The sequence below is a fragment of the Theobroma cacao genome, chromosome 1 (genome assembly GCF_053813885.1).
Source record: "Theobroma cacao isolate CCN51 chromosome 1, ASM5381388v1, whole genome shotgun sequence".
Taxonomy (NCBI): Eukaryota; Viridiplantae; Streptophyta; class Magnoliopsida; order Malvales; family Malvaceae; genus Theobroma; species Theobroma cacao.
The window spans coordinates 25,588,924-25,661,012 of NC_142639.1; positions in this window are offsets into that span (position 1 = coordinate 25,588,924).

Below are 72,089 nucleotides of genomic sequence, written 5' to 3' on the forward strand. Positions count from 1 at the left end.
ACAGAGGGTTTTAACCTCACGTTTCCCGAGTAAACACTTAATTATAATCCGTTTAAAAAAAATGTAAAAAAATTTCACTTACAATCAACAATGAGATTATAAACATTTTTAAAGCGAGTAATGAAGCTTTTCAGGTCGTGAATGACTATAAATGGACTTTTCCTATCAACGGGGGGTTTTAACCTCACGTTTCCCGAGTAAACCCTCAATTATAATCTTCTTTAAGAAAAAATGTAAAACAATTTAACTTAAAATCAATAATAAGATTATAAACCTATTTAAAGCGAGTAATGACGCTTTCGAAGGCATGGGTGATTATAAGTGGACTTTTCCTATTAACGGGGGGTTTTTAACCTCACGTTTCCCGAGTAAACACTCAATTATAATCTGTTTAAACGAAAAATGTAAAAAAATTCAATCTAAAATCAATAATGAGATTATAAACCTATTTAAAGCGAGTAATGAGGCTTTCGAAGGCATGGTTGGCTATAAATGGACTTTTCCTACCAACAGAGGGTTTTAACCTCACGTTTCCCGACTAAACACTTAATTATAATCCGTTTAAAAAAAATGTAAAAAAATTTCACTTACAATAAATAATGAGATTATAAACATTTTTAAAGCGAGTAATGAAGCTTTTTAGGTCGTGAATGACTATAAATGGACTTTTCCTATTAACGGGTGGTTTTAACCTCACGTTTCCCGAGTAAACCCTCAATTATAATCTTCTTTAACAAAAAATGTAAAACAATTTAACTTAAAATCAATAATAAGATTATAAACCTCTTTAAAGCGAGTAATGATGCTTTCAAAGGCATGGGTGATTATAAATAGACGTTTCCTGTTAACGGGGGTTTTAACCTCACGTTTCCCGAGTAAACACTCAATTATAATCTGTTTAAACAAAAAATGTAAAAAAATTCAATCTAAAATCAATAATCAGATTATAAACCTATTTAAAGCGAGTAATGAGGCTTTCGAAGGCATGGTTGACTATAAATGGACTTTTCCTACCAACAGAGGGTTTTAACCTCACGTTTCTCGAGTAAACACTCAATTATAATCTTCTTTAACAAAAAATATAAAACAATTTAACTTAAAATCAATAATAAGATTATAAACCTATTTAAAGCGAGTAATGAGGCTTTCGAAGGCATCGGTGACTATTAATAGACTTTTCCTACCAACAGAGGGTTTTAACCTCACGTTCCCCGAGTAAACACTTAATTATAATCCGTTTAAAAAAAATGTAAAAAAATTTCACTTATAATCAATAATGAGATTATAAATATTTTTAAAGCGATGAATGAAGCTTTTCAAGTCATGAATGACTATAAATGGACTTTTCCTATCAACGGGGGGTTCTAACCTCACGTTTCCCGAGTAAACACTCAATTATAATCTGTTTAAATGAAAAATATAAAAAAATTCAATCTAAAATCAATAATGAGATTATAAACCTATTTAAAGCGAGTATTGAGGCTTTCGAAGGCATGGTTGACTATAAATGGACTTTTCCTACCAACAGAGGGTTTTAACCTCACGTTTCCCGAGTAAACACTTAATTATAATCCGTTTAAAAAAAATGTAAAAAAATTTCACTTACAATCAATAATGAGATTATAAACAGTTTTAAAGCGAGTAATGAAGCTTTTCAGGTCGTGAATGACTATAAATGGACTTTTCCCTATCAACGGGGGGTTTTAACCTCACGTTTCCCGAGTAAACCCTCAATTATAATCTTCTTTAACAAAAAATGTAAAACAATTTAACTTAAAATCAATAATAACATTATAAACCTATTTAAAGCGACTAATGACGCTTTCGAAGACATGGGTGATTATAAGTGGACTTTTCCTATTAACGGGGGGTTTTAACCTCACGTTTCCCGAGTAAACACTCAATTATAATCTGTTTAAACGAAAAATGTAAAAAAATTCAATCTAAAATCAATAATGAGAGTATAAACCTATTTAAAGCGAGTAATGAGGCTTTCGAAGGCATGGTTGGCTATAAATGGACTTTTCCTACCAACAGAGGGTTTTAACCTCACGTTTCCCGACTAAACACTTAATTATAATCCGTTTAAAAAAAATGTAAAAAAATTTCACTTACAATAAATAATGAGATTATAAACATTTTTAAAGCGAGTAATGAAGCTTTTTAGGTCGTGAATGACTATAAATGGACTTTTCCTATCAACGGGTGGTTTTAACCTCACGTTTCTCGAGTAAACCCTCAATTATAATCTTCTTTAACAAAAAATGTAAAACAATTTAACTTAAAATCAATAATAAGATTATAAACCTATTTAAAGCGAGTAATGACGCTTTCGAAGGCATGGGTGATTATAAATAGACTTTTCCTGTTAACGGGGGTTTTAACCTCACGTTTCCCGAGTAAACACTCAATTATAATCTGTTTAACCAAAAAATGTAAAAAAATTCAATCTAAAATCAATAATCAGATTATAAACCTATTTAAAGCGAGTAATGAGGTTTTCGAAGGCATGGTTGACTATAAATGGACTTTTCCTACCAACAGAGGGTTTTAACCTCACGTTTCCCGAGTAAACACTCAATTATAATCTTCTTTAACAAAAAATGTAAAACAATTTAACTTAAAATCAATAATAAGATTATAAACCTATTTAAAGCGAGTAATGAGGCTTTCGAAGGTATCGGTGACTATAAATAGACTTTTCCTACCAATAGAGGGTTTTAACCTCACGTTTCCCGAGTAAACACTTAATTATAATCCGTTTAAAAAAAATATATAAAAAAATTTCACTTACAATCAATAATGAGATTATAAATATTTTTAAAGCGAGAAATGAAGCTTTTCAAGTCAGGAATGACTATAAATGGACTTTTCCTACCAACGGGGGGTTTTAACCTCACATTTCCCGAGTAAACACTCAATTATAATCTTCTTGAACAAAAAATGTAAAACAATTTAACTTAAAATCAATAATGACATTATAAACCTATTTAAAGCGAGTAATGAAGCTTTCGAAGGCTTGGGTGATTATAAATGGACTTTTTCTCGTAACGGGGGGTTTTAACCTCACGTTTTTCGAGTAAACACTCAATTATAATCTGTTTAAACAAAAAATGTAAAAAGATTCAATCTAAAATCAATAATGAGATTATAAACCTATTTAAAGCGAGTAATGAGGCTTTCGAAGGCATGGGTGACTATAAATGGACTTTTCCTACCAATAGAGGGTTTTAACTTCACGTTTCCCGAGTAAACACTTAATTACAATCCGTTTAAACAAAAAATGCAAAAAAATTCAACTTAACATCAATAATGACATTATAAAGATTTTTAAAGCGAGTAATGAAGCTTTTCAAGGCATGAATGACTATAAATGGACTTTTGTATCAACAGAGGGTTCTAACCTCACGTTTCTCGAGGTAAATATTCAATTACAATCCGTTTAAACAAAAAATGTTAAAAAATTCAAGTTAAAATCAATAATGAGATTATAAACCTATTTAAAGCGAGTAATATGGCTTTCGAAGACATGAGTGACTATAAATGAACTTTTCCTATTAACGGGGGGTTTTAACCTCACGTTTCCTGAGTAAACACCCAATTATAATCTGTTTAAATAAAAAATGTAAAATAATTCAATCTAAAATCAATAATGAGATTATAAACCTATTTAAAGTGAGTAATGAGGCTTTCGAAGGCATGGTTGACTATAAATGGACTTTTCCTACCAACAGAGGGTTTTAACCTCACGTTTCCCGAGTAAACACTTAATTATAATCCGTTTAAAAAAAATGTAAAAAAATTTCACTTACAATCAATAATGAGATTATAAACATTTTTAAAGCGAGTAATGAAGCTTTTCAGGTCGTGAATGACTATAAATGGACTTTTCCTATCAACGGGGGGTTTTAACCTCATGTTTCCCGAGTGAACACTCAATTATAATCTTCTTTAACAAAAAATGTAAAACAATTTAACTTAAAATCAATAATAAGATTATAAACCTATTTAAAGCGAGTAATGAGGCTTTCGAAGGCATGGTGATTATAAGTGGACTTTTCCTATTAACGGGGGGTTTTAACCTCACGTTTCCCGAGTAAACACTCAATTATAATCTGTTTAAACAAAAAATGTAAAAAAATTCAATCTAAAATCAATAATTAGATTATAAACCTATTTAAAGCGAGTAATGAGGCTTTCGAAGGCAGGGGTGATTATAAATTGACTTTTCCTATTAAAGGGGGGTTTTAACCTCACGTTTCCCGAGTAAACACTCAATTATAATCTGTTTAAACTAAAAATTCTAAAAAATTCAATCTAAAATCAATAATGAGATTATAAACCGATTTAAAGCGAGTAATGAGGCTTTCGAAGGCATGGGTGACTATAAATGGACCTTTCGTACCAATAGAGGGTTTTAACCTCACGATTCCCGAGTAAACACTTAATTATAATCCGTTTAAAAAAAATGTGAAAAAATTTCACTTACAATCAATAATGAGATTATAAATATTTTTAAAGCGAGTAATGAAACTTTTCAGGTCGTAAATGACTATAAATGGACTTTTCCTATCAACGGGGAGTTTTAACCTCACGTTTCCCGAGTAAACACTCAATTATAATCTTCTTTAACATAAAATGTAAAACAATTTAACTTAAAATCAATAATAAGATTATAAACCTATTTAAAGCGAGTAATGACACTTTCGAAGGCATGGGTGATTATAAGTGGACTTTTCCTATTAACGGGGGGTTTTAACCTCACGTTTCCCGAGTAAACACTCAATTATAATCTGTTTAAACAAAAAATGTAAAAAAATTCAATCTAAAATCAATAATCAGGTTATAAACCTATTTAAAGTGAGTAATGAGGCTTTCGAAGGCATGGTTGACTATAAATGGACTTTTCCTACCAACAGAGGGTTTTAACCTCACGTTTCCCGAGTAAACACTTAATTACAATCCGTTTAAACAAAAAATGTAAAAAAATTCAACTTAACATCAATAATGACATTATAAAGATTTTTAAAGCGAGTAATGAAGCTTTTTAAGGCATGAATGACTATAAATGGACTTTTGTATCAACAGAGGGTTCTAACCTCACGTTTCTCGAGGTAAATATTCAATTATAATCCGTTTAAACAAAAAATGTTAAAAAATTCAAGTTAAAATCAATAATGAGATTATAAACCTATTTAAAGCGATTAATATGGCTTTCAAAGGCATGAGTGACTATAAATGAACTTTTCCTATTAACGGCGGGTTTTAACCTCACGTTTCCCGAGTAAACACTCAATTATAATCTGTTCAAATAAAAAATGTAAAATAATTCAGTCTAAAATCAATAATGAGATTATAAACCTATTTAAAGCGAGTAATGAGGCTTTCGAAGGCATGGTTGACTAAAAATGGACTTTTCCTACCAACAGAGGGTTTTAACCTCACGTTTCCCGAGTAAACACTCAATTATAATCTTCTTTAACAAAAAATGTAAAACAATTTAACTTAAAATCAATAATAAGATTATAAACCTATTTAAAGCGAGTAATAAGGCTTTCGAAGGCATGGTGATTATAAGTGGACTTTTCCTATTAACGGGGGGTTTTAACCTCACGTTTCCCGAGTAAACACTCAATTATAATCTGTTTAAAAAAAAAATGTAAAAAAATTCAATCTAAAATCAATAATGAGATTATAAACCTAATTAAAGCGAGTAATGAGGCTTTCGAAGGCAGGGGTGATTATAAATTGACTTTTCCTATTAAATGGGGGTTTTAACCTCACGTTTCCCGAGTAAACACTCAATTATAATCTGTTTAAACAAAAAATGTAAAAAAATTCAATCTAAAATCAATAATCAGGTTATAAACCTATTTAAAGTGAGTAATGAGGCTTTCGAAGGCATGGTTGACTATAAATGGACTTTTCCTACCAACAGAGGGTTTTAACCTCACGTTTCCCGAGTAAACACTCAATTATAATCTTCTTTAACAAAAAATGTAAAACAATTTAACTTAAAATCAATAATAAGATTATAAACCTATTTAAAGCGAGTAATAAGGCTTTCGAAGGCATGGTGATTATAAGTGGACTTTTCCTATTAACGGGGGGTTTTAACCTCACGTTTCCCGAGTAAACACTCAATTATAATCTGTTTAAACAAAAAATGTAAAAAAATTCAATCTAAAATCAATAATGAGATTATAAACCTAATTAAAGCGAGTAATGAGGCTTTCGAAGGCAGGGGTGATTATAAATTGACTTTTCCTATTAAATGGGGGTTTTAACCTCACGTTTCCCGAGTAAACACTCAATTATAATCTGTTTAAACAAAAAATGCTAAAAAATTCAATCTAAAATCAATAATGAGATTATAAACCGATTTAAAGCGAGTAATGAGGCTTTCGAAGGCATGGGTGACTATAAATGGACTTTTCCTACCAATAGATGGTTTTAACCTCACGTTTCCCGAGTAAACACTTAATTATAATCCGTTTAAAAAAATGTAAAAAAATTTCACTTATAATCAATAATGAGATTATAAATATTTTTAAAGCGATGAATGAAGCTTTTCAAGTCATGAATGACTATAAATGGACTTTTCCTATCAACGGGGGGTTCTAACCTCACGTTTCCCGAGTAAACACTCAATTATAATCTGTTTAAATGAAAAATGTAAAAAAATTCAATCTAAAATCAATAATGAGATTATAAACTTATTTAAAGCGAGTATTGAGGCTTTCGAAGGCATGGTTGACTATAAATGGACTTTTCCTACCAACAGAGGGTTTTAACCTCACGTTTCCCGAGTAAACACTTAATTATAATCCGTTTAAAAAAAATGTAAAAAAATTTCACTTACAATCAACAATGAGATTATAAACATTTTTAAAGCGAGTAATGAAGCTTTTCAGGTCGTGAATGACTATAAATGGACTTTTCCTATCAACGGGGGGTTTTAACCTCACGTTTCCCGAGTAAACCCTCAATTATAATCTTCTTTAAGAAAAAATGTAAAACAATTTAACTTAAAATCAATAATAAGATTATAAACCTATTTAAAGCGAGTAATGACGCTTTCGAAGGCATGGGTGATTATAAGTGGACTTTTCCTATTAACGGGGGGTTTTAACCTCACGTTTCCCGAGTAAACACTCAATTATAATCTGTTTAAACGAAAAATGTAAAAAAATTCAATCTAAAATCAATAATGAGATTATAAACCTATTTAAAGCGAGTAATGAGGCTTTCGAAGGCATGGTTGGCTATAAATGGACTTTTCCTACCAACAGAGGGTTTTAACCTCACGTTTCCCGAGTAAACACTTAATTATAATCCGTTTAAAAAAAAATGTAAAAAAATTTCACTTACAATCAATAATGAGATTATAAACATTTTTAAAGCGAGTAATGAAGCTTTTCAGGTCGTGAATGACTATAAATGGACTTTTCCTATCAACGGGTGGTTTTAACCTCACGTTTCCCGAGTAAACCCTCAATTATAATCTTCTTTAACAAAAAATGTAAAACAATTTAACTTAAAATCAATAATGATATTATAAACCTATTTAAAGCGAGTAATGAAGCTTTCGAAGGCTTGGGTGATTATAAATGGACTTTTCCTATTAACGGGGGGTTTTAACCTCACGTTTCCTGAGTAAACACTCAATTATAATCTGTTTAAGCAAAAAATGAAAAAAAATTCAATCTAAAATCAATAATGAGATTATAAACCTATTTAAAGCGAGTAATGAGGCTTTCGAAGGCATGGGTGACTATAAATGGACTTTTCCTACCAATAGAGGGTTTTAACCTCACGTTTCCCGAGTAAACACTTAATTACAATCCGTTTAAACAAAAAATGTAAAAAAATTCAACTTAACATCAATATTGACATTATAAAGATTTTTAAAGCGAGTAATGAAGCTTTTCAAGGCATGAATGACTATAAATGGACTTTTGTATCAACAGAGGGTTCTAACCTCACGCTTCTCGAGGTAAATATTCAATTATAATCCGTTTAAACAAAAAATGTTAAAAAATTCAAGTTAAAATCAATAATGAGATTATAAACCTATTTAAAGCGAGTAATATGGCTTTCGAAGGCATGAGTGACTATAAATGAACTTTTCCTATTAACGGGGGGTTTTAACCTCACGTTTCCCGAGTAAACACTCAATTATAATCTGTTTAAATAAAAAATGTAAAATAATTCAATTTAAAATCAACAATGAGATTATAAACCTATTTAAAGCGAGTAATGAGGCTTTCGAAGGCATGGTTGACTATAATTGGACTTTTCCTACCAACAGAGGGTTTTAACCTCACGTTTCCCGAGTAAACACTTAATTATAATCCGTTTAAACACAAAATGTAAAAAAATTTCACTTACAATCAATAATGAGATTATAAACATTTTTAAAGCGAGTAATGAAGCTTTTCAGGTCGTGAATGAGTATAAATGGACTTTTCCTATCAACGGGGGGTTTTCACCTCACGTTTCCCGAGTAAACACTCAATTATAATCTTCTTTAACAAAAAATGTAAAACAATTTAACTTAAAATCAATAATAAGATTATAAACCTATTTAAAGCGAGTAATGACGCTTTCGAAGGCATGGGTGATTATAAGTGGACTTTTCCTATTAACGGGGGGTTTTAACCTCACGTTTCTCGAGTAAACACTCAATTATAATCTGTTTAAACAAAAAATATAAAAAAATTCAATCTAAAATCAATAATCAGATTATAAACCTATTTAAAGCGAGTAATGAGGCTTTCGAAGGCATGGTTGACTATAAATGGACTTTTCCTACCAACAGAGGGTTTTAACCTCACGTTTCCCGAGTAAACACTCAATTATAATCTTCTTTAACAAAAAATGTAAAACAATTTAACTTAAAATCAATAATAAGATTATAAACCTATTTAAAGCGAGTAATGAGGCTTTCGAAGGCATCGGTGACTATAAATAGACTTTTCCTACCAACAGAGGGTTTTAACCTCACGTTCCCCGAGTAAACACTTAATTATAATCCGTTTAAAAAAAATGTAAAAAAATTTCACTTATAATCAATAATGAGATTATAAATATTTTTAAAGCGATGAATGAAGCTTTTCAAGACATGAATGACTATAAATGGACTTTTCCTATCAACGGGGGGTTCTAACCTCACGTTTCTCGAGTAAACACTCAATTATAATCTGTTTAAATGAAAAATGTAAAAAAATTCAATCTAAAATCAATAATGAGATTATAAACCTATTTAAAGCGAGTATTGAGGCTTTCGAAGGCATGGTTGACTATAAATGGACTTTTCCTACCAACAGAGGGTTTTAACCTCACGTTTCCCGAGTAAACACTTAATTATAATCCGTTTAAAAAAAATGTAAAAAAATTTCACTTACAATCAATAATGAGATTATAAACAGTTTTAAAGCGAGTAATCAAGCTTTTCAGGTCGTGAATGACTATAAATGGACTTTTCCCTATCAACGGGGGGTTTTAACCTCACGTTTCCCGAGTAAACCCTCAATTATAATCTTCTTTAACAAAAAATGTAAAACAATTTAACTTAAAATCAATAATAACATTATAAACCTATTTAAAGCGAGTAATGACGCTTTCGAAGACATGGGTGATTATAAGTGGACTTTTCCTATTAACGGGGGGTTTTAACCTCACGTTTCCCGAGTAAACACTCAATTATAATCTGTTTAAACGAAAAATGTAAAAAAATTCAATCTAAAATCAATAATGAGAGTATAAACCTATTTAAAGCGAGTAATGAGGCTTTAGAAGGCATGGTTGGCTATAAATGGACTTTTCCTACCAACAGAGGGTTTTAACCTCACGTTTCCCGACTAAACACTTAATTATAATCCGTTTACAAAAAATGTAAAAAAATTTCACTTACAATAAATAATGAGATTATAAACATTTTTAAAGCGAGTAATGAAGCTTTTTAGGTCGTGAATGACTATAAATGGACTTTTCCTATCAACGGGTGGTTTTAACCTCACGTTTCTCGAGTAAACCCTCAATTATAATCTTCTTTAACAAAAAATGTAAAACAATTTAACTTAAAATCAATAATAAGATTATAAACCTATTTAAAGCGAGTAATGACGCTTTCGAAGGCATGGGTGATTATAAATAGACTTTTCCTGTTAACGGGGGTTTTAACCTCACGTTTCCCGAGTAAACACTCAATTATAATCTGTTTAAACAAAAAATGTAAAAAAATTCAATCTAAAATCAATAATCAGATTATAAACCTATTTAAAGCGAGTAATGAGGTTTTCGAAGGCATGGTTGACTATAAATGGACTTTTCCTACCAACAGAGGGTTTTAACCTCACGTTTCCCGAGTAAACACTCAATTATAATCTTCTTTAACAAAAAATGTAAAACAATTTAACTTAAAATCAATAATAAGATTATAAACCTATTTAAAGCGAGTAATGAGGCTTTCGAAGGTATCGGTGACTATAAATAGACTTTTCCTACCAATAGAGGGTTTTAACCTCACGTTTCCCGAGTAAACACTTAATTATAATCCGTTTAAAAAAAATATATAAAAAAATTTCACTTACAATCAATAATGAGATTATAAATATTTTTAAAGCGAGAAATGAAGCTTTTCAAGTCAGGAATGACTATAAATGGACTTTTCCTACCAACGGGGGGTTTTAACCTCACGTTTCCCGAGTAAACACTCAATTATAATCTTCTTGAACAAAAAATGTAAAACAATTTAACTTAAAATCAATAATGACATTATAAACCTATTTAAAGCGAGTAATGAAGCTTCCGAAGGCTTGGGTGATTATAAATGGACTTTTTCTCGTAACGGGGGGTTTTAACCTCACGTTTTTCGAGTAAACACTCAATTATAATCTGTTTAAACAAAAAATGTAAAAAGATTCAATCTAAAATCAATAATGAGATTATAAACCTATTTAAAGCGAGTAATGAGGCTTTCGAAGGCATGGGTGACTATAAATGGACTTTTCCTACCAATAGAGGGTTTTAACTTCACGTTTCCCGAGTAAACACTTAATTACAATCCGTTTAAACAAAAAATGCAAAAAAATTCAACTTAACATCAATAATGACATTATAAAGATTTTTAAAGCGAGTAATGAAGCTTTTCAAGGCATGAATGACTATAAATGGACTTTTGTATCAACAGAGGGTTCTAACCTCACGTTTCTCGAGGTAAATATTCAATTACAATCCGTTTAAACAAAAAATGTTAAAAAATTCAAGTTAAAATCAATAATGAGATTATAAACCTATTTAAAGCGAGTAATATGGCTTTCGAAGACATGAGTGACTATAAATGAACTTTTCCTATTAACGGGGGGTTTTAACCTCACGTTTCCTGAGTAAACACCCAATTATAATCTGTTTAAATAAAAAATGTAAAATAATTCAATCTAAAATCAATAATGAGATTATAAACCTATTTAAAGTGAGTAATGAGGCTTTCGAAGGCATGGTTGACTATAAATGGACTTTTCCTACCAACAGAGGGTTTTAACCTCACGTTTCCCGAGTAAACACTTAATTATAATCCGTTTAAAAAAAATGTAAAAAAATTTCACTTACAATCAATAATGAGATTATAAACATTTTTAAAGCGAGTAATGAAGCTTTTCAGGTCGTGAATGACTATAAATGGACTTTTCCTATCAACGGGGGGTTTTAACCTCATGTTTCCCGAGTGAACACTCAATTATAATCTTCTTTAACAAAAAATGTAAAACAATTTAACTTAAAATCAATAATAAGATTATAAACCTATTTAAAGCGAGTAATGAGGCTTTCGAAGGCATCGGTGACTATAAATAGACTTTTCCTACCAACAGAGGGTTTTAACCTCACGTTCCCCGAGTAAACACTTAATTATAATCCGTTTAAAAAAAATGTAAAAAAATTTCACTTATAATCAATAATGAGATTATAAATATTTTTAAAGCGATGAATGAAGCTTTTCAAGTCATGAATGACTATAAATGGACTTTTCCTATCAACGGGGGGTTCTAACCTCACGTTTCCCGAGTAAACACTCAATTATAATCTGTTTAAATGAAAAATATAAAAAAATTCAATCTAAAATCAATAATGAGATTATAAACCTATTTAAAGCGAGTATTGAGGCTTTCGAAGGCATGGTTGACTATAAATGGACTTTTCCTACCAACAGAGGGTTTTAACCTCACGTTTCCCGAGTAAACACTTAATTATAATCCGTTTAAAAAAAATGTAAAAAAATTTCACTTACAATCAATAATGAGATTATAAACAGTTTTAAAGCGAGTAATGAAGCTTTTCAGGTCGTGAATGACTATAAATGGACTTTTCCCTATCAACGGGGGGTTTTAACCTCACGTTTCCCGAGTAAACCCTCAATTATAATCTTCTTTAACAAAAAATGTAAAACAATTTAACTTAAAATCAATAATAACATTATAAACCTATTTAAAGCGACTAATGACGCTTTCGAAGACATGGGTGATTATAAGTGGACTTTTCCTATTAACGGGGGGTTTTAACCTCACGTTTCCCGAGTAAACACTCAATTATAATCTGTTTAAACGAAAAATGTAAAAAAATTCAATCTAAAATCAATAATGAGAGTATAAACCTATTTAAAGCGAGTAATGAGGCTTTCGAAGGCATGGTTGGCTATAAATGGACTTTTCCTACCAACAGAGGGTTTTAACCTCACGTTTCCCGACTAAACACTTAATTATAATCCGTTTAAAAAAAATGTAAAAAAATTTCACTTACAATAAATAATGAGATTATAAACATTTTTAAAGCGAGTAATGAAGCATTTTAGGTCGTGAATGACTATAAATGGACTTTTCCTATCAACGGGTGGTTTTAACCTCACGTTTCTCGAGTAAACCCTCAATTATAATCTTCTTTAACAAAAAATGTAAAACAATTTAACTTAAAATCAATAATAAGATTATAAACCTATTTAAAGCGAGTAATGACGCTTTCGAAGGCATGGGTGATTATAAATAGACTTTTCCTGTTAACGGGGGTTTTAACCTCACGTTTCCCGAGTAAACACTCAATTATAATCTGTTTAACCAAAAAATGTAAAAAAATTCAATCTAAAATCAATAATCAGATTATAAACCTATTTAAAGCGAGTAATGAGGTTTTCGAAGGCATGGTTGACTATAAATGGACTTTTCCTACCAACAGAGGGTTTTAACCTCACGTTTCCCGAGTAAACACTCAATTATAATCTTCTTTAACAAAAAATGTAAAACAATTTAACTTAAAATCAATAATAAGATTATAAACCTATTTAAAGCGAGTAATGAGGCTTTCGAAGGTATCGGTGACTATAAATAGACTTTTCCTACCAATAGAGGGTTTTAACCTCACGTTTCCCGAGTAAACACTTAATTATAATCCGTTTAAAAAAAATATATAAAAAAATTTCACTTACAATCAATAATGAGATTATAAATATTTTTAAAGCGAGAAATGAAGCTTTTCAAGTCAGGAATGACTATAAATGGACTTTTCCTACCAACGGGGGGTTTTAACCTCACATTTCCCGAGTAAACACTCAATTATAATCTTCTTGAACAAAAAATGTAAAACAATTTAACTTAAAATCAATAATGACATTATAAACCTATTTAAAGCGAGTAATGAAGCTTTCGAAGGCTTGGGTGATTATAAATGGACTTTTTCTCGTAACGGGGGGTTTTAACCTCACGTTTTTCGAGTAAACACTCAATTATAATCTGTTTAAACAAAAAATGTAAAAAGATTCAATCTAAAATCAATAATGAGATTATAAACCTATTTAAAGCGAGTAATGAGGCTTTCGAAGGCATGGGTGACTATAAATGGACTTTTCCTACCAATAGAGGGTTTTAACTTCACGTTTCCCGAGTAAACACTTAATTACAATCCGTTTAAACAAAAAATGCAAAAAAATTCAACTTAACATCAATAATGACATTATAAAGATTTTTAAAGCGAGTAATGAAGCTTTTCAAGGCATGAATGACTATAAATGGACTTTTGTATCAACAGAGGGTTCTAACCTCACGTTTCCCGAGGTAAATATTCAATTACAATCCGTTTAAACAAAAAATGTTAAAAAATTCAAGTTAAAATCAATAATGAGATTATAAACCTATTTAAAGCGAGTAATATGGCTTTCGAAGACATGAGTGACTATAAATGAACTTTTCCTATTAACGGGGGGTTTTAACCTCACGTTTCCTGAGTAAACACCCAATTATAATCTGTTTAAATAAAAAATGTAAAATAATTCAATCTAAAATCAATAATGAGATTATAAACCTATTTAAAGTGAGTAATGAGGCTTTCGAAGGCATGGTTGACTATAAATGGACTTTTCCTACCAACAGAGGGTTTTAACCTCACGTTTCCCGAGTAAACACTTAATTATAATCCGTTTAAAAAAAATGTAAAAAAATTTCACTTACAATCAATAATGAGATTATAAACATTTTTAAAGCGAGTAATGAAGCTTTTCAGGTCGTGAATGACTATAAATGGACTTTTCCTATCAACGGGGGGTTTTAACCTCATGTTTCCCGAGTGAACACTCAATTATAATCTTCTTTAACAAAAAATGTAAAACAATTTAACTTAAAATCAATAATAAGATTATAAACCTATTTAAAGCGAGTAATGAGGCTTTCGAAGGCATCGGTGACTATAAATAGACTTTTCCTACCAACAGAGGGTTTTAACCTCACGTTCCCCGAGTAAACACTTAATTATAATCCGTTTAAAAAAAATGTAAAAAAATTTCACTTATAATCAATAATGAGATTATAAATATTTTTAAAGCGATGAATGAAGCTTTTCAAGTCATGAATGACTATAAATGGACTTTTCCTATCAACGGGGGGTTCTAACCTCACGTTTCCCGAGTAAACACTCAATTATAATCTGTTTAAATGAAAAATATAAAAAAATTCAATCTAAAATCAATAATGAGATTATAAACCTATTTAAAGCGAGTATTGAGGCTTTCGAAGGCATGGTTGACTATAAATGGACTTTTCCTACCAACAGAGGGTTTTAACCTCACGTTTCCCGAGTAAACACTTAATTATAATCCGTTTAAAAAAAATGTAAAAAAATTTCACTTACAATCAATAATGAGATTATAAACAGTTTTAAAGCGAGTAATGAAGCTTTTCAGGTCGTGAATGACTATAAATGGACTTTTCCCTATCAACGGGGGGTTTTAACCTCACGTTTCCCGAGTAAACCCTCAATTATAATCTTCTTTAACAAAAAATGTAAAACAATTTAACTTAAAATCAATAATAACATTATAAACCTATTTAAAGCGACTAATGACGCTTTCGAAGACATGGGTGATTATAAGTGGACTTTTCCTATTAACGGGGGGTTTTAACCTCACGTTTCCCGAGTAAACACTCAATTATAATCTGTTTAAACGAAAAATGTAAAAAAATTCAATCTAAAATCAATAATGAGAGTATAAACCTATTTAAAGCGAGTAATGAGGCTTTCGAAGGCATGGTTGGCTATAAATGGACTTTTCCTACCAACAGAGGGTTTTAACCTCACGTTTCCCGACTAAACACTTAATTATAATCCGTTTAAAAAAAATGTAAAAAAATTTCACTTACAATAAATAATGAGATTATAAACATTTTTAAAGCGAGTAATGAAGCATTTTAGGTCGTGAATGACTATAAATGGACTTTTCCTATCAACGGGTGGTTTTAACCTCACGTTTCTCGAGTAAACCCTCAATTATAATCTTCTTTAACAAAAAATGTAAAACAATTTAACTTAAAATCAATAATAAGATTATAAACCTATTTAAAGCGAGTAATGACGCTTTCGAAGGCATGGGTGATTATAAATAGACTTTTCCTGTTAACGGGGGTTTTAACCTCACGTTTCCCGAGTAAACACTCAATTATAATCTGTTTAACCAAAAAATGTAAAAAAATTCAATCTAAAATCAATAATCAGATTATAAACCTATTTAAAGCGAGTAATGAGGTTTTCGAAGGCATGGTTGACTATAAATGGACTTTTCCTACCAACAGAGGGTTTTAACCTCACGTTTCCCGAGTAAACACTCAATTATAATCTTCTTTAACAAAAAATGTAAAACAATTTAACTTAAAATCAATAATAAGATTATAAACCTATTTAAAGCGAGTAATGAGGCTTTCGAAGGTATCGGTGACTATAAATAGACTTTTCCTACCAATAGAGGGTTTTAACCTCACGTTTCCCGAGTAAACACTTAATTATAATCCGTTTAAAAAAAATATATAAAAAAATTTCACTTACAATCAATAATGAGATTATAAATATTTTTAAAGCGAGAAATGAAGCTTTTCAAGTCAGGAATGACTATAAATGGACTTTTCCTACCAACGGGGGGTTTTAACCTCACATTTCCCGAGTAAACACTCAATTATAATCTTCTTGAACAAAAAATGTAAAACAATTTAACTTAAAATCAATAATGACATTATAAACCTATTTAAAGCGAGTAATGAAGCTTTCGAAGGCTTGGGTGATTATAAATGGACTTTTTCTCGTAACGGGGGGTTTTAACCTCACGTTTTTCGAGTAAACACTCAATTATAATCTGTTTAAACAAAAAATGTAAAAAGATTCAATCTAAAATCAATAATGAGATTATAAACCTATTTAAAGCGAGTAATGAGGCTTTCGAAGGCATGAGTGACTATAAATGAACTTTTCCTATTAACGGGGGGTTTTAACCTCACGTTTCCCGAGTAAACACTCAATTATAATCTGTTTAAATAAAAAATGTAAAATAATTCAATCTAAAATCAACAATGAGATTATAAACCTATTTAAAGCGAGTAATGAGGCTTTCGAAGGCATGGTTGACTATAATTGGACTTTTCCTACCAACAGAGGGTTTTAACCTCACGTTTCCCGAGTAAACACTTAATTATAATCCGTTTAAACACAAAATGTAAAAAAATTTCACTTACAATCAATAATGAGATTATAAACATTTTTAAAGCGAGTAATGAAGCTTTTCAGGTCGTGAATGAGTATAAATGGACTTTTCCTATCAACGGGGGGTTTTCACCTCACGTTTCCCGAGTAAACACTCAATTATAATCTTCTTTAACAAAAAATGTAAAACAATTTAACTTAAAATCAATAATAAGATTATAAACCTATTTAAAGCGAGTAATGACGCTTTCGAAGGCATGGGTGATTATAAGTGGACTTTTCCTATTAACGGGGGGTTTTAACCTCACGTTTCTCGAGTAAACACTCAATTATAATCTGTTTAAACAAAAAATATAAAAAAATTCAATCTAAAATCAATAATCAGATTATAAACCTATTTAAAGCGAGTAATGAGGCTTTCGAAGGCATGGTTGACTATAAATGGACTTTTCCTACCAACAGAGGGTTTTAACCTCACGTTTCCCGAGTAAACACTCAATTATAATCTTCTTTAACAAAAAATGTAAAATAATTTAACTTAAAATCAATAATAAGATTATAAACCTATTTAAAGCGAGTAATGAGGCTTTCGAAGGCATCGGTGACTATAAATAGACTTTTCCTACCAACAGAGGGTTTTAACCTCACGTTCCCCGAGTAAACACTTAATTATAATCCGTTTAAAAAAAATGTAAAAAAATTTCACTTATAATCAATAATGAGATTATAAATATTTTTAAAGCGATGAATGAAGCTTTTCAAGTCATGAATGACTATAAATGGACTTTTCCTATCAACGGGGGGTTCTAACCTCACGTTTCTCGAGTAAACACTCAATTATAATCTGTTTAAATGAAAAATGTAAAAAAATTCAATCTAAAATCAATAATGAGATTATAAACCTATTTAAAGCGAGTATTGAGGCTTTCGAAGGCATGGTTGACTATAAATGGACTTTTCCTACCAACAGAGGGTTTTAACCTCACGTTTCCCGAGTAAACACTTAATTATAATCCGTTTAAAAAAAATGTAAAAAAATTTCACTTACAATCAATAATGAGATTATAAACAGTTTTAAAGCGAGTAATGAAGCTTTTCAGGTCGTGAATGACTATAAATGGACTTTTCCCTATCAACGGGGGGTTTTAACCTCACGTTTCCCGAGTAAACCCTCAATTATAATCTTCTTTAACAAAAAATGTAAAACAATTTAACTTAAAATCAATAATAACATTATAAACCTATTTAAAGCGAGTAATGACGCTTTCGAAGACATGGGTGATTATAAGTGGACTTTTCCTATTAACGGGGGGTTTTAACCTCACGTTTTCCGAGTAAACACTCAATTATAATCTGTTTAAACGAAAAATGTAAAAAAATTCAATCTAAAATCAATAATGAGAGTATAAACCTATTTAAAGCGAGTAATGAGGCTTTAGAAGGCATGGTTGGCTATAAATGGACTTTTCCTACCAACAGAGGGTTTTAACCTCACGTTTCCCGACTAAACACTTAATTATAATCCGTTTACAAAAAATGTAAAAAAATTTCACTTACAATAAATAATGAGATTATAAACATTTTTAAAGCGAGTAATGAAGCTTTTTAGGTCGTGAATGACTATAAATGGACTTTTCCTATCAACGGGTGGTTTTAACCTCACGTTTCTCGAGTAAACCCTCAATTATAATCTTCTTTAACAAAAAATGTAAAACAATTTAACTTAAAATCAATAATAAGATTATAAACCTATTTAAAGCGAGTAATGACGCTTTCGAAGGCATGGGTGATTATAAATAGACTTTTCCTGTTAACGGGGGTTTTAACCTCACGTTTCCCGAGTAAACACTCAATTATAATCTGTTTAAACAAAAAATGTAAAAAAATTCAATCTAAAATCAATAATGAGATTATAAACCTATTTAAAGCGAGTAATGAGGCTTTCGAAGGCATGGTTGGCTATAAATGGACTTTTCCTACCAACAGAGGGTTTTAACCTCACGTTTCCCGAGTAAACACTTAATTATAATCCGTTTAAAAAAAAATGTAAAAAAATTTCACTTACAATCAATAATGAGATTATAAACATTTTTAAAGCGAGTAATGAAGCTTTTCAGGTCGTGAATGACTATAAATGGACTTTTCCTATCAACGGGTGGTTTTAACCTCACGTTTCCCGAGTAAACCCTCAATTATAATCTTCTTTAACAAAAAATGTAAAACAATTTAACTTAAAATCAATAATGATATTATAAACCTATTTAAAGCGAGTAATGAAGCTTTCGAAGGCTTGGGTGATTATAAATGGACTTTTCCTATTAACGGGGGGTTTTAACCTCACGTTTCCTGAGTAAACACTCAATTATAATCTGTTTAAGCAAAAAATGAAAAAAAATTCAATCTAAAATCAATAATGAGATTATAAACCTATTTAAAGCGAGTAATGAGGCTTTCGAAGGCATGGGTGACTATAAATGGACTTTTCCTACCAATAGAGGGTTTTAACCTCACGTTTCCCGAGTAAACACTTAATTACAATCCGTTTAAACAAAAAATGTAAAAAAATTCAACTTAACATCAATATTGACATTATAAAGATTTTTAAAGCGAGTAATGAAGCTTTTCAAGGCATGAATGACTATAAATGGACTTTTGTATCAACAGAGGGTTCTAACCTCACGCTTCTCGAGGTAAATATTCAATTATAATCCGTTTAAACAAAAAATGTTAAAAAATTCAAGTTAAAATCAATAATGAGATTATAAACCTATTTAAAGCGAGTAATATGGCTTTCGAAGGCATGAGTGACTATAAATGAACTTTTCCTATTAACGGGGGGTTTTAACCTCACGTTTCCCGAGTAAACACTCAATTATAATCTGTTTAAATAAAAAATGTAAAATAATTCAATTTAAAATCAACAATGAGATTATAAACCTATTTAAAGCGAGTAATGAGGCTTTCGAAGGCATGGTTGACTATAATTGGACTTTTCCTACCAACAGAGGGTTTTAACCTCACGTTTCCCGAGTAAACACTTAATTATAATCCGTTTAAACACAAAATGTAAAAAAATTTCACTTACAATCAATAATGAGATTATAAACATTTTTAAAGCGAGTAATGAAGCTTTTCAGGTCGTGAATGAGTATAAATGGACTTTTCCTATCAACGGGGGGTTTTCACCTCACGTTTCCCGAGTAAACACTCAATTATAATCTTCTTTAACAAAAAATGTAAAACAATTTAACTTAAAATCAATAATAAGATTATAAACCTATTTAAAGCGAGTAATGACGCTTTCGAAGGCATGGGTGATTATAAGTGGACTTTTCCTATTAACGGGGGGTTTTAACCTCACGTTTCTCGAGTAAACACTCAATTATAATCTGTTTAAACAAAAAATATAAAAAAATTCAATCTAAAATCAATAATCAGATTATAAACCTATTTAAAGCGAGTAATGAGGCTTTCGAAGGCATGGTTGACTATAAATGGACTTTTCCTACCAACAGAGGGTTTTAACCTCACGTTTCCCGAGTAAACACTCAATTATAATCTTCTTTAACAAAAAATGTAAAACAATTTAACTTAAAATCAATAATAAGATTATAAACCTATTTAAAGCGAGTAATGAGGCTTTCGAAGGCATCGGTGACTATAAATAGACTTTTCCTACCAACAGAGGGTTTTAACCTCACGTTCCCCGAGTAAACACTTAATTATAATCCGTTTAAAAAAAATGTAAAAAAATTTCACTTATAATCAATAATGAGATTATAAATATTTTTAAAGCGATGAATGAAGCTTTTCAAGACATGAATGACTATAAATGGACTTTTCCTATCAACGGGGGGTTCTAACCTCACGTTTCTCGAGTAAACACTCAATTATAATCTGTTTAAATGAAAAATGTAAAAAAATTCAATCTAAAATCAATAATGAGATTATAAACCTATTTAAAGCGAGTATTGAGGCTTTCGAAGGCATGGTTGACTATAAATGGACTTTTCCTACCAACAGAGGGTTTTAACCTCACGTTTCCCGAGTAAACACTTAATTATAATCCGTTTAAAAAAAATGTAAAAAAATTTCACTTACAATCAATAATGAGATTATAAACAGTTTTAAAGCGAGTAATGAAGCTTTTCAGGTCGTGAATGACTATAAATGGACTTTTCCCTATCAACGGGGGGTTTTAACCTCACGTTTCCCGAGTAAACCCTCAATTATAATCTTCTTTAACAAAAAATGTAAAACAATTTAACTTAAAATCAATAATAACATTATAAACCTATTTAAAGCGAGTAATGACGCTTTCGAAGACATGGGTGATTATAAGTGGACTTTTCCTATTAACGGGGGGTTTTAACCTCACGTTTCCCGAGTAAACACTCAATTATAATCTGTTTAAACGAAAAATGTAAAAAAATTCAATCTAAAATCAATAATGAGAGTATAAACCTATTTAAAGCGAGTAATGAGGCTTTAGAAGGCATGGTTGGCTATAAATGGACTTTTCCTACCAACAGAGGGTTTTAACCTCACGTTTCCCGACTAAACACTTAATTATAATCCGTTTACAAAAAATGTAAAAAAATTTCACTTACAATAAATAATGAGATTATAAACATTTTTAAAGCGAGTAATGAAGCTTTTTAGGTCGTGAATGACTATAAATGGACTTTTCCTATCAACGGGTGGTTTTAACCTCACGTTTCTCGAGTAAACCCTCAATTATAATCTTCTTTAACAAAAAATGTAAAACAATTTAACTTAAAATCAATAATAAGATTATAAACCTATTTAAAGCGAGTAATGACGCTTTCGAAGGCATGGGTGATTATAAATAGACTTTTCCTGTTAACGGGGGTTTTAACCTCACGTTTCCCGAGTAAACACTCAATTATAATCTGTTTAAACAAAAAATGTAAAAAAATTCAATCTAAAATCAATAATCAGATTATAAACCTATTTAAAGCGAGTAATGAGGTTTTCGAAGGCATGGTTGACTATAAATGGACTTTTCCTACCAACAGAGGGTTTTAACCTCACGTTTCCCGAGTAAACACTCAATTATAATCTTCTTTAACAAAAAATGTAAAACAATTTAACTTAAAATCAATAATAAGATTATAAACCTATTTAAAGCGAGTAATGAGGCTTTCGAAGGTATCGGTGACTATAAATAGACTTTTCCTACCAATAGAGGGTTTTAACCTCACGTTTCCCGAGTAAACACTTAATTATAATCCGTTTAAAAAAAATATATAAAAAAATTTCACTTACAATCAATAATGAGATTATAAATATTTTTAAAGCGAGAAATGAAGCTTTTCAAGTCAGGAATGACTATAAATGGACTTTTCCTACCAACGGGGGGTTTTAACCTCACGTTTCCCGAGTAAACACTCAATTATAATCTTCTTGAACAAAAAATGTAAAACAATTTAACTTAAAATCAATAATGACATTATAAACCTATTTAAAGCGAGTAATGAAGCTTCCGAAGGCTTGGGTGATTATAAATGGACTTTTTCTCGTAACGGGGGGTTTTAACCTCACGTTTTTCGAGTAAACACTCAATTATAATCTGTTTAAACAAAAAATGTAAAAAGATTCAATCTAAAATCAATAATGAGATTATAAACCTATTTAAAGCGAGTAATGAGGCTTTCGAAGGCATGGGTGACTATAAATGGACTTTTCCTACCAATAGAGGGTTTTAACTTCACGTTTCCCGAGTAAACACTTAATTACAATCCGTTTAAACAAAAAATGCAAAAAAATTCAACTTAACATCAATAATGACATTATAAAGATTTTTAAAGCGAGTAATGAAGCTTTTCAAGGCATGAATGACTATAAATGGACTTTTGTATCAACAGAGGGTTCTAACCTCACGTTTCTCGAGGTAAATATTCAATTACAATCCGTTTAAACAAAAAATGTTAAAAAATTCAAGTTAAAATCAATAATGAGATTATAAACCTATTTAAAGCGAGTAATATGGCTTTCGAAGACATGAGTGACTATAAATGAACTTTTCCTATTAACGGGGGGTTTTAACCTCACGTTTCCTGAGTAAACACCCAATTATAATCTGTTTAAATAAAAAATGTAAAATAATTCAATCTAAAATCAATAATGAGATTATAAACCTATTTAAAGTGAGTAATGAGGCTTTCGAAGGCATGGTTGACTATAAATGGACTTTTCCTACCAACAGAGGGTTTTAACCTCACGTTTCCCGAGTAAACACTTAATTATAATCCGTTTAAAAAAAATGTAAAAAAATTTCACTTACAATCAATAATGAGATTATAAACATTTTTAAAGCGAGTAATGAAGCTTTTCAGGTCGTGAATGACTATAAATGGACTTTTCCTATCAACGGGGGGTTTTAACCTCATGTTTCCCGAGTGAACACTCAATTATAATCTTCTTTAACAAAAAATGTAAAACAATTTAACTTAAAATCAATAATAAGATTATAAACCTATTTAAAGCGAGTAATGAGGCTTTCGAAGGCATGGTGATTATAAGTGGACTTTTCCTATTAACGGGGGGTTTTAACCTCACGTTTCCCGAATAAACGCTCAATTATAATCTGTTTAAACAAAAAATGTAAAAAAATTCAATCTAAAATCAATAATTAGATTATAAACCTATTTAAAGCGAGTAATGAGGCTTTCGAAGGCAGGGGTGATTATAAATTGACTTTTCCTATTAAAGGGGGGTTTTAACCTCACGTTTCCCGAGTAAACACCCAATTATAATCTGTTTAAATAAAAAATGTAAAATAATTCAATCTAAAATCAATAATGAGATTATAAACCGATTTAAAGCGAGTAATGAGGCTTTCGAAGGCATGGGTGACTATAAATGGACCTTTCGTACCAATAGAGGGTTTTAACCTCACGTTTCCCGAGTAAACACTTAATTATAATCCGTTTAAAAAAAATGTGAAAAAATTTCACTTACAATCAATAATGAGATTATAAATATTTTTAAAGCGAGTAATGAAACTTTTCAGGTCGTGAATGACTATAAATGGACTTTTCCTACCAACGGGGAGTTTTAACCTCACGTTTCCCGAGTAAACACTCAATTATAATCTTCTTTAACATAAAATGTAAAACAATTTAACTTAAAATCAATAATAAGATTATAAACCTATTTAAAGCGAGTAATGACACTTTCGAAGGCATGGGTGATTATAAGTGGACTTTTCCTATTAACGGGGGGTTTTAACCTCACGTTTCCCGAGTAAACAGTCAATTATAATCTGTTTAAACAAAAAATGTAAAAAAATTCAATCTAAAATCAATAATCAGGTTATAAACCTATTTAAAGTGAGTAATGAGGCTTTCGAAGGCATGGTTGACTATAAATGGACTTTTCCTACCAACAGAGGGTTTTAACCTCACGTTTCCCGAGTAAACACTTAATTACAATCCATTTAAACAAAAAATGTAAAAAAATTCAACTTAAAATCAATAATGACATTATAAAGATTTTTAAAGCGAGTAATGAAGCTTTTCAAGGCATGAATGACTATAAATGGACTTTTGTATCAACAGAGGGTTCTAACCTCACGTTTCTCGAGGTAAATATTCAATTATAATCCGTTTTAACAAAAAATGTTAAAAAATTCAAGTTAAAATCAATAATGAGATTATAAACCTATTTAAAGCGATTAATATGGCTTTCGAAGGCATGAGTGACTATAAATGAACTTTTCCTATTAACGGGGGGTTTTAACCTCACGTTTCCCGAGTAAACACTCAATTATAATCTGTTCAAATAAAAAATGTAAAATAATTCAGTCTAAAATCAATAATGAGATTATAAACCTATTTAAAGCGAGTAATGAGGCTTTCGAAGGCATGGTTGACTATAAATGGACTTTTCCTGCCAACAGAGGGTTTTAACCTCACGTTTCCCGAGTAAACACTTAATTATAATCCGTTTAAAAAAAAGGTAAAAAAATTTCACTTACAATCAATAATAAGATTATAAACATTTTTAAAGCGAGTAATGAAGCTTTTCAGGTCGTGAATGACTATAAATGGACTTTTCCTATCAATGGGGGGTTTTAACCTCACGTTTCCCGAGTAAACACTCAATTATAATCTTCTTTAACAAAAAATGTAAAACAATTTAACTTAAAATCAATAATAAGATTATAAACCTATTGAAAGCGAGTAATAAGGCTTTCGAAGGCATGGTGATTATAAGTGGACTTTTCCTATTAACGGGGGGTTTTAACCTCACGTTTCCCGAGTAAACACTCAATTATAATCTGTTTAAACAAAAAATGTAAAAAAATTCAATCTAAAATCAATAATGAGATTATAAACCTAATTAAAGCGAGTAATGAGGCTTTCGAAGGCAGGGGTGATTATAAATTGACTTTTCCTATTAAATGGGGGTTTTAACCTCACGTTTTCCGAGTAAACACTCAATTATAATCTGTTTAAACAAAAAATGCTAAAAAATTCAATCTAAAATCAATAATGAGATTATAAACCGATTTAAAGCGAGTAATGAGGCTTTCGAAGGCATGGGTGACTATAAATGGACTTTTCCTACCAATAGATGGTTTTAACCTCACGTTTCCCGAGTAAACACTTAATTATAATCCGTTTAAAAAAATGTAAAAAAATTTCACTTATAATCAATAATGAGATTATAAATATTTTTAAAGCGATGAATGAAGCTTTTCAAGTCATGAATGACTATAAATGGACTTTTCCTATCAACGGGGGGTTCTAACCTCACGTTTCCCGAGTAAACACTCAATTATAATCTGTTTAAATGAAAAATGTAAAAAAATTCAATCTAAAATCAATAATGAGATTATAAACCTATTTAAAGCGAGTATTGAGGCTTTCGAAGGCATGGTTGACTATAAATGGACTTTTCCTACCAACAGAGGGTTTTAACCTCACGTTTCCCGAGTAAACACTTAATTATAATCCGTTTAAAAAAAATGTAAAAAAATTTCACTTACAATCAACAATGAGATTATAAACATTTTTAAAGCGAGTAATGAAGCTTTTCAGGTCGTGAATGACTATAAATGGACTTTTCCTATCAACGGGGGGTTTTAACCTCACGTTTCCCGAGTAAACCCTCAATTATAATCTTCTTTAAGAAAAAATGTAAAACAATTTAACTTAAAATCAATAATAAGATTATAAACCTATTTAAAGCGAGTAATGACGCTTTCGAAGGCATGGGTGATTATAAGTGGACTTTTCCTATTAACGGGGGGTTTTAACCTCACGTTTCCCGAGTAAACACTCAATTATAATCTGTTTAAATGAAAAATGTAAAAAAATTCAATCTAAAATCAATAATGAGATTATAAACCTATTTAAAGCGAGTAATGAGGCTTTCGAAGGCATGGTTGGCTATAAATGGACTTTTCCTACCAACAGAGGGTTTTAACCTCACGTTTCCCGAGTAAACACTTAATTATAATCCGTTTAAAAAAAAATGTAAAAAAATTTCACTTACAATCAATAATGAGATTATAAACATTTTTAAAGCGAGTAATGAAGCTTTTCAGGTCGTGAATGACTATAAATGGACTTTTCCTATCAACGGGTGGTTTTAACCTCACGTTTCCCGAGTAAACCCTCAATTATAATCTTCTTTAACAAAAAATGTAAAACAATTTAACTTAAAATCAATAATGATATTATAAACCTATTTAAAGCGAGTAATGAAGCTTTCGAAGGCTTGGGTGATTATAAATGGACTTTTCCTCGTAACGGGGGGTTTTAACCTCACGTTTTTCGAGTAAACAATCAATTATAATCTGTTTAAACAAAAAATGTAAAAAAATTCAATCTAAAATTAATAATGAGATTATAAACCTATTTAAAGCGAGTAATGAGGCTTTCGAAGGCATGGGTGACTATAAATGGACTTTTCCTACCAATAGAGGGTTTTAACCTCACGTTTCCCGAGTAAACACTTAATTACAATCCGTTTAAACAAAAAATGTAAAAAAATTCAACTTAACATCAATAATGACATTATAAAGATTTTTAAAGCGAGTAATGAAGCTTTTCAAGGCATGAATGACTATAAATGGACTTTTGTATCAACAGAGGGTTCTAACCTCACGCTTCTCGAGGTAAATATTCAATTATAATCCGTTTAAACAAAAAATGTTAAAAAATTCAAGTTAAAATCAATAATGAGATTATAAACCTATTTAAAGCGAGTAATATGGCTTTCGAAGGCATGAGTGACTATAAATGAACTTTTCCTATTAACGGGGGGTTTTAACCTCACGTTTCCCGAGTAAACACTCAATTATAATCTGTTTAAATGAAAAATGTAAAAAAATTCAATCTAAAATCAATAATGAGATTATAAACCTATTTAATGCGAGTATTGAGGCTTTCGAAGGCATGGTTGACTATAAATGGACTTTTCCTACCAACAGAGGGTTTTAACCTCACGTTTCCCGAGTAAACACTCAATTATAATCTTCTTTAACAAAAAATGTAAAACAATTTAACTTAAAATCAATAATAAGATTATAAACCTATTTAAAGCGAGTAATAAGGCTTTCGAAGGCATCGGTGACTATAAATAGAATTTTCCTACCAATAGAGGGTTTTAACCTCACGTTTCCCAAGTAAACACTTAATTATAATCCGTTTAAAAAAAATATATAAAAAAATTTCACTTACAAGCAAAAATGAGATTATAAATATTTTTAAAGCGAGTAATGAAGCTTTTCAAGTCATGAGTGACTATAAATGGACTTTTCCTATCAACGGGGGGTTTTAACCTCACGTTTCTCGAGTAAACACTCAATTATAATCTTCTTTAACAAAAAATGTAAAACAATTTAACTTAAAATCAACAATGATATTCTAAACCTATGTAAAGCGAGTAATGAGGGTTTCGAAGGCATGGGTGATTATAAATGGACTTTTCCTATTAAAGGGGGGTTTTAACCTCACGTTTCCCGAGTAAACACTCAATTATAATCTGTTTAAACAAAAAATGCTAAAAAATTCAACCTAAAATCAATAATGAGATTATAAACCGATTTAAAGCGAGTAATGAGGCTTTCGAAGGCATGGTTGACTATAAATGGACATTTCCTACCAATAGAGGGTTTTAACCTCACGTTTCCCGAGTAAACACTTAATTATAATCCGTTTAAAAAAAAAGTAAAAAAATTTCACTTATAATCAATAATGAGATTATAAATATTTTTAAAGCGAGTAATGAAGCTTTTCAGGTCGTGAATGAGTATAAATGGACTTTTCCTATCAACAGGGGTTTTTAACCTCACGTTTCCCGAGTAAACACTCAATTATAATCTTCTTTAACAAAAAATGTAAAACAATTTAACTTAAAATCAATAATAAGATTATAAACCTATTTAAAGCGAGTAATGACGCTTTCGAAGGCATGGGTGATTATAAGTGGACTTTTCCTATTAACGGGGGGTTTTAACCTTACGTTACCCGAGTAAACACTCAATTATAATCTGTTTAAACAAAAAATGTAAAAAAATTCAATCTAAAATCAATAATCAGATTATAAACCTATTTAAAGCGAGTAATGAGGCTTTCGAAGGCATGGTTAACTATAAATGGACTTTTCCTACCAACAGAGGGTTTTAACCTCACGTTTCCCGAGTAAACAATCAATTATAATCTTCTTTAACAAAAAATGTAAAACAATTTAACTTAAAATCAATAATAAGATTATAAACCTATTTAAAGGGAGTAATGAGGCTTTCGAAGGCATCGGTGACTATAAATAAACTTTTCCTACCAACAGAGGGTTTTAACCTCACGTTTCCCGAGTAAACACTTAATTATAATCCGTTTAAAAAAAATGTAAAAAAATTTCACTTATAATCAATAATGAGATTATAAATATTTTTAAAGCGAGGAATGAAGCTTTTCAAGTCATGAATGACTATAAATGGACTTTTCCTATCAACGGGGGGTTCTAACCTCACGTTTCCCGAGTAAACACTCAATTATAATCTGTTTAAACGAAAAATGTAAAAAAATTCAATCAAAAATAAATAATGAGATTATAAACCTATTTAAAGCGAGTAATGAGGCTTTCGAAGGCATGGTTGACTATAAATGGACTTTTCCTACCAACAGAGGGTTTTAACCTCACGTTTTCCGAGTAAACACTTAATTATAATCCGTTTAAAAAAAATGTAAAAAAATTTCACTTACAATCAATAATGAGATTATAAACATTTTTAAAGCGAGTAATGAAGCTTTTCAGGTCGTGAATGACTATAAATGGACTTTTCCTATCAACGGGTGGTTTTAACCTCACGTTTCCCGAGTAAACCCTCAATTATAATCTTCTTTAACATAAAATGTAAAACAATTTAACTTAAAATCAATAATAAGATTATAAACCTATTTAAAGCGAGTAATGACACTTTCGAAGGCATGGGTGATTATAAGTGGACTTTTCCTATTAACGGGGGGTTTTAACCTCACGTTTCCCGAGTAAACACTCAATTATAATCTGTTTAAACAAAAAATGTAAAAAAATTCAATCTAAAATCAATAATCAGGTTATAAACCTATTTAAAGTGAGTAATGAGGCTTTCGAAGGCATGGTTGACTATAAATGGACTTTTCCTACCAACAGAGGGTTTTAACCTCACGTTTCCCGAGTAAACACTTAATTACAATCCGTTTAAACAAAAAATGTAAAAAAATTCAACTTAACATCAATAATGACATTATAAAGATTTTTAAAGCGAGTAATGAAGCTTTTCAAGGCATGAATGACTATAAATGGACTTTTGTATCAACAGAGGGTTCTAACCTCACGTTTCTCGAGGTAAATATTCAATTATAATCCGTTTAAACAAAAAATGTTAAAAAATTCAAGTTAAAATCAATAATGAGATTATAAACCTATTTAAAGCGATTAATATGGCTTTCGAAGGCATGAGTGACTATAAATGAACTTTTCCTATTAACGGCGGGTTTTAACCTCACGTTTCCCGAGTAAACACTCAATTATAATCTGTTCAAATAAAAAATGTAAAATAATTCAGTCTAAAATCAATAATGAGATTATAAACCTATTTAAAGCGAGTAATGAGGCTTTCGAAGGCATGGTTGACTATAAATGGACTTTTCCTACCAACAGAGGGTTTTAACCTCACGTTTCCCGAGTAAACACTCAATTATAATCTTCTTTAACAAAAAATGTAAAACAATTTAACTTAAAATCAATAATAAGATTATAAACCTATTTAAAGCGAGTAATAAGGCTTTCGAAGGCATGGTGATTATAAGTGGACTTTTCCTATTAACGGGGGGTTTTAACCTCACGTTTCCCGAGTAAACACTCAATTATAATCTGTTTAAACAAAAAATGTAAAAAAATTCAATCTAAAATCAATAATGAGATTATAAACCTAATTAAAGCGAGTAATGAGGCTTTCGAAGGCAGGGGTGATTATAAATTGACTTTTCCTATTAAATGGGGGTTTTAACCTCACGTTTCCCGAGTAAACACTCAATTATAATCAGTTTAAACAAAAAATGCTAAAAAATTCAATCTAAAATCAATAATGAGATTATAAACCGATTTAAAGCGAGTAATGAGGCTTTCGAAGGCATGGGTGACTATAAATGGACTTTTCCTACCAATAGATGGTTTTAACCTCACGTTTCCCGAGTAAACACTTAATTATAATCCGTTTAAAAAAATGTAAAAAAATTTCACTTATAATCAATAATGAGATTATAAATATTTTTAAAGCGATGAATGAAGCTTTTCAAGTCATGAATGACTATAAATGGACTTTTCCTATCAACGGGGGGTTCTAACCTCACGTTTCCCGAGTAAACACTCAATTATAATCTGTTTAAATGAAAAATGTAAAAAAATTCAATCTAAAATCAATAATGAGATTATAAACTTATTTAAAGCGAGTATTGAGGCTTTCGAAGGCATGGTTGACTATAAATGGACTTTTCCTACCAACAGAGGGTTTTAACCTCACGTTTCCCGAGTAAACACTTAATTATAATCCGTTTAAAAAAAATGTAAAAAAATTTCACTTACAATCAACAATGAGATTATAAACATTTTTAAAGCGAGTAATGAAGCTTTTCAGGTCGTGAATGACTATAAATGGACTTTTCCTATCAACGGGGGGTTTTAACCTCACGTTTCCCGAGTAAACCCTCAATTATAATCTTCTTTAAGAAAAAATGTAAAACAATTTAACTTAAAATCAATAATAAGATTATAAACCTATTTAAAGCGAGTAATGACGCTTTCGAAGGCATGGGTGATGATAAGTGGACTTTTCCTATTAACGGGGGGTTTTAACCTCACGTTTCCCGAGTAAACACTCAATTATAATCTGTTTAAACGAAAAATGTAAAAAAATTCAATCTAAAATCAATAATGAGATTATAAACCTATTTAAAGCGAGTAATGAGGCTTTCGAAGGCATGGTTGGCTATAAATGGACTTTTCCTACCAACAGAGGGTTTTAACCTCACGTTTCCCGAGTAAACACTTAATTATAATCCGTTTAAAAAAAAATGTAAAAAAATTTCACTTACAATCAATAATGAGATTATAAACATTTTTAAAGCGAGTAATGAAGCTTTTCAGGTCGTGAATGACTATAAATGGACTTTTCCTATCAACGGGTGGTTTTAACCTCACGTTTCCCGAGTAAACCCTCAATTATAATCTTCTTTAACAAAAAATGTAAAACAATTTAACTTAAAATCAATAATGATATTATAAACCTATTTAAAGCGAGTAATGAAGCTTTCGAAGGCTTGGGTGATTATAAATGGACTTTTCCTATTAACGGGGGGTTTTCACCTCACGTTTCCTGAGTAAACACTCAATTATAATCTGTTTAAGCAAAAAATGAAAAAAAATTCAATCTAAAATCAATAATGAGATTATAAACCTATTTAAAGAGAGTAATGAGGCTTTCGAAGGCATGGGTGACTATAAATGGACTTTTCCTACCAATAGAGGGTTTTAACCTCACGTTTCCCGAGTAAACACTTAATTACAATCCGTTTAAACAAAAAATGTAAAAAAATTCAACTTAACATCAATAATGACATTATAAAGATTTTTAAAGCGAGTAATGAAGCTTTTCAAGGCATGAATGACTATAAATGGACTTTTGTATAAACAGAGGGTTCTAACCTCACGCTTCTCGAGGTAAATATTCAATTATAATCCGTTTAAACAAAAAATGTTAAAAAATTCAAGTTAAAATCAATAATGAGATTATAAACCTATTTAAAGCGAGTAATATGGCTTTCGAAGGCATGAGTGACTATAAATGAACTTTTCCTATTAACGGGGGGTTTTAACCTCACGTTTCCCGAGTAAACACTCAATTATAATCTGTTTAAATAAAAAATGTAAAATAATTCAATCTAAAATCAACAATGAGATTATAAACCTATTTAAAGCGAGTAATGAGGCTTTCGAAGGCATGGTTGACTATAATTGGACTTTTCCTACCAACAGAGGGTTTTAACCTCACGTTTCCCGAGTAAACACTTAATTATAATCCGTTTAAACACAAAATGTAAAAAAATTTCACTTACAATCAATAATGAGATTATAAACATTTTTAAAGCGAGTAATGAAGCTTTTCAGGTCGTGAATGAGTATAAATGGACTTTTCCTATCAACGGGGGGTTTTCACCTCACGTTTCCCGAGTAAACACTCAATTATAATCTTCTTTAACAAAAAATGTAAAACAATTTAACTTAAAATCAATAATAAGATTATAAACCTATTTAAAGCGAGTAATGACGCTTTCGAAGGCATGGGTGATTATAAGTGGACTTTTCCTATTAACGGGGGGTTTTAACCTCACGTTTCTCGAGTAAACACTCAATTATAATCTGTTTAAACAAAAAATATAAAAAAATTCAATCTAAAATCAATAATCAGATTATAAACCTATTTAAAGCGAGTAATGAGGCTTTCGAAGGCATGGTTGACTATAAATGGACTTTTCCTACCAACAGAGGGTTTTAACCTCACGTTTCCCTAGTAAACACTCAATTATAATCTTCTTTAACAAAAAATGTAAAATAATTTAACTTAAAATCAATAATAAGATTATAAACCTATTTAAAGCGAGTAATGAGGCTTTCGAAGGCATCGGTGACTATAAATAGACTTTTCCTACCAACAGAGGGTTTTAACCTCACGTTCCCCGAGTAAACACTTAATTATAATCCGTTTAAAAAAAATGTAAAAAAATTTCACTTATAATCAATAATGAGATTATAAATATTTTTAAAGCGATGAATGAAGCTTTTCAAGTCATGAATGACTATAAATGGACTTTTCCTATCAACGGGGGGTTCTAACCTCACGTTTCTCGAGTAAACACTCAATTATAATCTGTTTAAATGAAAAATGTAAAAAAATTCAATCTAAAATCAATAATGAGATTATAAACCTATTTAAAGCGAGTATTGAGGCTTTCGAAGGCATGGTTGACTATAAATGGACTTTTCCTACCAACAGAGGGTTTTAACCTCACGTTTCCCGAGTAAACACTTAATTATAATCCGTTTAAAAAAAATGTAAAAAAATTTCACTTACAATCAATAATGAGATTATAAACAGTTTTAAAGCGAGTAATGAAGCTTTTCAGGTCGTGAATGACTATAAATGGACTTTTCCCTATCAACGGGGGGTTTTAACCTCACGTTTCCCGAGTAAACCCTCAATTATAATCTTCTTTAACAAAAAATGTAAAACAATTTAACTTAAAATCAATAATAACATTATAAACCTATTTAAAGCGAGTAATGACGCTTTCGAAGACATGGGTGATTATAAGTGGACTTTTCCTATTAACGGGGGGTTTTAACCTCACGTTTCCCGAGTAAACACTCAATTATAATCTGTTTAAACGAAAAATGTAAAAAAATTCAATCTAAAATCAATAATGAGAGTATAAACCTATTTAAAGCGAGTAATGAGGCTTTAGAAGGCATGGTTGGCTATAAATGGACTTTTCCTACCAACAGAGGGTTTTAACCTCACGTTTCCCGACTAAACACTTAATTATAATCCGTTTACAAAAAATGTAAAAAAATTTCACTTACAATAAATAATGAGATTATAAACATTTTTAAAGCGAGTAATGAAGCTTTTTAGGTCGTGAATGACTATAAATGGACTTTTCCTATCAACGGGTGGTTTTAACCTCACGTTTCTCGAGTAAACCCTCAATTATAATCTTCTTTAACAAAAAATGTAAAACAATTTAACTTAAAATCAATAATAAGATTATAAACCTATTTAAAGCGAGTAATGACGCTTTCGAAGGCATGGGTGATTATAAATAGACTTTTCCTGTTAACGGGGGTTTTAACCTCACGTTTCCCGAGTAAACACTCAATTATAATCTGTTTAAACAAAAAATGTAAAAAAATTCAATCTAAAATCAATAATCAGATTATAAACCTATTTAAAGCGAGTAATGAGGTTTTCGAAGGCATGGTTGACTATAAATGGACTTTTCCTACCAACAGAGGGTTTTAACCTCACGTTTCCCGAGTAAACACTCAATTATAATCTTCTTTAACAAAAAATGTAAAACAATTTAACTTAAAATCAATAATAAGATTATAAACCTATTTAAAGCGAGTAATGAGGCTTTCGAAGGTATCGGTGACTATAAATAGATTTTTCCTACCAATAGAGGGTTTTAACCTCACGTTTCCCGAGTAAACACTTAATTATAATCCGTTTAAAAAAAATATATAAAAAAATTTCACTTACAATCAATAATGAGATTATAAATATTTTTAAAGCGAGAAATGAAGCTTTTCAAGTCAGGAATGACTATAAATGGACTTTTCCTACCAACGGGGGGTTTTAACCTCACGTTTCCCGAGTAAACACTCAATTATAATCTTCTTGAACAAAAAATGTAAAACAATTTAACTTAAAATCAATAATGACATTATAAACCTATTTAAAGCGAGTAATGAAGCTTCCGAAGGCTTGGGTGATTATAAATGGACTTTTTCTCGTAACGGGGGGTTTTAACCTCACGTTTTTCGAGTAAACACTCAATTATAATCTGTTTAAACAAAAAATGTAAAAAGATTCAATCTAAAATCAATAATGAGATTATAAACCTATTTAAAGCGAGTAATGAGGCTTTCGAAGGCATGGGTGACTATAAATGGACTTTTCCTACCAATAGAGGGTTTTAACTTCACGTTTCCCGAGTAAACACTTAATTACAATCCGTTTAAACAAAAAATGCAAAAAAATTCAACTTAACATCAATAATGACATTATAAAGATTTTTAAAGCGAGTAATGAAGCTTTTCAAGGCATGAATGACTATAAATGGACTTTTGTATCAACAGAGGGTTCTAACCTCACGTTTCTCGAGGTAAATATTCAATTACAATCCGTTTAAACAAAAAATGTTAAAAAATTCAAGTTAAAATCAATAATGAGATTATAAACCTATTTAAAGCGAGTAATATGGCTTTCGAAGACATGAGTGACTATAAATGAACTTTTCCTATTAACGGGGGGTTTTAACCTCACGTTTCCTGAGTAAACACCCAATTATAATCTGTTTAAATAAAAAATGTAAAATAATTCAATCTAAAATCAATAATGAGATTATAAACCTATTTAAAGTGAGTAATGAGGCTTTCGAAGGCATGGTTGACTATAAATGGACTTTTCCTACCAACAGAGGGTTTTAACCTCACGTTTCCCGAGTAAACACTTAATTATAATCCGTTTAAAAAAAATGTAAAAAAATTTCACTTACAATCAATAATGAGATTATAAACATTTTTAAAGCGAGTAATGAAGCTTTTCAGGTCGTGAATGACTATAAATGGACTTTTCCTATCAACGGGGGGTTTTAACCTCATGTTTCCCGAGTGAACACTCAATTATAATCTTCTTTAACAAAAAATGTAAAACAATTTAATTTAAAATCAATAATAAGATTATAAACCTATTTAAAGCGAGTAATGAGGCTTTCGAAGGCATGGTGATTATAAGTGGACTTTTCCTATTAACGGGGGGTTTTAACCTCACGTTTCCCGAGTAAACACTCAATTATAATCTGTTTAAACAAAAAATGTAAAAAAATTCAATCTAAAATCAATAATTAGATTATAAACCTATTTAAAGCGAGTAATGAGGCTTTCGAAGGCAGGGGTGATTATAAATTGACTTTTCCTATTAAATGGGGGTTTTAACCTCACGTTTCCCGAGTAAACACTCAATTATAATCTGTTTAAACAAAAAATGCTAAAAAATTCAATCTAAAATCAATAATGAGATTATAAACCGATTTAAAGCGAGTAATGAGGCTTTCGAAGGCATGGGTGACTATAAATGGACTTTTCCTACCAATAGATGGTTTTAACCTCACGTTTCCCGAGTAAACACTTAATTATAATCCGTTTAAAAAAATGTAAAAAAATTTCACTTATAATCAATAATGAGATTATAAATATTTTTAAAGCGATGAATGAAGCTTTTCAAGTCATGAATGACTATAAATGGACTTTTCCTATCAACGGGGGGTTCTAACCTCACGTTTCCCGAGTAAACACTCAATTATAATCTGTTTAAATGAAAAATGTAAAAAAATTCAATCTAAAATCAATAATGAGATTATAAACCTATTTAAAGCGAGTATTGAGGCTTTCGAAGGCATGGTTGACTATAAATGGACTTTTCCTACCAACAGAGGGTTTTAACCTCACGTTTCCCGAGTAAACACTTAATTATAATCCGTTTAAAAAAAATGTAAAAAAATTTCACTTACAATCAACAATGAGATTATAAACATTTTTAAAGCGAGTAATGAAGCTTTTCAGGTCGTGAATGACTATAAATGGACTTTTCCTATCAACGGGGGGTTTTAACCTCACGTTTCCCGAGTAAACCCTCAATTATAATCTTCTTTAAGAAACAATGTAAAACAATTTAACTTAAAATCAATAATAAGATTATAAACCTATTTAAAGCGAGTAATGACGCTTTCGAAGGCATGGGTGATTATAAGTGGACTTTTCCTATTAACGGGGGGTTTTAACCTCACGTTTCCCGAGTAAACACTCAATTATAATCTGTTTAAACGAAAAATGTAAAAAAATTCAATCTAAAATCAATAATGAGATTATAAACCTATTTAAAGCGAGTAATGAGGCTTTCGAAGGCATGGTTGGCTATAAATGGACTTTTCCTACCAACAGAGGGTTTTAACCTCACGTTTCCCGAGTAAACACTTAATTATAATCCGTTTAAAAAAAAATGTAAAAAAATTTCACTTACAATCAATAATGAGATTATAAACATTTTTAAAGCGAGTAATGAAGCTTTTCAGGTCGTGAATGACTATAAATGGACTTTTCCTATCAACGGGTGGTTTTAACCTCACGTTTCCCGAGTAAACCCTCAATTATAATCTTCTTTAACAAAAAATGTAAAACAATTTAACTTAAAATCAATAATGATATTATAAACCTATTTAAAGCGAGTAATGAAGCTTTCGAAGGCTTGGGTGATTATAAATGGACTTTTCCTCGTAACGGGGGGTTTTAACCTCACGTTTTTCGAGTAAACAATCAATTATAATCTGTTTAAACAAAAAATGTAAAAAAATTCAATCTAAAATTAATAATGAGATTATAAACCTATTTAAAGCGAGTAATGAGGCTTTCGAAGGCATGGGTGACTATAAATGGACGTTTCCTACCAATAGAGGGTTTTAACCTCACGTTTCCCGAGTAAACACTTAATTACAATCCGTTTAAACAAAAAATGTAAAAAAATTCAACTTAACATCAATAATGACATTATAAAGATTTTTAAAGCGAGTAATGAAGCTTTTCAAGGCATGAATGACTATAAATGGACTTTTGTATCAACAGAGGGTTCTAACCTCACGCTTCTCGAGGTAAATATTCAATTATAATCCGTTTAAACAAAAAATGTTAAAAAATTCAAGTTAAAATCAATAATGAGATTATAAACCTATTTAAAGCGAGTAATATGGCTTTCGAAGGCATGAGTGACTATAAATGAACTTTTCCTATTAACGGGGGGTTTTAACCTCACGTTTCCCGAGTAAACACTCAATTATAATCTGTTTAACTGAAAAATGTAAAAAAATTCAATCTAAAATCAATAATGAGATTATAAACCTATTTAATGCGAGTATTGAGGCTTTCGAAGGCATGGTTGACTATAAATGGACTTTTCCTACCAACAGAGGGTTTTAACCTCACGTTTCCCGAGTAAACACTCAATTATAATCTTCTTTAACAAAAAATGTAAAACAATTTAACTTAAAATCAATAATAAGATTATAAACCTATTTAAAGCGAGTAATAAGGCTTTCGAAGGCATCGGTGACTATAAATAGAATTTTCCTACCAATAGAGGGTTTTAACCTCACGTTTCCCAAGTAAACACTTAATTATAATCCGTTTAAAAAAAATATATAAAAAAATTTCACTTACAAGCAAAAATGAGATTATAAATATTTTTAAAGCGAGTAATGAAGCTTTTCAAGTCATGAGTGACTATAAATGGACTTTTCCTATCAACGGGGGGTTTTAACCTCACGTTTCTCGAGTAAACACTCAATTATAATCTTCTTTAACAAAAAATGTAAAACAATTTAACTTAAAATCAACAATGATATTCTAAACCTATGTAAAGCGAGTAATGAGGGTTTCGAAGGCATGGGTGATTATAAATGGACTTTTCCTATTAAAGGGGGGTTTTAACCTCACGTTTCCCGAGTAAACACTCAATTATAATCTGTTTAAACAAAAAATGCTAAAAAATTCAACCTAAAATCAATAATGAGATTATAAACCGATTTAAAACGAGTAATGAGGCTTTCGAAGGCATGGTTGACTATAAATGGACATTTCCTACCAATAGAGGGTTTTAACCTCACGTTTCCCGAGTAAACACTTAATTATAATCCGTTTAAAAAAAAAGTAAAAAAATTTCACTTATAATCAATAATGAGATTATAAATATTTTTAAAGCGAGTAATGAAGCTTTTCAGGTCGTGAATGAGTATAAATGGACTTTTCCTATCAACAGGGGTTTTTAACCTCACGTTTCCCGAGTAAACACTCAATTATAATCTTCTTTAACAAAAAATGTAAAACAATTTAACTTAAAATCAATAATAAGATTATAAACCTATTTAAAGCGAGTAATGACGCTTTCGAAGGCATGGGTGATTATAAGTGGACTTTTCCTATTAACGGGGGGTTTTAACCTTACGTTACCCGAGTAAACACTCAATTATAATCTGTTTAAACAAAAAATGTAAAAAAATTCAATCTAAAATCAATAATCAGATTATAAACCTATTTAAAGCGAGTAATGAGGCTTTCGAAGGCATGGTTAACTATAAATGGACTTTTCCTACCAACAGAGGGTTTTAACCTCACGTTTCCCGAGTAAACAATCAATTATAATCTTCTTTAACAAAAAATGTAAAACAATTTAACTTAAAATCAATAATAAGATTATAAACCTATTTAAAGGGAGTAATGAGGCTTTCGAAGGCATCGGTGACTATAAATAAACTTTTCCTACCAACAGAGGGTTTTAACCTCACGTTTCCCGAGTAAACACTTAATTATAATCCGTTTAAAAAAAATGTAAAAAAATTTCACTTATAATCAATAATGAGATTATAAATATTTTTAAAGCGAGGAATGAAGCTTTTCAAGTCATGAATGACTATAAATGGACTTTTCCTATCAACGGGGGGTTCTAACCTCACGTTTCCCGAGTAAACACTCAATTATAATCTGTTTAAATGAAAAATGTAAAAAAATTCAATCAAAAATAAATAATGAGATTATAAACCTATTTAAAGCGAGTAATGAGGCTTTCGAAGGCATGGTTGACTATAAATGGACTTTTCCTACCAACAGAGGGTTTTAACCTCACGTTTTCCGAGTAAACACTTAATTATAATCCGTTTAAAAAAAATGTAAAAAAATTTCACTTACAATCAATAATGAGATTATAAACATTTTTAAAGCGAGTAATGAAGCTTTTCAGGTCGTGAATGACTATAAATGGACTTTTCCTATCAACGGGTGGTTTTAACCTCACGTTTCCCGAGTAAACCCTCAATTATAATCTTCTTTAACAAAAAATGTAAAACAATTTAACTTAAAATCAATAATAAGATTATAAGCCTATTTAAAGCGAGTAATGACGCTTTCGAAGGCATGGGTGATTATAAATGGACTTTTCCTATTAACGGGAGGTTTTAACCTCACGTTTCCCGAGTAAACACTCAATTATAATCTGTTTAAACAAAAAATGCTAAAAAATTCAATCTAAAATCAATAATGAGATTATAAACCGATTTAAAGCGAGTAATGAGGCTTTCGAAGGCATGGGTGACCATAAATGGACTTTTCCTACCAATAGAGGGTTTTAACCTCACGTTTCCCGAGTAAACATTTAATTATAATCCGTTTAAAAAAATGTAAAAAAATTTCACTTATAATCAATAATCAGATTATAAATATTTTTAAAGCGATGAATGAAGCTTTTCAAGTCATGAATGACTATAAATGGACTTTTCCTATCAACGGGGGGTTCTAACCTCACGTTTCCCGAGTAAACACTCAATTATAATCTGTTTAAATGAAAAATGTAAAAAAATTCAATCTAAAATCAATAATGAGATTATAAACCTATTTAATGCGAGTATTGAGGCTTTCGAAGGCATGGTTGACTATAAATGGACTTTTCCTACCAACAGAGGGTTTTAACCTCACGTTTCCCGAGTAAACACTTAATTATAATCCGTTTAAAAAAAATGTAAAAAAATTTCACTTACAATCAATAATGAGATTATAAACATTTTTAAAGCGAGTAATGAAGCTTTTCAGGTCGTGAATGAGTATAAATGGACTTTTCCTATCAACAGGGGGTTTTAACCTCACGTTTCCCAAGTAAACACTCAATTATAATCTTCTTTAACAAAAAATGTAAAACAATTTAACTTAAAATCAATAATAAGATTATAAACCTATTTAAAGCGAGTAATGACGCTTTCGAAGGCATGGGTGATTATAAGTGGACTTTTCCTATTAACGGGGTTTTTAACCTTACGTTTCCCGAGTAAACACTCAATTATAATCTGTTTAAACAAAAAATGTAAAAAAATTCAATCTAAAATCAATAATCAGATTATAAACCTATTTAAAGCGAGTAATGAGGCTTTCGAAGGCATGGTTGACTATAAATGGACTTTTCCTACCAACAGAGGGTTTTAACCTCACGTTTCCCGAGTAAACACTCAATTATAATCTTCTTTAACAAAAAATGTAAAACAATTTAACTTAAAATCAATAATAAGATTATAAACCTATTTAAAGCGAGTAATGAGGCTTTCGAAGGCATCGGTGACTATAAATAGACTTTTCCTACCAACAGAGGGTTTTAACCTCACGTTTCCCGAGTAAACACTTAATTATAATCCGTTTAAAAAAAATGTAAAAAAATTTCACTTATAATCAATAATGAGATTATAAATATTTTTAAAGCGATGAATGAAGCTTTTCAAGTCATGAATGACTATAAATGGACTTTTCCTATCAACGGGGGGTTCTAACCTCACGTTTCCCGAGTAAACACTCAATTATAATCTGTTTAAATGAAAAATGTAAAAAGATTCAATCTAAAATCAATAATGAGATTATAAACCTATTTAAAGCGAGTATTGAGGCTTTCGAAGGCATGGTTGACTATAAATGGACTTTTCCTACCAACATAGGGTTTTAACCTCACGTTTCCCGAGTAAACACTTAATTATAATCCGTTTAAAAAAAATGTAAAAAAATTTCACTTACAATCAATAATGAGATTATAAATATTTTTAAAGCGAGTAATGAAGCTTTTCAGGTCGTGAATGACTATAAATGGACTTTTCCTATCAACGGGGAGTTTTAACCTCACGTTTCCCGAGTAAACACTCAATTATAATCCTCTTTAACAAAAAATGGAAAACAATTTAACTTAAAATTAATAATAAGATTATAAACCTATTTAAAGCGAGTAATGAGGCTTTCGAAGGCATGGGTGATTATAAGTGGACTTTTCCTATTAACGGGGGGTTTTAACCTCACGTTTCCTGAGTAAACACTCAATTATAATCTGTTTAAACAAGAAATGTTAAAAAATTCAATCTAAAATCAATAATGAGATTATAAACCTATGTAAAGCGAGTAATGAGGCTTTTGAAGGCATGGTTGACTATAAATGGACTTTTCCTACCAACAAAGGGTTTTAACCTCACGTTTCCCGAGTAAACACTCAATTATAATCTTTTTCAACAAAAAATGTAAAACAATTTAACTTAAAATCAATAATGGGATTATAAACCTATTTAATGCGAGTAATGACGTTTTCGAAGGCATCGGTGACTATAAATGGACTTTTCCTACCAAAAGAGGGTTCTAACCTCACGTTTCCTGAGTAAACACTGAATTATAATCCGTTTAAACAAAAAATATAAAAAAATTCAACTTAAAATCAATAATGAGATTATAAACATTTTTAAAGCGAGTAATGAAGCTTTTCAAGACGTGAATGACTATAAATGGACTTTTCCTATCAACGGGGGGTTTTAACCTCACGTTTCCGGAGTAAACACTCAATTATAATCTTCTTTAACAAAAAATGTAAAAAAATTTAACTTCAAATCAATAATGAGATTATAAACCTATTTAAAGCGAGTAATGAGGCTTTCGAAGGCATGGGTGACTATAAATGGACTTTTCCTTGCAATAGACGGTTTTAACCTCACGTTTCCCGAGTAAACACTTAATTATAATCAGTTTAAACAAAAAATGTAAAAAAATTCAAGTTAAAATCAATAATGAGATTATAAACATTTTTAAAGCGAGTAATGAAGCTTTTCAAGTCATGAATGACTATAAATGGACTTTTCTTATCAACGGGGGATTTTAACCTCACGTTTCCCGAGGTGACTATTCAATTATAATCCGTTTAAACAAAAAAAGTTAAGAACTTCAAGTTAAAATCAATAATGAGATATAAACCTATTTAAAGCGAGTAATGTGGCTTTCGAAGGCATGGGTGATTTTAAATGGACTTTTCCTATTAACGGGGGGTTTTAACCTCACGTTTCCCGAGTAAACACTCAATTATAATCTGTTTAAATGAAAAATGTAAAAAAATTCAATCTAAAATCAATAATGAGATTATAAACCTATTTAAAGCGAGTAATGAGGCTTTCAAAGGCATGGTTGACTATAAATGGACTTTTCCTACAAACAGAGGGTTTTAACCTCACGTTTCTTGAGTAAACACTTAATTATAATCCGTTTAAAAAAAATGTAAAAAAATTTCACTTACAATCAATAATGAGATTATAAACATTTTTAAAGCGAGTAATGAAGCTTTTCAGGTCGTGAATGAGTATAAATGGACTTTTCCTATCAACGGGTGGTTTTAACCTCACGTTTCCCGAGTAAACCCTCAATTATAATCTTCTTTAACAAAAAATGTAAAACAATTTAACTTAAAATCAATAATAAGATTATAAACCTATTTAAAGCGAGTAATGAGGCTTTCGAAGGCATGGGTGATTATAAATGGACTTTTCCTATTAACGGGGGGTTTTAACCTGACGTTTCCTGAGTAAACACTCAATTATAATCTGTTTAAAAAAAATGAAAAAAAATTCAATCTAAAATCAATAATGAGATTATAAACCTATTTAAAGCGAGTAATGAGGCTTTCGAAGGCATGGTTGACTATAAATGGACTTCTCCTACCAATAGAGGGTTTTAACCTCAAGTTTCTCGCATAAACACTTAATTATAATCCGTTTAAAAAAAAATGTAAAAAAATTTCACTTAGAATCAATAATGAGGTTATAAACATTTTTAAAGCGAGTAATGAAGCTTTTCATGTCGTGAATGATTATAAATGGACTTTTCCTATCAACGGGGGGTTTTAACCTTACGTTTCCCGAGTAAACACTCAATTATAATCTTCTTTAACAAAAAATGTTAACAATTTAACTTAAAATCAATAATAAGATTATAAACCTATTTAAAGCGAGTAATGAGGCTTTCGAAGGCATTGGTGACTATAAATGGACTTTTCCTTCCAGCAGAGGGTTTTAACCTCACGTTTCCCGAGTAAACACTTATTTATAATCCGTTTAAACAAAAAATAGAAAAACATTCAACTTAAAATCAATAATGAGATTATAAACATTTTTAAAGCGAGTAATGAAGCTTTTCAAGTCATGAATGACTATAAATTGCCTTTTCCTATCAACGGGGGGTTTTAACCTCATGTTTCCCGAGTAAACACTTAATTATAATCTGTTTAAACAAAAAATGTAAAAAAATTTAACTTAAAATCAATAATGAGATTATAAACCTATTTAAAGCGAGTAATGAGGCTTTCGAAGGCATGGGTGAATAAATGGACTTTTCCTACCAACAGAGGGCTTTAACCTCACGTTTCCCGAGTAAACACTTAATTATAATTCGTTTAAACAAAAAATATAAAAAACTTCAACTTAAAATCAATAATGAGATTAGAAATATTTTAAAGCGAGAAATGAAGATTTTGAAGTCATGAATGACTATAAATGGACTTTTCCTATCAACAGAGGGTTTTAACCTCACGTTTCCCGAGGTGAATATTCAATGATAATCCGTTTAAACAAAAAAAGTTAAGAACTTCAAGTTAAAATCAATAATGAGATTATAAACCTATTTAAAGCGAGTAATGTGGCTTTCGAAGGCATGGGTGATTATAAATGGACTTTTCCTATTAACGGGGGGTTTTAACCTCAGGTTTCCCGAGTAAACACTCAATTATAAACTGTTTCAACAAAAAGTGTAAAAAAATTCAATCTAAAATCAATAATGAGATTATAAACCTATTTGAACCGAGTAATGAGGCTTTCGAAGGCAGGGGTGATTATAAATTGACTTTTCCTATTAAAGGGGGGTTTTAACCTCACGTTTCCCGAGTAAACACTCAATTATAATCTATTTAAACTAAAAATTCTAAAAAATTCAATCTAAAATCAATAATGACATTATAAACCGATTTAAAGCGAGTAATGAGGCTTTCGAAGGCATGGGTGACTATAAATGGACCTTTCCTACCAATAGAGGGTTTTAACCTCACGTTTCCCGAGTAAACACTTAATTATAATCCGTTTAAAAAAAATGTAAAAAAATTTCACTTATAATCAATAATGAGATTATAAATATTTTTAAAGCGATGAATGAAGCTTTTCAAGTCATTAATGACTATAAATGGACTTTTCCTATCAACGGGGGGTTCTAACCTCACGTTTCTCGAGTAAACACTCAATTATAATCTGTTTAAATAAAAAATGTAAAAAAATTCAATCTAAAATCAATAATGAGATTATAAACCTATTTAAAGCGAGTATTGAGGCTTTCGAAGGCATGGTTGACTATAAATGGACTTTTCCTACCAACAGAGGGTTTTAACCTCACGTTTCCCGAGTAAACACTTAATTATAATCCGTTTAAAAAAAATGTAAAAAAATTTCACTTACAATCAATAATGAGATTATAAATATTTTTAAAGCGAGTAATGAAGCTTTTCAGGTCGTGAATGACTATAAATGGACTTTTCCTATCAACGGGGAGTTTTCACCTCACGTTTCCCGAGTAAACACTCAATTATAATCCTCTTTAACAAAAAATGGAAAACAATTTAACTTAAAATCAATAATAAGATTATAAACCGATTTAAAGCGAGTAATGACACTTTCGAAGGCATGGGTGATTATAAGTGGACTTTTCCTATTAACGGGGGGTTTTAACCTCACGTTTCCCGAGTAAACACTCAATTATAATCTGTTTAAACAAAAAATGTAAAAAAATTCAATCTATAATCAATAATCAGATTATAAACCTATTTAAAGTGAGTAATGAGGCTTTCGAAGGCATGATTGACAATAAATGGACTTTTCCTACCAACAGAGGGTTTTAACCTCACGTTTCCCGAGTAAACACTCAATTATAATCTTCTTTAACAAAAAATGTAAAACAATTTAACTTAAAATCAATAATAAGATTATAAACCTATTTAAAGCGAGTAATGAGGCTTTCGAAGGCATCGGTGACTATAAATAGACTTTTCCTACCAACAGACGGTTTTAACCTCGCGTTTCCCGAGTAAACACTTAATTAAAATCCGTTCAAAAAAAATATATAAAAAAATTTCACTTACAATCAATAATGAGATTATAAATATTTTTAAAGCGAGAAATGAAGCTTTTCAAGTCAGGAATGACTATAAATTGACTTTTCCTACCAACAGAGGGTTTTAACCTCACGTTTCCCGAGTAAACACTTAATTATAATCCGTTTAAAAAAAATGTAAAAAAATTTCACTTACAATCAATAATGAGATTATAAACATTTTTAAAGCGAGTAATGAAGCTTTTCAGGTCGTGAATGAGTATAAATGGACTTTTCCTATCAACAGGGGGTTTTAACCTCACGTTTCCCAAGTAAACACTCAATTATAATCTTCTTTAACAAAAAATGTAAAACAATTTAACTTAAAATCAATAATAAGATTATAAACCTATTTAAAGCGAGTAATGACGCTTTCGAAGGCATGGGTGATTATAAGTGGACTTTTCCTATTAACGGGGTTTTTAACCTTACGTTTCCCGAGTAAACACTCAATTATAATCTGTTTAAACAAAAAATGTAAAACAATTCAATCTAAAATCAATAATGAGATTATAAACCTATTTAAAGCGAGTAATGAGGCTTTCGAAGGCATGGGTGACTATAAATGGACTTTTCCTACCAACAGAGGGTTTTAACCTCACGTTTCCCGAGTAAACACTAAATTATAATCCGTTTAAAAAAAATGTAAAAAAATTTCACTTACCATCAATAATGAGATTATAAACATTTTTAAAGCGAGTAATGAAGCTTTTCAGGTCGTGAATGACTATAAATGGACTTTTCCTATCAACGGGGGGTTTTAACCTCACGTTTCCCGAGTAAACACTCAATTATAATCTTCTTTAACAAAAAATGTAAAACAATTTAACTTAAAATCAATAATAAGATTATAAACCTATTTAAAGCGAGTAATGAGGCTTTCGAAGGCATGGGTGATTGTAAGTGGACTTTTCCTATTAACGGGGGGTTTTAACCTCACGTTTCCCGAGTAAACACTCAATTATAATCTGTTTAAACAAAAAATGTAAAAAAATTCAATCTAAAATCAATAATGAGATTATAAACCTATGTAAAGCGAGTAATGAGGCTTTCGAAGGCATGGTTGACTATAAATGGACTTTTCCTACCAACAAAGGGTTTTAACCTCACGTTTCCCGAGTAAACACTCAATTATAATCTTCTTCAACAAAAAATGTAAAACAATTTAACTTAAAATCAATAATGGGATTATAAACCTATTTAATGCGAGTAATGACGTTTTCGAAGGCATCGGTGACTATAAATGGACTTTTCCTACCAACAGAGGGTTTTAACCTCACGTTTCCTAAGTAAACACTGAATTATAATCCGTTTAAACAAAAAATTTAAAAAAATTCAACTTAAAATCAATAATGAGATTATAAGCATTTTTAAAGCAAGTAATGAAGCTTTTCAAGTCGTGAATGACTATAAATGGACTTTTCCTATCAACGAGGGGTTTTAACCTCACGTTTCCCGAGTAAACACTCAATTATAATCTTCATTAACAAAAAATGTAAAACAATTTAACTTAAAATTAATAATGAGATTATAAACCTATTTAAAGCGAGTAATGAGGGTTTCGAAGGCATGGGTGATTATAAATGGACTTTTCCTATTAAAGAGGGGTTTTAACTTCACGTTTCCCGAGTAAACACTCAATTATAATATGTTTAAACAAAAAATGCTAAAAAATTTAATCTAAAATCAATAATGAGATTATAAACCGATGTAAAGCGAGTAATGAGGCTTTCGAAGGCATCGTTGACTATAAATGGACTTTTCCTACCAATAGAGGGTTTTAACCTCACGTTTCCCGAGTAAACACTTAATTATAATCCGTTTAAAAAAAATGTAAAAAAATTCAACTTAAAATCAATAATGAGATTATAAACATTTTTAAAGCGAGTAATGAAGCTTTTCAAGTCATGAATGACTATAAATGGACTTTTCCTATCAACGGGGGGTTTTAACCTCACGTTTCCCGAGTAAACACTCAATTATAATCTTCTTTAACAAAAAATGTAAAACAATTTAACTTAAAATCAATAATGAGATTATATGTCACGACCCGGAACTCCCATCGAGCCCGTGACAACCGCCGCGACGTCTCAATTTACATTCATTACCCAGAATGTCAACCGAGACCCCGCAAGGCTTTAATATCAGCTTCTCATTTCTCCTGTGGGTAGCTGTTTCCAAATACCACATTTTAAAAGATTTAAACTGTTTCCAACTTAAACAAATGAAATAATAATTTCCGTCTCACAGGGGTATTTTTGTCATTTATCCCAAAAATCTCAAAAATCATCTAAAAATATAGTATGTAAGTGGAAAACACATATTTCTTAATCAAAAATAATTTTGGATGTCTAAAACATTCGTTTAAAATGGAATTATGACTGTTATAATAAAATAAAAATATTCAATAAAATATTCAATTTTCACATAAAACGATATTTTAAGAACACTGCATAAATAATTTTTATAGCGTAAAAGCAAAATAAATTCTTACATACCGTAATACAGATAACCAAAGTATAGAATTTAATTTACAGTGACACGTGGGCCCACGAATGATCAAAAGTATCAAAAGAAATGAACCTACAGTCTTTGGATGTGGCAAGTTCAACTGTAATCCTTGCCGATATCAGTTATCTACAATCTATTCTGAACCTGAAATGGGTGGAAATGAGGGTGGTGAGATTATAAAATCCCAGTGAGTAAACAAACATCACTCAAAATATCTAAAGTCGAGTAAAAGGAGACTATTAAAACATTTCATCAAACTGTAATTTATCATCTTTCAACTTATTTCAACCAAATGAAATCAATTTATTTAAAGCAAGTAATCAGTATGGCTTATGAATTTCTTAAAAAGCTTGGCTCATGCCAAAAATTATTATCATACTCAGTTATTTGGGATACCTTGGCCGAGGGCTATCCCAACTGAGTCCGCCAAGGCTATTAGAAAGTCATGTTTTTATTTTGAAAACATAGCCATTCCTTGACGTTGGCCGAGTTCCCCTTCACGAGGTGGTTTGGCGTGAAGTGAACTCTAAAAGTTATACCTCAGGAGTTACCCTACTCGCCTCTCCAACCGAGGTAAAAATATAACAGGATTCCGTGCCCCTCTAATAGGCTAGTCCACAGAATCCAGCCCACTGCAGCAGGTCAAACCCACCATACAATAAAATTTTGACAGCATGACAGGGCTAATATATTACTACCCAGCCTGCAAGGGTAAAATAAAGCAATTCATATAATTCATAAAAAAACACAGCCCAGCCAGTCATGCCAATACAATAACATAAGCCATTAATTCAATTTTAAATTTACAACATATCAGTGGTCTCCAATTACTCTATTTTCAAAATCGTTATTTCGTTTCAAGACAATTTATAAAATATTTTCATTTAAACTCATTTTGTTTACAAAACATAAAAATTTACCATTTGAACTCATTTTCATAAAATTCACCAAAACCGAATAAAAACATACTTTAGATAATTAAAATGATGGTAAGGTTACTCACCGTGTCTAGAGTGAGGATTTTCAAAATACTCAGACTATTGGTCCTCGGGTGCAATTCTCTTGCCTTTATCAGAGGACTCACCACCTTGACACAGTACAAAATCGAGAAATTCACCACATTGGTACTAAATTGAAATTAAACTAATTTAGACTACTAATGCTTGATATGGAATGCAAAAATGTCTAAATTTTTGCCTAAATGCGGTGTTAGCCTATTTTGGTCTTTTACCCGATAAATCGATATACGCGTCCGTTTAAACTCCAAATTAATTTTTTTCAGTTTCTATACCTCAATTGCACCCAAATTGACTTAATGTCCCTCAGTGTGGTGCAAATTATCAGTCCCGATAGCAAATTACAAAAATACCCCTAGTGGGTAAAAATTTGTATTTTTGCTCCAAAAATTCCCATTATTTTTCTAGGCTCATAATTCATCATTATTCATCATAATTCCTCAGATAAACATCAAGATCAGCAGCCAATATTTCCCTAGAAAATTCAGCATAATGGGTTTCAATGGGAGAAAATTATATCTTTAGCTTATTTTTGCTATATTTCAATATAACTTAACTAAAATCACTTAATTCAATTATAATCAACCAAAAATCAAGCTCAAAACTCATCCATGGAGGTTTGGCCAGCATGGGTGTCCATACCCACTTTCTAATTTTGCATGGAAATGAGAAAAAAATGCATGGGTAGTGAAAATCACAAGGAAAATCAATGAAATTTACCTTTTTAATGCTTGATTTCTTGATTTCTCTTGATTTTCCCCAAATTTTTCAGGTAGGATTCTTGTTTTTTTTTCCCCTTTTCTCCCCTGGTTTGGACAGCTGAAGAAGATGAGAATTCCGGAATTTTTACCTTTTTAAAGGCTAAAATAATATAATATTATTTTATTCATTTTTTTAATGTTTTATTAATTCCTTAAATTCTAGCCATCCATTTGTTTCCAAATTTTCACCATACACTTGTCCCAAATATCCATAGCTTAGGTAAAATTCTCAGACTTATCCAAAGTCTTGGTGGAGTAATTTTTGAAATTTACACTTTTACCCCCGTAAAAGTCAAAAATTACATTTTTGCCCCAAAAATTGAAAAATTGCCCATAGACATATTTTTCATCCCTTATACTCATACCATTCTCCAATTTGTCAAATTTGATCTAAATTGTCTCAAAATCTCAAATTTTGTTCGCGGGTGGCAAAATTACGATTTTGCCCCTACACTCTAGAAATCACTGGAATTAAACTTTTTCACTGCCAAACCCTCAAATTATACTCCAATACTCAAATCATACTCCAATAAGTCAAATGGGGCTAAAAAAATTCTTTTCTAAAAATTCCCATTGTGTCCTTGGGTGGCAAATGACCATTTTGCCCCTGGACAGTAAAAATTCTAGTTTGACTTCAAATTGATCCTCGAACTCCAAATCACCATATTAAACCATTCTGGGACTTTAATATTCTTAATTTCATTTTAAATTCTCTATTTGATCTAGTTCGAGACTTAAATTAACTTAATTGTACCATTTGGTACATTGTCGTCTTTTAACGATTTTTCTTTCAGGGCTTTCCAAGTATGCAAGCATATTGTCAATCATATGAATGACATGGAAAGTATTTTATAAGGTCGGGCTTGACATTATAAACCTATTTAAAGTGAGTAATGAGGCTTTCGAAGGCATGGGTGAATAAATGGACTTTTCCTACCAACAGAGGGCTTTAACCTCACGTTTCCCGAGTAAACACTTAATTATAATTCGTTTAAATAAAAAATGTAAAAAAATTCAACTTAAAATCAATAATGAGATTAGAAACTTTTTAAAGCGAGAAATGAAGGTTCTGAAGTCATGAATGACTATAAATTGACTTTTCCTATCAACAGAGGGTTTTAACCTCACGTTTCCCGAGGTGAATATTCAATGATAATCCGTTTAAACAAAAAAAGTTAAGAACTTCAAGTTAAAATCAATAATGAGATTATAAACCTATTTAAAGCGAGTAATGTGGCTTTCGAAGGCATGGGTGATTATAAATGGACTTTTCCTATTAACGGGGGGTTTAACCTCACGTTTCCCGAGTAAACACTCAATTATAAACTGTTTAAATAAAAAACGTAAAAAAATTCAATCTAAAATCAATAATGAGATTATAAATCTATTTAAAGCGAGTAATGAGGCTTTCGAAGGGATGGTTGACTATAAATGGACTTTTCCTACCAACAGAGGGTTTTAACCTCACGTTTCCCGAGTAAACACTAAATTATAATCCGTTTAAAAAAAATGTAAAAAAATTTCACTTACCATCAATAATGAGATTATAAACATTTTTAAAGCGAGTAATGAAGCTTTTCAGGTCGTGAATGACTATAAATGGACTTTTCCTATCAACGGGGGGTTTTAACCTCACGTTTCCCGAGTAAACACTCAATTATAATCTTCTTTAACAAAAAATGTAAAACAATTTAACTTAAAATCAATAATAAGATTATAAACCTATTTAAAGCGAGTAATGAGGCTTTTGAAGGCATCGGTGATTATAAGTGGACTTTTCCTATTAACGGGGGGTTTTAACCTCACGTTTCCCGAGTAAACACTCAATTATAATCTGTTTAAACAAAAAATGTAAAAAAATTCAATCTAAAATCAATAATGAGATTATAAACCTATGTAAAGCGAGTAATGAGGCTTTCGAAGGCATGGTTGACTATAAATGGACTTTTCCTACCAACAAATGGTTTTAACCTCACGTTTCCCGAGTAAACACGCAATTATAATCTTCTTCAACAAAAAATGTAAAACAATTTAACTTAAAATCAATAATGGGATTATAAACCTATTTAATGCGAGTAATGACGTTTTCGAAGGCATCGGTGATTATAAATGGACTTTTCCTACCAAAAGAGGGTTCTAACCTCACGTTTCCTGATTAAACATTGAATTATAATCCGTTTAAACAAAAAATATAAAAAAATTCAACTTAAAATCAATAATGAGATTATAAACATTTTTAAAGCGAGTAATGAAGCTTTTCAAGACGTGAATGACTATAAATGGACTTTTCTTATCAACAGGGGGTTTTAACCTCACGTTTCCGGAGTAAACACTCAATTATAATCTTCTTTAACAAAAAATGCAAAAAAATTTAACTTCAAATCAATAATGAGATTATAAACCTATTTAAAGCGAGTAATGAGGCTTTCGAAGGCATGGGTGACTATAAATGGACTTTTCCTTGCAATAGAGGGTTTTAACCTCACGTTTCTCGAGTAAACACTTAATTATAATCCGTTTAAACAAAAAATGTAAAAAAATTCAAGTTAAAATCAATAATGAGATTATAAACATTTTTAAAGCGAGTAATGAAGCTTTTCAAGTCATGAATGACTAGAAATGGACTTTTCTTATCAACGGGCGATTTTAACCTCACGTTTCCCGAGGTGACTATTGAATTATAATCCGTTTAAACAAAAAAAGTTAAGAACTTCAAGTTAAAATCAATAATGAGATATAAACCTATTTAAAGCGAGTAATGAGACTTTCGAAGGCATGGGTGATTATAAATGGACTTTTCCTATTAACGGGGGGTTTTAACCTCACGTTTCCTGAGTAAACACTCAATTATAATCTGTTTAAACAAAAAATGAAAAAAAATTCAATCTAAAATCAATAATGAGATTATAAACCTATTTAAAGCGAGTAATGAGGCTTTCGAAGGCATGGTTGACTATAAATGGACTTTTCCTACCAACAGAGGGTTTTAACCTCAAGTTTCTCGCATAAACACTTAATTATAATCCGTTTAAAAAAAATGTAAAAAAATTTCACTTAGAATCAATAATGAGGTTATAAACATTTTTAAAGCGAGTAATGAAGCTTTTCATGTCGTGAATGACTATAAATGGACTTTTCCTATCAACGGGGGGTTTTAACCTTACGTTTCCCGAGTAAACACTCAATTATAATCTTCTTTAACAAAAAATGTTAACAATTTAACTTAAAATCAATAATAAGATTATAAACCTATTTAAAGCGAGTAATGAGGCTTTCGAAGGCATTGGTGACTATAAATGGACTTTTCCTTCCAGCAGAGGGTTTTAACCTCACGTTTCCCGAGTAAAAACTTATTTATAATCCGTTTAAACAAAAAATAGAAAAAAATTCAACCTAAAATCAATAATGAGATTATAAACATTTTTAAAGCGAGTAATGAAGCTTTTCAAGTCATGAATGACTATAAATTGCCTTTTCCTATCAACGGGGGGTTTTAACGTCATGTTTCCCGAGTAAACACTTAATTATAATCTGTTTAAACAAAAAATGTAAAAAAATTTAACTTAAAATCAATAATGAGATTATAAACCTATTTAAAGCGAGTAATGAGGCTTTCGAAGGCATGGGTTAATAAATGGACTTTTCCTACCAACAGAGGGCTTTAACCTCACGTTTCCCGAGTAAACACTTAATTATAATTCGTTTAAACAAAAAATGTAAAAAAATTCAACTTAAAATCAATAATGAGATTAGAAATATTTTAAAGCGAGAAATGAAGATTTTGAAGTCATGAATGACTATAAATGGACTTTTCCTATCAACAGAGGGTTTTAACCTCACGTTTCCCGAGGTGAATATTCAATGATAATCCGTTTAAACAAAAAAAGTTAAGAACTTCAAGTTAAAATCAATAATGAGATTATAAACCTATTTAAAGCGAGTAATGTGGCTTTCGAAGGCATGGGTGATTATAAATGGACTTTTCCTATTAACGGGGGGTTTTAACCTCAGGTTTCCCGAGTAAACACTCAATTATAAACTGTTTCAACAAAAAGTGTAAAAAAATTCAATCTAAAATCAATAATGAGATTATAAACCTATTTAAAGCGAGTAATGAGGCTTTCGAAGGCATGGTTGACTATAAATGGACTTTTCCTACCAACAGATGGTTTTAACCTAACGTTTCCCGAGTAAACACTTAATTATAATTCGTTTAAAAAAAATGTAAAAAAATTTCACTTACAATCAATAATGAGATTATAAACATTTTTAAAGCGAGTAATGAAGCTTTTCAGGTCGTGAATGACTATAAATGGACTTTTCCTATCAACGGGGGGTTTTAACCTCATGTTTCCCGAGTGAACACTCAATTATAATCTTCTTTAACAAAAAATGTAAAACAATTTAACTTAAAATCAATAATAAGATTATAAACCTATTTAAAGCGAGTAATGAGGCTTTCGAAGGCATGGTGATTATAAGCGGACTTTTCCTATTAACGGGGGGTTTTAACCTCACGTTTCCCGAGTAAACACTCAATTATAATCTGTTTAAACAAAAAATGTAAAAAAATTCAATCTAAAATCAATAATTAGATTATAAACCTATTTAAAGCGAGTAATGAGGCTTTCGAAGGCAGGGGTGATTATAAATTGACTTTTCCTATTAAAGGGGGGTTTTAACCTCACGTTTCCCGAGTAAACACTCAATTATAATCTGTTTAAACTAAAAATTCTAAAAAATTCAATCTAAAATCAATAATGAGATTATAAACCGATTTAAAGCGAGTAATGAGGCTTTCGAAGGCATGGGTGACTATAAATGGACCTTTCTACCAATAGAGGGTTTTAACCTCACGTTTCCCGAGTAAACACTTAATTATAATCCGTTTAAAAAAAATGTGAAAAAATTTCACTTACAATCAATAATGAGATTATAAATATTTTTAAAGCGAGTAATGAAGCTTTTCAGGTCGTGAATGACTATAAATGGACTTTTCCTATCAACAGGGAGTTTTAACCTCACGTTTCCGGAGTAAACACTCAATTATAATCTTCTTTAACAAAAAATGTAAAACAATTTAACTTAAAATCAATAATAAGATTATAAACCTATTTAAAGCGAGTAATGACACTTTCGAAGGCATGGGTGATTATAAGTGGACTTTTCCTATTAACGGGGGGTTTTAACCTCACGTTTCCCGAGTAAACACTCAATTATAATCTGTTTAAACAAAAAATGTAAAAAAATTCAATCTAAAATCAATAATGAGATTATAAACCTATTTAAAGCGAGTAATGAGGCTTTCGAAGGCAGGGGTGATTATAAATTGACTTTTCCTATTAAATGGGGGTTTTAACCTCACGTTTCCCGAGTAAACACTCAATTATAATCTGTTTAAACAAAAAATGCTAAAAAATTCAATCTAAAATCAATAATGAGATTATAAACCGATTTAAAGCGAGTAATGAGGCTTTCGAAGGCATGGGTGACTATAAATGGACTTTTCCTACCAATAGAGGGTTTTAACCTCACGTTTCCCGAGTAAACACTTAATTATAATCCGTTTAAAAAAATGTAAAAAAATTTCACTTATAATCAATAATGAGATTATAAATATTTTTAAAGCGATGAATGAAGCTTTTCAAGTCATGAATGACTATAAATGGACTTTTCCTATCAACGGGGGGTTCTAACCTCACGTTTCCTGAGTAAACACTCAATTATAATCTGTTTAAATGAAAAATGTAAAAAAATTCAATCTAAAATCAATAATGAGATTATAAACCTATTTAAAGCGAGTATTGAGGCTTTCGAAGGCATGGTTGACTATAAATGGACTTTTCCTACCAAGAGAGGGTTTTAACCTCACGTTTCCCGAGTAAACACTAAATTATAATCCGTTTAAAAAAAATGTAAAAAAATTTCACTTACAATCAACAATGAGATTATAAACATTTTTAAAGCGAGTAATGAAGCTTTTCAAGTCGTGAATGACTATAAATGGACTTTTCCTATCAACGGGGGGTTTTAACCTCACGTTTCCCGAGTAAACCCTCAATTATAATCTTCTTTAAGAAAAAATGTAAAACAATTTAACTTAAAATCAATAATAAGATTATAAACCTATTTAAAGCGAGTAATGACGCTTTCGAAGGCATGGGTGATTATAAGTGGACTTTTCCTATTAACGGGGGGTTTTAACCTCACGTTTCCCGAGTAAACACTCAATTATAATCTGTTTAAACGAAAAATGTAAAAAAATTCAATCTAAAATCAATAATGAGATTATAAACCTATTTAAAGCGAGTAATGAGGCTTTCGAAGGCATGGTTGGCTATAAATGGACTTTTCCTACCAACAGAGGGTTTTAACCTCACGTTTCCCGACTAAACACTTAATTATAATCCGTTTAAAAAAAATGTAAAAAAATTTCACTTACAATAAATAATGAGATTATAAACATTTTTAAAGCGAGTAATGAAGCTTTTTAGGTCGTGAATGACTATAAATGGACTTTTCCTATCAACGGGTGGTTTTAACCTCACGTTTCCCGAGTAAACCCTCAATTATAATCTTCTTTAACAAAAAATGTAAAACAATTTAACTTAAAATCAATAATAAGATTATAAACCTCTTTAAAGCGAGTAATGACGCTTTCAAAGGCATGGGTGATTATAAATAGACTTTTCCTGTTAACGGGGGTTTTAACCTCACGTTTCCCGAGTAAACACTCAATTATAATCTGTTTAAACAAAAAATGTAAAAAAATTCAATCTAAAATCAATAATCAGATTATAAACCTATTTAAAGCGAGTAATGAGGCTTTCGAAGGCATGGTTGACTATAAATGGACTTTTCCTACCAACAGAGGGTTTTAACCTCACGTTTCCCGAGTAAACACTCAATTATAATCTTCTTTAACAAAAAATGTAAAACAATTTAACTTAAAATCAATAATAAGATTATAAACCTATTTAAAGCGAGTAATGAGGCTTTCGAAGGCATCGGTGACTATAAATAGACTTTTCCTACCAACAGAGGGTTTTAACCTCACGCTTCCCGAGTAAACACTTAATTATAATCCGTTTAAAAAAAATGTAAAAAAATTTCACTTATAATCAATAATGAGATTATAAATATTTTTAAAGCGATGAATGAAGCTTTTCAAGTGATGAATGACTATAAATGGACTTTTCCTATCAACGGGGGGTTCTAACCTCACGTTTCCCGAGTAAACACTCAATTATAATCTGTTTAAATGAAAAATGTAAAAAAATTCAATCTAAAATCAATAATGAGATTATAAACCTATTTAAAGCGAGTATTGAGGCTTTCGAAGGCGTGGTTGACTATATATGGACTTTTCCTACCAACAGAGGGTTTTAACCTCACGTTTCCCGAGTAAACACTTAATTATAATCCGTTTAAAAAAAATGTAAAAAAACTTCACTTACAATCAATAATGAGATTATAAACATTTTTAAAGCGAGTAATGAAGCTTTTCAGGTCGTGAATGACTATAAATGGACTTTTCCCTATCAACGGGGGGTTTTAACCTCACGTTTCCCGAGTAAACCCTCAATTATAATCTTCTTTAACAAAAAATGTAAAACAATTTAACTTAAAATCAATAATAAGATTATAAACCTATTTAAAGCGAGTAATGACGCTTTCGAAGACATGGGTGATTATAAGTGGACTTTTCCTATTAACGGGGGGTTTTAACCTCACGTTTCCCGAGTAAACACTCAATTATAATCTGTTTAAACGAAAAATGTAAAAAAATTCAATCTAAAATCAATAATGAGAGTATAAACCTATTTAAAGCGAGTAATGAGGCTTTCGTAGGCATGGTTGGCTATAAATGGACTTTTCCTACCAACAGAGGGTTTTAACCTCACGTTTCCCGAGTAAACACTTAATTATAATCCGTTTAAAAAAAATTTAAAAAAATTTCACTTACAATAAATAATGAGATTATAAACATTTTTAAAGCGAGTAATGAAGCTTTTTAGGTCGTGAATGACTATAAATGGACTTTTCCTATCAACGGGTGGTTTTAACCTCACGTTTCTCGAGTAAACCCTCAATTATAATCTTCTTTAACAAAAAATGTAAAACAATTTAACTTAAAATCAATAATAAGATTATAAACCTATTTAAAGCGAGTAATGACGCTTTCGAAGGCATGGGTGATTATAAATAGACTTTTCCTGTTAACGGGGGTTTTAACCTCACGTTTCCCGAGTAAACACTCAATTATAATCTGTTTAAACAAAAAATGTAAAAAAATTCAATCTAAAATCAATAATCAGATTATAAACCTATTTAAAGCGAGTAATGAGGCTTTCGAAGGCGTGGTTGACTATAAATGGACTTTTCCTACCAACAGAGGGTTTTAACCTCACGTTTCCCGAGTAAACACTCAATTATAATCTTCTTTAACAAAAAATGTAAAACAATTTAACTTAAAATCAATAATAAGATTATAAACCTATTTAAAGCGAGTAATGAGGCTTTCGAAGGTATCGGTGACTATAAATAGATTTTTCCTACCAATAGAGGGTTTTAACCTCACGTTTCCCGAGTAAACACTTAATTATAATCCGTTTAAAAAAAATATATAAAAAAATTTCACTTACAATCAATAATGAGATTATAAATAGTTTTAAAGCGAGAAATGAAGCTTTTCAAGTCAGGAATGACTATAAATGGACTTTTCCTACCAACGGGGGGTTTTAACCTCACGTTTCCCGAGTAAACACTCAATTATAATCTTCTTGAACAAAAAATGTAAAACAATTTAACTTAAAATCAATAATGATATTATAAACCTATTTAAAGCGAGTAATGAAGCTTTCGAAGGCTTGGGTGATTATAAATGGACTTTTCCTCGTAACGGGGGGTTTTAACCTCACGTTTTTCGAGTAAACACTCAATTATAATCTGTTTAAACAAAAAATTTAAAAAGATTCAATCTAAAATCAATAATGAGATTATAAACCTATTTAAAGCGAGTAATGAGGCTTTCGAAGGCATGGGTGACTATAAATGGACTTTTCCTACCAATAGAGGGTTTTAACTTCACGTTTCCCGAGTAAACACTTAATTACAATCCGTTTAAATAAAAAATGCAAAAAAATTCAACTTAACATCAATAATGACATTATAAAGATTTTTAAAGCGAGTAATGAAACTTTTCAAGGCATGAATGACTATAAATGGACTTTTGTATCAACAGAGGGTTCTAACCTCACGTTTCTCGAGGTAAATATTCAATTACAATCCGTTTAAACAAAAAATGTTAAAAAATTCAAGTTAAAATCAATAATGAGATTATAAACCTATTTAAAGCGAGTAATATGGCTTTCGAAGACATGAGTGACTATAAATGAACTTTTCCTATTAACGGGGGGTTTTAACCTCACGTTTCCCGAGTAAACACCCAATTATAATCTGTTTAAATAAAAAATGTAAAATAATTCAATCTAAAATCAATAATGAGATTATAAACCTATTTAAAGTGAGTAATGAGGCTTTCGAAGGCATGGTTGACTATAAATGGACTTTTCCTACCAACAGAGGGTTTTAACCTCACGTTTCCCGAGTAAACACTTAATTATAATCCGTTTAAAAAAAATGTAAAAAAATTTCACTTACAATCAATAATGAGATTATAAACATTTTTAAAGCGAGTAATGAAGCTTTTCAGGTCGTGAATGACTATAAATGGACTTTTCCTATCAACGGGGGGTTTTAACCTCATGTTTCCCGAGTGAACACTCAATTATAATCTTCTTTAACAAAAAATGTAAAACAATTTAACTTAAAATCAATAATAAGATTATAAACCTATTTAAAGCGAGTAATGAGGCTTTCGAAGGCATGGTGATTGTAAGTGGACTTTTCCTATTAACGGGGGGTTTTAACCTCACGTTTCTCGAGTAAACACTCAATTATAATCTGCTTAAACAAAAAATGTAAAAAAATTCAATCTAAAATCAATAATTAGATTATAAACCTATTTAAAGCGAGTAATGAGGCTTTCGAAGGCAGGGGTGATTATAAATTGACTTTTCCTATTAAAGGGGGGTTTTAACCTCACGTTTCCCGAGTAAACACTCAATTATAATCTGTTTAAACTAAAAATTCTAAAAAATTCAATCTAAAATCAATAATGAGATTATAAACCGATTTAAAGCGAGTAATGAGGCTTTCGAAGGCATGGGTGACTATAAATGGACCTTTCGTACCAATAGAGGGTTTTAACCTCACGTTTCCCGAGTAAACACTTAATTATAATCCGTTTAAAAAAAATGTGAAAAAATTTCACTTACAATCAATAATGAGATTATAAATATTTTTAAAGCGAGTAATGAAGCTTTTCAGGTCGTGAATGACTATAAATGGACTTTTCCTATCAACGGGGAGTTTTAACCTCACGTTTCCCGAGTAAACACTCAATTATAATCTTCTTTAACAAAAAATGTAAAACAATTTAACTTAAAATCAATAATAAGATTATAAACCTATTTAAAGCGAGTAATGACACTTTCGAAGGCATGGGTGATTATAAGTGGACTTTTCCTATTAACGGGGGGTTTTAACCTCACGTTTCCCGAGTAAACACTCAATTATAATCTGTTTAAACAAAAAATGTAAAAAAATTCAATCTAAAATCAATAATCAGGTTATAAACCTATTTAAAGTGAGTAATGAGGCTTTCGAAGGCATGGTTGACTATAAATGGACTTTTCCTACCAACAGAGGGTTTTAACCTCACGTTTCTCGAGTAAACACTTAATTACAATCCGTTTAAACAAAAAATGTAAAAAAATTCAACTTAACATCAATAATGACATTATAAAGATTTTTAAAGCGAGTAATGAAGCTTTTCAAGGCATGAATGACTATAAATGGACTTTTGTATCAACAGAGGGTTCTAACCTCACGTTTCTCGAGGTAAATATTCAATTATAATCCGTTTAAACAAAAAATGTTAAAAAATTCAAGTTAAAATCAATAATGAGATTATAAACCTATTTAAAGCGATTAATATGGCTTTCGAAGGCATGAGTGACTATAAATGAACTTTTCCTATTAACGGCGGGTTTTAACCTCACGTTTCCCGAGTAAACACTCAATTATAATCTGTTCAAATAAAAAATGTAAAATAATTCAGTCTAAAATCAATAATGAGATTATAAACCTATTTAAAGCGAGTAATGAGGCTTTCGAAGGCATGGTTGACTATAAATGGACTTTTCCTACCAACAGAGGGTTTTAACCTCACGTTTCCCGAGTAAACACTTAATTATAATCCGTTTAAAAAAAAGGTAAAAAAATTTCACTTACAATCAATAATAAGATTATAAACATTTTTAAAGCGAGTAATGAAGCTTTTCAGGTCGTGAATGACTATAAATGGACTTTTCCTATCAATGGGGGGTTTTAACCTCACGTTTCCCGAGTAAACACTCAATTATAATCTTCTTTAACAAAAAATGTAAAACAATTTAACTTAAAATCAATAATAAGATTATAAACCTATTTAAAGCGAGTAATAAGGCTTTCGAAGGCATGGTGATTATAAGTGGACTTTTCCTATTAACGGGGGGTTTTAACCTCACGTTTCCCGAGTAAACACTCAATTATAATCTGTTTAAACAAAAAATGTAAAAAAATTCAATCTAAAATCAATAATGAGATTATAAACCTAATTAAAGCGAGTAATGAGGCTTTCGAAGGCAGGGGTGATTATAAATTGACTTTTCCTATTAAATGGGGGTTTTAACCTCACGTTTCCCGAGTAAACACTCAATTATAATCTGTTTAAACAAAAAATGCTAAAAAATTCAATCTAAAATCAATAATGAGATTATAAACCGATTTAAAGCGAGTAATGAGGCTTTCGAAGGCATGGGTGACTATAAATGGACTTTTCCTACCAATAGAGGGTTTTAACCTCACGTTTCCCGAGTAAACACTTAATTATAATCCGTTTAAAAAAATGTAAAAAAATTTCACTTATAATCAATAATGAGATTATAAATATTTTTAAAGCGATGAATGAAGCTTTTCAAGTCATGAATGACTATAAATGGACTTTTCCTATCAACGGGGGGTTCTAACCTCACGTTTCCCGAGTAAACACTCAATTATAATCTGTTTAAATGAAAAATGTAAAAAAATTCAATCTAAAATCAATAATGAGATTATAAACCTATTTAAAGCGAGTATTGAGGCTTTCGAAGGCATGGTTGACTATAAATGGACTTTTCCTACCAACAGAGGGTTTTAACCTCACGTTTCCCGAGGAAACACTTAATTATAATCCGTTTAAAAAAAATGTAAAAAAATTTCACTTACAATCAACAATGAGATTATAAACATTTTTAAAGCGAGTAATGAAGCTTTTCAGGTCGTGAATGACTATAAATGGACTTTTCCTATCAACGGGGGGTTTTAACCTCACGTTTCCCGAGTAAACCCTCAATTATAATCTTCTTGAAGAAAAAATGTAAAACAATTTAACTTAAAATCAATAATAAGATTATAAACCTATTTAAAGCGAGTAATGACGCTTTCGAAGGCATGGGTGATTATAAGTGGACTTTTCCTATTAACGGGGGGTTTTAACCTCACGTTTCCCGAGTAAACACTCAATTATAATCTGTTTAAACGAAAAATGTAAAAAAATTCAATCTAAAATCAATAATGAGATTATAAACCTATTTAAAGCGAGTAATGAGGCTTTCGAAGGCATGGTTGGCTATAAATGGACTTTTCCTACCAACAGAGGGTTTTAACCTCACGTTTCCCGACTAAACACTTAATTATAATCCGTTTAAAAAAAATGTAAAAAAATTTCACTTACAATAAATAATGAGATTATAAACATTTTTAAAGCGAGTAATGAAGCTTTTTAGGTCGTGAATGACTATAAATGGACTTTTCCTATCAACAGGTGGTTTTAACCTCACGTTTCCCTAGTAAACCCTCAATTATAATCTTCTTTAACAAAAAATGTAAAACAATTTAACTTAAAATCAATAATAAGATTATAAACCTATTTAAAGCGAGTAATGACGCTTTCGAAGGCATGGGTGATTATAAATAGACTTTTCCTGTTAACGGGGGTTTTAACCTCACGTTTCCCGAGTAAACACTCAATTATAATCTGTTTAAACAAAAAATGTAAAAAAGCTCAATCTAAAATCAATAATCAGATTATAAACCTATTTAAAGCGAGTAATGAGGCTTTCGAAGGCATGGTTGACTATAAATGGACTTTTCCTACCAACAGAGGGTTTTAACCTCACGTTTCCCGAGTAAACACTCAATTATAATCTTCTTTAACAAAAAATGTAAAACAATTTAACTTAAAATCAATAATAAGATTATAAACCTATTTAAAGCGAGTAATGAGGCTTTCGAAGGCATCGGTGACTATAAATAGACTTTTCCTACCAACAGAGGGTTTTAACCTCACGTTTCCCGAGTAAACACTTAATTATAATCCGTTTAAAAAAAATGTAAAAAAATTTCACTTATAATCAATAATGAGATTATAAATATTTTTAAAGCGATGAATGAAGCTTTTCAAGTCATGAATGACTATAAATGGACTTTTCCTATCAACGGGGGGTTCTAACCTCACGTTTCCCGAGTAAACACTCAATTATAATTTGTTTAAATGAAAAATGTAAAAAAATTCAATCTAAAATCAATAATGAGATTATAAACCTATTTAAAGCGAGTATTGAGGCTTTCGAAGGCATGGTTGACTATAAATGGACTTTTCCTACCAACAGAGGGTTTTAACCTCACGTTTCCCGAGTAAACACTTAATTATAATCCGTTTAAAAAAAATGTAAAAAAATTTCACTTACAATCAACAATGAGATTATAAACATTTTTAAAGCGAGTAATGAAGCTTTTCAGGTCGTGAATGACTATAAATGGACTTTTCCTATCAACGGGGGGTTTTAACCTCACGTTTCCCGAGTAAACCCTCAATTATAATCTTCTTTAAGAAAAAATGTAAAACAATTTAACTTAAAATCAATAATAAGATTATAAACCTATTTAAAGCGAGTAATAAGGCTTTCGAAGGCATGGTGATTATAAGTGGACTTTTCCTATTAACGGGGGGTTTTAACCTCACGTTTCCCGAGTAAACACTCAATTATAATCTGTTTAAACAAAAAATGTAAAAAAATTCAATCTAAAATCAATAATGAGATTATAAACCTATTTAAAGCGAGTAATGAGGCTTTCGAAGGCAGGGGTGATTATAAATTGACTTTTCCTATTAAATGGGGGTTTTAACCTCACGTTTCCCGAGTAAACACTCAATTATAATCTGTTTAAACAAAAAATGCTAAAAAATTCAATCTAAAATCAATAATGAGATTATAAACCGATTTAAAGCGAGTAATGAGGCTTTCGAAGGCATGGGTGACTATAAATGGACTTTTCCTACCAATAGAGGGTTTTAACCTCACGTTTCCCGAGTAAACACTTAATTATAATCCGTTTAAAAAAATGTAAAAAAATTTCACTTATAATCAATAATGAGATTATAAATATTTTTAAAGCGATGAATGAAGCTTTTCAAGTCATGAATGACTATAAATGGACTTTTCCTATCAACGGGGGGTTCTAACCTCACGTTTCCTGAGTAAACACTCAATTATAATCTGTTTAAATGAAAAATGTAAAAAAATTCAATCTAAAATCAATAATGAGATTATAAACCTATTTAAAGCGAGTATTGAGGCTTTCGAAGGCATGGTTGACTATAAATGGACTTTTCCTACCAACAGAGGGTTTTAACCTCACGTTTCCCGAGTAAACACTAAATTATAATCCGTTTAAAAAAAATGTAAAAAAATTTCACTTACAATCAACAATGAGATTATAAACATTTTTAAAGCGAGTAATGAAGCTTTTCAAGTCGTGAATGACTATAAATGGACTTTTCCTATCAACGGGGGGTTTTAACCTCACGTTTCCCGAGTAAACCCTCAATTATAATCTTCTTTAAGAAAAAATGTAAAACAATTTAACTTAAAATCAATAATAAGATTATAAACCTATTTAAAGCGAGTAATGACTCTTTCGAAGGCATGGGTGATTATAAGTGGACTTTTCCTATTAACGGGGGGTTTTAACCTCACGTTTCCCGAGTAAACACTCAATTATAATCTGTTTAAACGAAAAATGTAAAAAAATTCAATCTAAAATCAATAATGAGATTATAAACCTATTTAAAGCGAGTAATGAGGCTTTCGAAGGCATGGTTGGCTATAAATGGACTTTTCCTACCAACAGAGGGTTTTAACCTCACGTTTCCCGACTAAACACTTAATTATAATCCGTTTAAAAAAAATGTAAAAAAATTTCACTTACAATAAATAATGAGATTATAAACATTTTTAAAGCGAGTAATGAAGCTTTTTAGATCATGAATGACTATAAATGGACTTTTCCTATCAACGGGTGGTTTTAACCTCACGTTTCCCGAGTAAACCCTCAATTATAATCTTCTTTAACAAAAAATGTAAAACAATTTAACTTAAAATCAATAATAAGATTATAAACCTCTTTAAAGCGAGTAATGACGCTTTCAAAGGCATGGGTGATTATAAATAGACTTTTCCTGTTAACGGGGGTTTTAACCTCACGTTTCCCGAGTAAACTCTCAATTATAATCTGTTTAAACAAAAAATGTAAAAAAATTCAATCTAAAATCAATAATCAGATTATAAACCTATTTAAAGCGAGTAATGAGGCTTTCGAAGGCATGGTTGACTATAAATGGACTTTTCCTACCAACAGAGGGTTTTAACCTCACGTTTCCCGAGTAAACACTCAATTATAATCTTCTTTAACAAAAAATGTAAAACAATTTAACTTACAATCAATAATAAGATTATAAACCTATTTAAAGCGAGTAATGAGGCTTTCGAAGGCATCGGTGACTATAAATAGACTTTTCCTACCAACAGAGGGTTTTAACCTCACGCTTCCCGAGTAAACACTTAATTATAATCCGTTTAAAAAAAATGTAAAAAAATTTCACTTATAATCAATAATGAGATTATAAATATTTTTAAAGCGATGAATGAAGCTTTTCAAGTCATGAATGACTATAATTGGACTTTTCCTATCAACGGGGGGTTCTAACCTCACGTTTCCCGAGTAAACACTCAATTATAATCTGTTTAAATGAAAAATGTAAAAAAATTCAATCTAAAATCAATAATGAGATTATAAACCTATTTAAAGCGAGTATTGAGGCTTTCGAAGGCGTGGTTGACTATAAATGGACTTTTCCTACCAACAGAGGGTTTTAACCTCACGTTTCCCGAGTAAACACTTAATTATAATCCGTTTAAAAAAAATGTAAAAAAATTTCACTTACAATCAATAATGAGATTATAAACATTTTTAAAGCGAGTAATGAAGCTTTTCAAGTCGTGAATGACTATAAATGGACTTTTCCCTATCAACGGGGGGTTTTAACCTCACGTTTCCCGAGTAAACCCTCAATTATAATCTTCTTTAACAAAAAATGTAAAACAATTTAACTTAAAATCAATAATAAGATTATAAACCTATTTAAAGCGAGTAATGACGCTTTCGAAGACATGGGTGATTATAAGTGGACTTTTCCTATTAACGGGGGGTTTTAACCTCACGTTTCCCGAGTAAACACTCAATTATAATCTGTTTAAACGAAAAATGTAAAAAAATTCAATCTAAAATCAATAATGAGAGTATAAACCTATTTAAAGCGAGTAATGAGGCTTTCGAAGGCATGGTTGGCTATAAATGGACTTTTCCTACCAACAGAGGGTTTTAACCTCACGTTTCCCGACTAAACACTTAATTATAATCCGTTTAAAAAAAATGTAAAAAAATTTCACTTACAATAAATAATGAGATTATAAACATTTTTAAAGCGAGTAATGAAGCTTTTTAGGTCGTGAATGACTATAAATGGACTTTTCCTATCAACGGGTGGTTTTAACCTCACGTTTCTCGAGTAAACCCTCAATTATAATCTTCTTTAACAAAAAATGTAAAACAATTTAACTTAAAATCAATAATAAGATTATAAACCTATTTAAAGCGAGTAATGACGCTTTCGAAGGCATGGGTGATTATAAATAGACTTTTCCTGTTAACGGGGGTTTTAACCTCACGTTTCCCGAGTAAACACTCAATTATAATCTGTTTAAACAAAAAATGTAAAAAAATTCAATCTAAAATCAATAATCAGATTATAAACCTATTTAAAGCGAGTAATGAGGCTTTCGAAGGCATGGTTGACTATAAATGGACTTTTCCTACCAACAGAGGGTTTTAACCTCACGTTTCCCGAGTAAACACTCAATTATAATCTTCTTTAACAAAAAATGTAAAACAATTTAACTTAAAATCAATAATAAGATTATAAACCTATTTAAAGCGAGTAATGAGGCTTTCGAAGGTATCGGTGACTATAAATAGATTTTTCCTACCAATAGAGGGTTTTAACCTCACGTTTCCCGAGTAAACACTTAATTATAATCCGTTTAAAAAAAATATATAAAAAAATTTCACTTACAATCAATAATGAGATTATAAATATTTTTAAAGCGAGAAATGAAGCTTTTCAAGTCAGGAATGACTATAAATGGACTTTTCCTACCAACGGGGGGTTTTAACCTCACGTTTCCCGAGTAAACACTCAATTATAATCTTCTTGAACAAAAAATGTAAAACAATTTAACTTAAAATCAATAATGATATTATAAACCTATTTAAAGCCAGTAATGAAGCTTTCGAAGGCTTGGGTGATTATAAATGGACTTTTCCTCGTAACGGGGGGTTTTAACCTCACGTTTTTCGAGTAAACACTCAATTATAATCTGTTTAAACAAAAAATGTAAAAAGATTCAATCTAAAATCAATAATGAGATTATAAACCTATTTAAAGCGAGTAATGAGGCTTTCGAAGGCATGGGTGACTATAAATGGACTTTTCCTACCAATAGAGGGTTTTAACTTCACGTTTCCCGAGTAAACACTTAATTACAATCCGTTTAAACAAAAAATGCAAAAAAAATCAACTTAACATCAATAATGACATTATAAAGATTTTTAAAGCGAGTAATGAAGCTTTTCAAGGCATGAATGACTATAAATGGACTTTTGTATCAACAGAGGGTTCTAACCTCACGTTTCTCGAGGTAAATATTCAATTACAATCCGTTTAAACAAAAAATATTAAAAAATTCAAGTTAAAATCAATAATGAGATTATAAACCTATTTAAAGCGAGTAATATGGCTTTCGAAGACATGAGTGACTATAAATGAACTTTTCCTATTAACGGGGGGTTTTAACCTCACGTTTCCCGAGTAAACACCCAATTATAATCTGTTTAAATAAAAAATGTAAAATAATTCAATCTAAAATCAATAATGAGATTATAAACCTATTTAAAGTGAGTAATGAGGCTTTCGAAGGCATGGTTGACTATAAATGGACTTTTCCTACCAACAGAGGGTTTTAACCTCACGTTTCCCGAGTAAACACTTAATTATAATCCGTTTAAAAAAAATGTAAAAAAATTTCACTTACAATCAATAATGAGATTATAAACATTTTTAAAGCGAGTAATGAAGCTTTTCAGGTCGTGAATGACTATAAATGGACTTTTCCTATCAACGGGGGGTTTTAACCTCATGTTTCCCGAGTGAACACTCAATTATAATCTTCTTTAACAAAAAATGTAAAACAATTTAACTTAAAATCAATAATAAGATTATAAACCTATTTAAAGCGAGTAATGAGGCTTTCGAAGGCATGGTTATTGTAAGTGGACTTTTCCTATTAACGGGGGGTTTTAACCTCACGTTTCTCGAGTAAACACTCAATTATAATCTGCTTAAACAAAAAATGTAAAAAAATTCAATCTAAAATCAATAATTAGATTATAAACCTATTTAAAGCGAGTAATGAGGCTTTCGAAGGCAGGGGTGATTATAAATTGACTTTTTCTATTAAAGGGGGATTTTAACCTCACGTTTCCCGAGTAAACACTCAATTATAATCTGTTTAAACTAAAAATTCTAAAAAATTCAATCTAAAATCAATAATGAGATTATAAACCGATTTAAAGCGAGTAATGAGGCTTTCGAAGGCATGGGTGACTATAAATGGACCTTTCGTACCAATAGAGGGTTTTAACCTCACGTTTCCCGAGTAAACACTTAATTATAATCCGTTTAAAAAAAATGTGAAAAAATTTCACTTACAATCAATAATGAGATTATAAATATTTTTAAAGCGAGTAATGAAGCTTTTCAGGTCGTGAATGACTATAAATGGACTTTTCCTATCAACGGGGAGTTTTAACCTCACGTTTCCCGAGTAAACACTCAATTATAATCTTCTTTAACAAAAAATGTAAAATAATTTAACTTAAAATCAATAATAAGATTATAAACCTATTTAAAGCGAGTAATGACACTTTCGAAGGCATGGGTGATTATAAGTGGACTTTTCCTATTAACGGGGGGTTTTAACCTCACGTTTCCCGAGTAAACACTCAATTATAATCTGTTTAAACAAAAAATGTAAAAAAATTCAATCTAAAATCAATAATCAGGTTATAAACCTATTTAAAGTGAGTAATGAGGCTTTCGAAGGCATGGTTGACTATAAATGGACTTTTCCTACCAACAGAGGGTTTTAACCTCACGTTTCTCGAGTAAACACTTAATTACAATCCGTTTAAACAAAAAATGTAAAAAAATTCAACTTAACATCAATAATGACATTATAAAGATTTTTAAAGCGAGTAATGAAGCTTTTCAAGGCATGAATGACTATAAATGGAGTTTTGTATCAACAGAGGGTTCTAACCTCACGTTTCTCGAGGTAAATATTCAATTATAATCCGTTTAAACAAAAAATGTTAAAAAATTCAAGTTAAAATCAATAATGAGATTATAAACCTATTTAAAGCGATTAATATGGCTTTCGAAGGCATGAGTGACTATAAATGAACTTTTCCTATTAACGGCGGGTTTTAACCTCACGTTTCCCGAGTAAACACTCAATTATAATCTGTTCAAATAAAAAATGTAAAATAATTCAGTCTAAAATCAATAATGAGATTATAAACCTATTTAAAGCGAGTAATGAGGCTTTCGAAGGCATGGTTGACTATAAATGGACTTTTCCTACCAACAGAGGGTTTTAACCTCACGTTTCCCGAGTAAACACTTAATTATAATCCGTTTAAAAAAAAGGTAAAAAAATTTCACTTACAATCAATAATAAGATTATAAACATTTTTAAAGCGAGTAATGAAGCTTTTCAGGTCGTGAATGACTGTAAATGGACTTTGCCTATCAATGGGGGGTTTTAACCTCACGTTTCCCGAGTAAACACTCAATTATAATCTTCTTTAACAAAAAATGTAAAACAATTTAACTTAAAATCAATGATAAGATTATAAACCTATTTAAAGCGAGTAATAAGGCTTTCGAAGGCATGGTGATTATAAGTGGACTTTTCCTATTAACGGGGGGTTTTAACCTCACGTTTCCCGAGTAAACACTCAATTATAATCTGTTTAAACAAAAAATGTAAAAAAATTCAATCTAAAATCAATAATGAGATTATAAACCTATTTAAAGCGAGTAATGAGGCTTTCGAAGGCAGGGGTGATTATAAATTGACTTTTCCTATTAAATGGGGGTTTTAACCTCACGTTTCCCGAGTAAACACTCAATTATAATCTGTTTAAACAAAAAATGCTAAAAAATTCAATCTAAAATCAATAATGAGATTATAAACCGATTTAAAGCGAGTAATGAGGCTTTCGAAGGCATGGGTGACTATAAATGGACTTTTCCTACCAATAGAGGGTTTTAACCTCACGTTTCCCGGGTAAACACTTAATTATAATCCGTTTAAAAAAATGTAAAAAAATTTCACTTATAATCAATAATGAGATTATAAATATTTTTAAAGCGATGAATGAAGCTTTTCAAGTCATGAATGACTATAAATGGACTTTTCCTATCAACGGGGGGTTCTAACCTCACGTTTCCCGAGTAAACACTCAATTATAATCTTCTTGAAGAAAAAATGTAAAACAATTTAACTTAAAATCAATAATAAGATTATAAACCTATTTAAAGCGAGTAATGACGCTTTCGAAGGCATGGGTGATTATAAGTGGACTTTTCCTATTAACGGGGGGTTTTAACCTCACGTTTCCCGAGTAAACACTCAATTATAATCTGTTTAAACGAAAAATGTAAAAAAATTCAATCTAAAATCAATAATGAGATTATAAACCTATTTAAAGCGAGTAATGAGGCTTTCGAAGGCATGGTTGGCTATAAATGGAC